Source organism: Ranitomeya imitator, chromosome 3, assembly GCF_032444005.1.
Source record: "Ranitomeya imitator isolate aRanImi1 chromosome 3, aRanImi1.pri, whole genome shotgun sequence".
In the NCBI taxonomy this organism is placed as follows: domain Eukaryota; kingdom Metazoa; phylum Chordata; class Amphibia; order Anura; family Dendrobatidae; genus Ranitomeya; species Ranitomeya imitator.
Genome location: NC_091284.1, coordinates 263,092,359 through 263,164,447, shown reverse-complemented (window position 1 = coordinate 263,164,447; position 72,089 = coordinate 263,092,359). Strand labels below are relative to the sequence as shown.

The 72,089-nt window shown below is 46.0% G+C and overlaps 2 protein-coding genes across 2 annotated transcripts; both read right to left on the bottom strand.

The window, feature by feature from the left end:
• Positions 1-34,610: 34,610 nt before the first annotated feature.
• Positions 34,611-44,738, bottom strand: TIMM17A (translocase of inner mitochondrial membrane 17A). The gene is made up of 6 exons (XM_069756423.1): positions 44,647-44,738; positions 39,573-39,672; positions 38,395-38,458; positions 35,932-36,060; positions 35,696-35,806; positions 34,611-35,337 (listed from the first exon to the last, which is right to left on the bottom strand). Exons 1-6 carry the CDS (start codon positions 44,670-44,672, stop codon positions 35,264-35,266), a joined length of 504 nt encoding a protein of 167 aa, XP_069612524.1. The 5' UTR covers positions 44,673-44,738; the 3' UTR covers positions 34,611-35,263.
• A 17,454-nt stretch (positions 44,739-62,192) lies between these two features.
• On the bottom strand, positions 62,193-65,015 carry LOC138669715 (uncharacterized). Its single transcript, XM_069756422.1, has 4 exons — positions 64,814-65,015; positions 64,584-64,687; positions 64,340-64,486; positions 62,193-63,269 (listed from the first exon to the last, which is right to left on the bottom strand). Exons 1-4 carry the CDS (start codon positions 64,916-64,918, stop codon positions 62,348-62,350), a joined length of 1,278 nt encoding a protein of 425 aa, XP_069612523.1. The 5' UTR covers positions 64,919-65,015; the 3' UTR covers positions 62,193-62,347.
• Between the last annotated feature and the right edge of the window lie 7,074 nt (positions 65,016-72,089).

Below are 72,089 nucleotides of genomic sequence, written 5' to 3'. Positions count from 1 at the left end.
AAACGCTTACCCTCGTCCAGCACCATGACAATCAGCAGAGTCCTGCACTACACTGAGGCCCTTGATCATGTGACTCCTGACTCCTCCCCTCCTGTGACCTCATCACAGGTCCTGTGCGCACAGAGCAGCGGCAGCAACAGTTGTGGTGTGCGGCTCTCTGCGGTGGAGGGGCTCTGCTGTGGGGTAGTTACGCCGCTGGGATTCAACGCGCAGCACTTTCTCTGAGCCGGCTGTCAATTTGACAGCTGGCTCAGAGAACGGGACTATCTCAGTGTTGGGGCGGCATTCTGCCGCCGACAAGGAGCCTCCTTAGACCGCCGCATCATCAGGCGGCCTGCTGGCGCCCCCTGTCAGCTGCGCTCGGGGCACATGCCCCGGCTGCCCCCCTGTGGATACGCCACTGCTAAAATAAATGCTTTGTGTGTATAAAATAAATTGATTGTGTATGTTGTAAGTAAGTGTACTGACTGAATGACAAGTACACCATTATGCACCCAATGCAGAATGCACCCAATGCAGAATGTACCCCTTGTTTTACAGTTCTTGTACTCTACAGCAGTCTGTGTACTGATTGTCACTAATTCCATCAGTCTTTGTCTACAGCAGACTCAACTTAATTTTCCTTTTTTCAAACACACACTATTTTTATAAGAAGGACGTTAAAGGGAGCTTTCAGGTATAGAACGTTGCGTGAACAGATTTTTTTCCTTCACCTCCTTGGGGGACACAGGACCGTGAGTGTATGCTGTTGCCACTAGGAGGCTGGCACTAAGTTAATACAAAGAAAGTTAGCTCCTCCTCTGCAGTATACATCCTCCTGCTGGCTCCTAGAGAACCAGTGCATGTTTAGTGTCTGTAGGAGGCACACGGGTCTGCTATTCAGACTAAAAACTCTTTAATTTCTTTTATTTTAACTTTTTTAATTTTTAATCAAGATTTTTTTTTTTACGTTGACGAAGGGGCGATAGATCCTTTTTTTTTCTGGTTTTCGGGCCTGGGTAAAAATGTAGTCCCCAGCTTTGGCCTTGTACAGCCTGACCTCCGCCCCCACTGATGCGTTCAGATGGCCCCACCCACTTTCCCGGCCGAGAGGCGCCCATGAAATCTCGTCGGCCATCTTCCTACGCTCTGTTGCAAGCTGACAGGGCCTCCGGATGCACAGGAAGCCTCCTGCTTGCCCGGATAAGGCTTCCCGGATAGTGACACGGAGTGTGATTCTCGTGGCTGGGACACAGGACCTGGATAGGAGCGCTATCAATATCTCTCTCCCTTTCAGTATCCTATCCTCTCTGAAAACCCTGATTAAGGGGACACATTGGAGTACATCATGTCCCCAGCCTCAGGCACCTAAAAAGTCCCATAAGACTCTTAGTCTCTTTCACTTCATGTAACTCCTGCCAGTCTGCGTTTCCAAAAGCTGAGTTAGCCGCTCTGCAAAGCCTGTGACCCCAAATGCACTCAGGAGCCCCCCGCTGACACTAAGCCCAGTGTCATTAGTCCCCCAGAATGGGTCTCATCTCTGTCGCAATCTTTGACTTCTCTGGCCAAAGCACTTGAATCCTTCAGTGAACAGGAACAGTCAGCTAGCAGAGGCCGCACACAATCTAGAAACGTACAAGCGTCCAGGAAATGGATACGTAGTACATCTCCTGTACAATCACGTACCATGGCGTAGGTGAGCTCAGTTTCTCATTCTCCCTCTCCAGACATTGGTAGCGAACTCGATTCTGAGTATGAATCAAACATCTCTTTAGATCCAGATTTGCCAGACTATCAGAGGATAGTTGAATCTCTGATTAAGGCCGTCAACCAGACTCTGAAGGTTAATGAAGACTCCGGCTCTGTGCCGGATCACGCTGTATGCTTCAAAAAAGCTAAGCGTCCTCATAGAACATTCACCTGGAGTTTCAGGATATAAGCAGCACAGGGAGTGACCGGATAAGTGCTTTACAGGACAAAGACCGCTTGAGGCGAAGTACTCTTTCTCAGCTGATCTGAGAAAAGATTGGGCTGAGTCCACTGTAGTAGATCCGCCAGGCTCTCACCTGGCATCCAAAACCCTTCTTTTCCTGCCGGACAGATCATCTATTAAAAATCCCACAGATCGCCAGATAGAAAATTTGGCTCGATCTGTTTTCGAGGTCTCAGGTGCAGCTCTGTCTTTCCTTCACTGCAGCATGGGTAGCTAAAGCAATGGTTTCCTGGTCAGAGACCTTGGATAATTCCATTCAGAGCAGTAATCTTCCTCCAGAGGCAGCGCAGCTGACTAGCCAAATTTCTGAGGCAGGAGATTACCTGGAACACGCTTCTTTGGATGCAGCCAACTGTGTGGCTCTATCGGCGGCAAATGCCATCACAATCAGAAGATCTTTATGGCTCAGAGAATGGAAGGCGGATTCTGCATCAAAAAAGTCTGACATCTCTTCCTTACCAGAGTGGGCGCTTGTTTGGAGAGAAGCTGGATCAGCTTACCTCGGATGCTACGGGAGGAAAGAGCAAATTTCTCCAGCAGAGGCTTAGGTGTCCTTTTCGGCATCAACAACAAATCTGTTTCTGATCCTTTTGCGCCAATCAGGGTTGGTCCACTACATCTTCAGGATCAGGACGCTCTCCTCGCATGAACAGAGGACCCCAGTCATCCTATAGGTCCAATCAGCGATGGAAGGGCCGGCCCAAACAGTCTGGATCTAAGGGATCTAGGTCCCACAGATTTTCCACCCAATGACTCATGGGGTTATCTGGTTGTCACCAGCAGGGTAGGCGGTTGCCTACGTCTGTTTCACCAGGTCTGGCTCTGTCATTCACGACGAATGGGTCAGACCTGGTGTCTTCCGGATACAAAATCGATTTTTCTTCGCGTCCCCCAGCTCGTTTCTTTCCTTTCCGACTTGCAGCATCAAAGGCAAAGGCACTTTCCCGAGCCATAGACTCTTTGCGCCGTGATGACGTCTTTGTCCCGGTTCCGGAAAATGAAAGGTTCGAGGGATTCTACTCCAACCTATTTGTTGTCCCAAAAGAGGACGGAAAAGTTGAGACCCATACTAGACCTCAAACTTCTAAACAAGTTTGTCAAGGTCTGTCATTTATGCATGGAGTCTCTGCGTTTGGTCATCACCTCAATGGAAAAAGGGGAGTTTCTAGCATCCATCGATATTTGAGATGCTTACCTGCACATCCCGATCCCCCCCACCAAAAGCTCCTGCATTTCGCCATTCACGAACAGCATTTTCAGTTCACGGCCTTGCCCTTCGTCCTCACTACCGCTCCCAGGGTTTTCACAAAGGTCATGATGGCTGTCATGTCCATCCTGCACTCTCGGGGCATGGTCGTACTACCCTATCTGGATGACCTCCTAGTCAAGGGTTTGCCTTTCCACGACTGCGGGGAGACCATTCGTATCCCTTGCGATACTCTTTCACATCTGGGTTGGCTGATAAACATAGCCAAGTCTTTCCCCTTTCCAGCTCAGCAGATATCCTTTTAAGGCATGACCCTGGACACATCTCGAGGGTTGGTGATTCTTCAAGAGAAGGTCCTAGCCCTTCAGCAAGGAGCCCACATACTTTCTCAGTCATCCCCTCATTCCATCCACTTTGTGATGAGGGTACTGGGCAAAATGGTGGCAGCAATGGAAGTGGTTCCTTTCACAGAGATGCACCTCTATCCCCTACAGCATGCTCTTCTAGCTGCGTGGGGCAGGAACCCGTTCTCCCTCGACTGGCGGTGCTGCCTATCCCTGCGAGTCAGGCAGACTCAGATGGTGGATATTGAGTTCTTCCCTCAACCAGGGAAAGTCCTTTCTCCCAGTTCAATGGCTAGTGGTGACTACCGATGCCAGTCTTCTGGGCTGTGGAGCACTTTTTTGTCGCCACACTGCTCAGGGCCGCTGGTCATCTCAGGAATCGAAAAACTTCCAATCAATGTCTTGGAAATCCGAGCGATATGGCAAGCGTTATTGCAGTTTCATTATCTCCTAGCAGGTCACCCCATCCAGATTCAATCGGACAATGCCATGGCTGTGGCATACATCAACCATCAAGGGGGTGCCCGCAGCAGGACAGCCATGTGCGAGGTATCTCGCATTCTTTGATGGGCAGAGAAGAACCACTCAGTAATCTCAGTAGTGCACATACCAGGCGTATGGGTCTCCCCTCGGGGCAGTGGGAACTTCATCCAGATGTTATCCAACAGATCTGTCTTCGTTGGGGGACCCGGATGTGGATCTGATGGCGTCCAGACTCAACGCCAAAGTCTCCAGGTTCATAGCTCGGTCGCAAGAGCCATAGGAGTGGATACTCTGGTTCTTTTGTGGCGACAGTTCCGTCTTCCGTACATTTTTCCCCCGTTGCCGCTTCTTTCAAGAGTCATCAGAAGGATCAAAGCGGAAGGGGTTCCAGTGATCCTGGTTGCTCCGGATTGGCCACACCGGCATGGTTCGCAGAGTTGGTGCACCTCATTGCTGACATACCATGGCGACTGCTGGATCGTCCAGATCTGCTCTCCCAGGGGCCGATTTACCACCAGAACTCAGCAGCCCTGTGTTTAACGGCTTGGCCATTGAATCCTGGATTCTGACCCAGGCTGGTTTTTCACAACAGATTGCATCCACAATGATCAGTGTTCGTAAGCCTGTGTCGGTACGCACTTATCACCGTACCTAGAAGACATTTTTTGTTTGGTGCAAAGCTCGTGGACGTCTCCCCCTAGTCTCCTCTATTCCCACCATTTTAGAGTTCCTACAGACCGGTCTGGACTCAGGCCTGGCGCTCAGCTCGCTCAAGTGCCAGATATCTGCCTTATCGGTCTTATTCCAACGTAGGATTGCGACAAAACCTCAGGTGAAGACGTTTATTCAGGGAGTTACAAATGTGCTTCACCCTTAACTTATGCCTTTAGACTCTTGGAACCTTAACATGGTCCTGGGAGTCTTACAGGAGCTCCTTTTGAACCGCTTCAGGACATTTCACTCTCTTTTCTGTCCTGGAAAGTTGCTTTTATTGTGGCAATCACATCAATCACAGGCGGGTTTCGGAGCTGGCTGCTCTGTCTTGTCGGGTGCCTTTCCTTATTTTCGATCAGGATAAGGTTGTCCTCAGGCTGTCCCCATCTTTTATGCCCAAGGTTGTCTCATCCTTCCACCTTAACGAGGACATTGTTCTTCCTTCATTGTGTCCGACTCCAGTCCACATCCATACTCTGGATGTAGTCAGAGCTCTGAGAAGATACGTATCGAGGACGGCGTCCTTCCGAAGGTCGGATTCTTTGTTTGTGTTTCCTGAGCGGCACAGGAAGGGCCTAGCCGCTTCAAAAGCCACGATAGCTAGGTGGATTCATTCCACCATTCAGGAGACCTACCACATCAGATGTAAGCCTATCCCAGCGGGGATCAGAGCACACTCCACTCGGTCAGTCGATGCTTCCTGGGCCATTCGGCATCAGGCGTCGGCAGAGCAAGTCTGTAAAGCCGCGACTTGGTCCAGCCTACATAATTTCTCGAAGCACTATAATGTTCATATCCAAGCTTTGGCTGATGCGGGGCTGGGCAGAAGAATTCTGCAGGCTGTGGTGGCGCATATCTAAGAAGTTGTTACGTGAAGCCTGATGTTTTCTGTTGTTTTCCTTCCCCGGGACTGCCTTAGGACTTCCCACGATCCTGTGTCCTACAATGAGGCGAAGAAACAGGGATTTTTGTGTACTCATTGTAAAATCCTTTTCTCCGAGCCGCTCATTGGGAGACACAGCACCCACCCTGCTAGCCTATTGGCTGGTGTTTTTCATTCGTTTGACATGTTGTACTCTGTTGTTAATGTTCTCCTACTGATTTTGCACTGAACTGGTTCTCTAGGAGCCAGCAGGAGGGTGTTTACAGCAGAGGAGGAGCTAACTTTCTTTGTATTAACTTAGTGTCAGCCTTCTAGTGGCAACAGCATACACCCACGGTCCTGTGTCCCGCAATGAGTGGCTCGGAGATAAGGATTTTACGGTGAGTACACAAAAATCCCTGTTGTTTTTTTTTTTCCTTTTTCCTAATCTTGCAGAAATACCCCTAATGTCCGCTGAAAGGGGCTCAAACGTCTGGATTATGGTATTCAGGCATGTAGATCGGAATGCTACAACCCTTTTGTGGCTGCTATCTCAATGATATGTTGATGTACGCACAGGCCGTTTTCACTGCGGATCCATTCATCCCAGCGGGTGAACCGCATCTGTGCCAGGTGCGCGTCAACGGACACCAGGCTGAGGCCCTCCTGGACTCGGGGAGCCTGATGACACTTGTGCATGGATCATTAATCTTGGGCTTAGAGCCCACTGGGAAAAATGTGGGTGTAGTATCTATTCATGGTGAACTCCGCGAGTACCCAACAGTGGCGGTCTTATTTGTTATTCCCTGCTGGGAAATTAAATGTGATGGAAATAGTGAAGACCCTTCCTTATGGGACTGTCCTGGGAAGGGATTTGCCCCACTTTTGGTCTCTACATGAAAAAATAAAATTACTCCTCCAAGAGTAAATGTTATTCTAAGCGTGGAATCCGAAGATCCCGAGTCAGGGATACCTGCTGTAAGGGTCGCCTGATAGGTTTCCCCTAGAGGAATTGGCAGGTTAGGTCGAAGAGACCCCATAGGTCCCCGAGCTGGATGTGTCCCCTAGTACATTTGGGACAGTTCAGCTACAGGATCCCACTCTGACCCAGGCACGGGAAAGAGTAATCGAGGTAAATGGGGTGGCCCAGCACCTGGGTGCAGAGACGGTGTTCCCAAGCATGGCGATCAACGAGGAATTAAGATACAGGGTTGATAAAATCTGGGACGAGGTGGTAGAACTGGTAGTGCCCCAATCCTACCTTCGGGCAGTGCTTGAAATGGCTCACTCCTATATGCTGGGTAGACACTTTGGGGTCAAAAAGGTGTAGGAGCGCATATTGCGACCGTCCTTTTGGCTTGAGGTCTATGCTGAGGTGCAGAGGTTTTGCGAAACGTGTCCTAAGTGCCAGCTAACCTCAACCACCGTAAACTACCGGAGTCCGTTGCTACTTCTACCCATTATAGAAGAACAGTACCTTTCAAACGGATTGCGATGGATCTGGAAGGGCCAATTGTAAAATCCGCCCAGGGTCACCAACACATACTAGTGGTCGTAGACTACGCCACCAGGTACCTGGAGGCCATTTTGCTTCGGCATACCTCAGCTAAGCTTATCACCCCGGAATTGTTTGCCATATTCTGTCACCTTGGGATACCAAAGGAGTTCCTCACTGATTAGGGGACTCCTTTAATGTCCAAGGTGATGAAGGAATTGAGCAAACTAATCAAAATATAACAGTTACGCACGTTGGTATATCACCCTCAGACCAACGGACTAATCGAGCGCTTCAACAAAACCCTCAAATCCATATTGAAGAAGGTAGTTTCCATGGATGGGAAGGATTGGGACCTGTTGTTGCCCTACTTGATGTTGAGAGTCTGGAGGAAGAGTGGAGAGACAGATTATCCAAGCTGCTTGAGGTCTAGTGTGAAGTTTCCACTATCAGTGATGGCTTGGGGAGCTATTTTATCTGCTGGTATAAGTACACTGTGTTTTATCAAGTCCAGAGTCAGCGCAGCCATCTACCAGGAAATTTTAAAGCACTTCATGATTCCCTCTGCCGACAAGCTTTTTGGAGATGGAAATTTCATTCTCCAACAGGACTTGGCACCTGTCCACACTGCCAAAAGTACAAATACCTAGTTTAAAAACAACAGTATCACTGTGCTTGATTGGCCAGCAAACTCGTCTGACCTTATTGTCAAGAGGAAGTTGAGAGACACAGACGCAACAATGCAGATGAGCTGAAGACTGCCATCAAAGCAACCTGGGCTTCCATAACACCTCAGCAGTGCCATAGGCTGATCGCCTCCATGCCACGCTGCATTGATGCAGTAATTGATGCAAAAGGAGCCCCGACAAAGTATTGCGTGCATTTACTGAACATACATTTCAGTAGAAGGAACATTTTGATTGTTAAAATCATTTTTTCAAGCTGGTGTTATAAAGTATTCTAATTTACTGAGATAATGACTTTGGGGTTTTCATTGGCTGTAAGCCAAAATCATCAACATTAACAGAAATAAATACTTGAAATAGATCACTCTGTAATGACTCTATATAATGAGTTTCACTTTTTGTATTGAAGAACTGAAATAAATTAACTTTTTGATGATATTCTGATTTTGTGAGATGCACCTGTAGGTGAGTGCTGCTGGTTTGGAGGGCATGGGGAGACCCAACAGGTTCCCTTTAATGTGATAAGCCAATGGTCAAGTCTGGTCCATGTTGTGGACATGAGAATTAAATGTGCATTGTTTTCAGTGTTGTGATTAAATCACTTTAATTCAGGAAGAGAGGATGTCCTTATTCCAATAGAGGAGGGAAAGCATCATCTGTCCCTAAAAGAATCAAGATGATTATTTAAATCCCCACCAACGATTAGGTTACACTAACTGGCCACTCCTGGATTACAGGGATGCTATGCCTGACATTTCTCAGAGTTTGGTTTAGAAAAAAAAAAAAAATGATTAATTGCACAGACGTTAATCAAGCAATGCTCTTGTTGTTCTAGAAGTACTCATGAGAAATCTACATGCTGGATTATGTACCACTTCAAGCACAGAATAATCGAAACTAGTGATCAGCGAATGTACACGTTGCTCGGGTTTTCCCAAGGACGCTCTGGTGACTTCCGAGTATTTATTGCTCGGAGATATAATTTTCATGACCTCAGTTGTATGATTTACAGCTTCCAGATACGCTGAATACATGTGAGGAATGCCTGTTTGTTAGGGAATTTCCCACATGTATTCAGCGTATCTGGAAGGCGTAAATCGTGCAACTGAGGCGATGAAAACGATATCTCCGAGCAATAACAAATACTCGGAGGTCACCCGAGCAACGAGTACACTTGCTCATCACTAATCAAGACCATTTCTAAATAGAATCAAGACTCCTCTTTTTTTCCTTCAAGTACAGAGCTTGATAGCAGTCATTATAGTTATTAAGGTTGAAGGAAGACTTTAAGTACATCTAGTTCAACCCATAGCCTAACCCAGTGTTCCCCAACTCCGGTCCTCAAGAGGCACCAACAGGTCATGTTTTCAGTATTTCCTTAGTATTTCCTGAAAACATGACCTGTTGGTGGCTCTTGAGGACCGGAGTTGGGGAACACTGGCCTAACCTAACATGCCCTAACATGTTGATCCAGAGGAAGGCAAAAAAAAACCCATGTGGCAAAGAGTAAGTTCGACATTGGGGAAAAAAATTCCTTCCCGACTCCACATACGGCAATCAGACTAGTTCCCTGGATCATCGCCCTATCAAGGAATCTAGTATATACAGTATAACCTGTAACATTATACTTTTCAAGAAAGGTATCCAGTCCCCTCTTAAATTTAAGTAATGAATCACTCATTACAACATCATACAGCAGAGAGTTCCATAGTCTCACTGCTCTTACAGTAAAGAATCCACGTTTGTTATTATGCTTAAACCTTCTTTCCTCCAGATGTAGAGGACGCCCCCTTGTCCCTGTCTCGGGTCTATAATTAAAAAGATCATCAGAAAGGTCTTTGTCCCCTCATATTTATACATTAAAATAAGATCACCCCTTAGCCTTCATTTTTGCAAACTAAATAGCCCCAAGTATAATAACCTATCTTGGTATTGCAGACCCCCAGTCCTCTAATAACCTTGGTCGCTCTTCTCTGCACCCGCTCTAGTCCAGCTATGTCTTTCTTATACACCGGAGACCAGAACTGTACACAGTATTCTAAGTGTGGTCGCACTAGTGACTTGTATAGAGGTAAAATTATGTTCCCCTCATGAGCATCTATGCCTCTTTTAATGCATCCCATTATTTTATTTGCCTTTGTAGCAGCTGCCTGATACTGGCCACTAAAAATGAGTTTGTCATCCACCCATACTCCCAGGTCTTTTTCATTGACTGTTTTGCCCAGAGTTTTAGAATTAAGCACATAGTTATACATCTTATTACTTCTACCCAAGTGCATGACCTTACATTTATCCCCATTAAAGCTCATTTGCCCAAGCCCAAGCTGTTTACATAAATCATCCTGTAATATAAAATTGTCCTCCTTTGTATTGATTACCCTGCAGTTTAGTGTCATCTGCAAATATTGAAATTCTGCTCTGTATGCCCCCTACAAGGTCATTAATAAATATATTAAAAATAAGAGGGCCCAATACTAACCCCTGTGGTACCCCACTGCTAACCACGACCCAGTCAGTGTGTGCTCCATTAATAACCACCCTTTGTTTCCTATCCCGGAGCCAGCTCTTAACCCACTTACACATATTTTCCCCTATCCCCATTATTCTCATTTTATGTATCAACCTTTTGTGTGGTACCGTATCAAAAGCTTTTGAAATGTCCATATACGCTACATCCACTGGGTTCCCTTGGTCCAGTCCGGAACTTACCTCTTCATAAAAATTGAAATTCTAGCATTTGTTTTTTAGGGATGGATGATTGTTAGCACTGAAGCCTTGCTGCGCCGTGGTTCTGGGTTCAAATCCCACCAAAGAAAACATCTGAAAGGAGTTTGTATGTTCTCCCCGTGTTTACGTGTGTTTCCTCCGGGTTCTCCGGTTTCCTCCCACACTCCAAAGACATACTGATGGGGAATCTAGATTGTGAGCCCCAATGGGGACAGTGATGATAATGTCTGTAAAGCGTTGGGAATAAGATAGCACTAGATAAGTAATTGATAATAAATAAAACACTCGGACAACCACTTCACAAGCAGTATCTTTGCACCCAGTAAAATAACACTTAGGCCATGTTTACACATTCCGTATTTGGTCAGTCTCTGCAAGTCAAAACCAGGAGTCGATAAAAATACAAAAGTGGTGACATGTTTCTGTTATACTTTTCCTCTGATTGTTCCTCTCCTGATTTTGGCTTAAATAGTTATGTAAATACTAACCAAATACTGAACGTGGCTTTATATTCAACTCTGGTGCCATTCTAGCATTCGTTCTTCTGGGGATGACTTCACACTGTTATGTCATGCGATCCATGGGCCCAATCAGTGCTGGATTCACTCTACCTGCTTTCGGACAGCAAGAGGAAGTCAGAGCTGCGGCTAGCCAATTCCTTCCTCGATGTCTGATAAACCAAAAGGTGAGAAAAGTGAAGCCAGTGTTGACTGAGCGCATGGATTGCTCGCCCTAACAGTGTGACGTGATCCCCAGAAGAACGAGTGCCGACACTGGTGTAACGGCACCAGATGCGAGTATAAGGCTATGTGCGCATGTTGACTATTTGCTTGCAGAAATTTCTGCAAGGTTTCTGCATCTCTTGGCAGTAAAAACGCTGCAGAAAATCGGCAGCGTTTTTTTTTTTCCCCCTGTGCATTCAATGGGTCAAAAACTCACAAAGAATTAACAGGCATTTAAACACACAGCAAATCCTGAAAGGAAAAATACTGATCATGTGCACAACACTTCAGCATTCTCATTGACTTTGCTGGCATAAGGATGCCCTAGTGTTTTTGGGCTAATTCCATGCGGAAAGAAATACATAAAAAACGCACCGTGTGCACACAGCCTAAGTGTTATTTTACTAGGAAGGAGGCTGATTGAAAAGGGGCTGTCCCAGTAGTGGACAGATCCTTTAACCCAGTAGGTTTCCTGTAAAAAACATAACACACTGTATGAGCGTGAATCTTAGGGCTTGTTTCCACATGAGAGAAACACGTCCGCGTCTCGGATGTGGAAACGAAGTTCAGGCGCCGGCACTCCAGAGCGGAGCGTGCGGCTGCATGTGTTGCTATGCGGCCGCACGCTCTGCTCCGGAGTGCCGGCGCCAGAACTTCGTTTCCACATGCGAGACACGGACGTGTTTCTCGCATGTGGAAACAAGCCCTTAGTAACTTGATCAGGGACTTTACGGCATTTGGTCGGTGAACAATCTACATTCCAAATTAACCATGTAAAAGATTAATTAATGATGAGCGAATAGCGTTGTTGGGTGATCTCAGAGTAATTGTTAGTGCTCGGCCATTTCGAGTTCCTCCCCTCAGCTGCATGATTTACGGCTGCTGGACAGCCTGAATACATGTGGGAATTCCCTAACAAACAGGCATTCCTCACATTTATTCAGCCTGGCTAGCAGCTGTAAATAATGCAGCTGAGGCGACGAAAACTAAATCTCCGAGCACTAACAAATACTCTGAGATCACCAGAGCAACAATGCTAGTCGCTAATCATTAATATTAATATGTGTGGTTCTTTGTGCATTATTCACTATTTTAACCTAAACCTTGAGGAGGCCAGAATATGATAACGAAATATATGGTATATATATATTTGTTCACTGGGGCAAGGACTCTAGCCTATTACTTTAAGTCACACTCTTATTTGTGAAGCTATGTCATAAAGACAAAACCCACCCACCCACCCATCCATCCAAAATTACAAACAAAAAAGAAATATACCGTACACAGTGGGTGACATAAGTATTGAACCCGTCACCAGTTTAAGTAAATGTATATCTAAAGGTGCTATTGACATGCAATTCTCACCAGATGACGGCAACAACCCATCCAATCCACACAGGCAAAGAAATCAAATCCGAGATGTCCATAAATTAAGTTATTTGTAATAATGAAAAATGTCACAGGGAAAAAGAATTGAACACGCTTACTGAAATTTGGTTAAAACTTCATACACAAGTCTTTGTTGGTGATGACACCGTCAAGATGCTGCAGGCATTGCTCAGGTTTGATTTTGGCCCTTTCTTCCACAAGCTCTTCAAATCCTCCAGGTTCCGTGGGCTCCTATGAACTCTTTTAGTTCCTTCCGTAAATTTTCTATGGCATTTAGGTCAGGTGATTGGCTGGGCCATTCTTGCAGCTTTTTTTTTTCTCTGAAAACAATTGATATTTTGTTTGGCTGTGTGTTTTGGATCATTTTCCTGCTGAAATGTCCGCCCTCATTTCATCTTCATCCGGGTAGATGGCAGCAGATTTTTTTCCAAGAATGTCTCAGTACATTTGTCCATTCATCCTTCAATTATATGAAGTTTGCCAGTGCCATATGCTAAAACACAGCCCCACACAATGTTCTCTCTTCCAAACTTCAATCTTGGTATGGTGTTTTGGGGGTGTTATGCAGTGCCTTTTAGCCTCCAAACATGGTGTGTATTATGGCATCCAAAGAGTTCAATCTCATAAAACCAGATATTCTCCCAGTATTTCATAGGCATCTCTAAATGTTGTTGAGCAAACTTTAAACGTGCTTGAACTTGTTTTTTGTTAAGCAATGGAGTCCTGAGCGGTGAGCGTGCATACAGGTCATGGAGGTTCAGTGCATTACTTATTGTTTTCTTTGAAACAATTGTACCTGCTAATTTGAGGTCTTTCTGTAACTCTCCACAGGTAGTCTTTGGCTCTTGGACAACTCTTGATGGTGGTTTTCACTGCTCTGCCTGAAATCTTGCAGGGATCACTAAAGGTACCGTCACACTTAGCGATGCTGCAGCGATACCGACAACGATCCGGATCGCTGCAGCGTCGCTGTTTGGTCGCTGGAGAGCTGTCACACAGACCACTCTCCAGCGACCAACGATGCCGGTAACCAGGGTAAACATCGGGTAACTAAGCGCAGGGCCGCGCTTAGTAACCCGATGTTTACCCTGGTTACCATCCTAAAAGTAAAAAAAAACAAACACTACATACTTACCTACAGCCGTCTGTCCTCCAGCGCTGTGCTCTGCACTCCTCCTGTACTGTCTGTGTGAGCACAGCAGCCGGAAAGCAGAGCGGTGACGTCACCGCTCTGCTTTCCGGCTGACCGACGCTCACAGCCAGTACAGGAGGAGTGCAGAGCACAGCGCTGGAGGACAGACGGCTATAGGTAAGTATGTAGTGTTTGTTTTTTTTACTTTTAGGATGGTAACCAGGGTAAACATCGGGTTACTAAGCGCGGCCCTGAGCTTAGTTACCCGATGTTTACCCTGGTTACCAGTGAAGACATCGCTGAATCGGTGTCACACACGCCGATTCAGCGATGTCTGCGGGGAGTCCAGCGACCAAATAAAGTTCTGGACTTTCTTCCCCGACCAGCGACAGCACAGCAGGGGCCTGATCGCTGCTGCCTGTCACACTGGACGATATCGCTAGCGAGGACGCTGTAACGTCACGGATCGCTAGCGATATCGTCTAGTGTGACGGTACCTTTAGTCAGGGCCGGTTAATGGTGAAATTATGTTCTTTCTACTTCCGGATTATAGCCCCAACAGTGCTCAATGTAACCTTCAGTAGAAATTCTTTTGTAACCAATGCCATCATTATGTTTTGCAACAATAAGGCTGTGAAGGTTTTGAGACAGCTCAGTGGTTTTACCCATCATGAGATGTTTCTTGTGTAACAACTTGGAAGTGAGACACCTTTTTATAGACCATAAACTGAGCCAACGGATATTTTTCATTAAGTAGCAGTATTGCTTTCTAATTACTGATAGGTTTCAGCTGGTGTCATGAGTTAACATTGCTTTTTGCACCGCTTTCTTCATACGTTCAATACTTTTCCCTGTGTCATTTCTCAATTTGTGTAATAATAAGTCTTAGACATCTATGGTTTGATTTCTTTGCCTGTGTGGATCGGATGGGTTGTTACAGACGTCTGGTGAGAATTTCATGTCAATAGCGCGTTTAGGCCGGGTCCGCACGAACCGGAACTAGCAGCGCTTTGGACGCATTGCATGTTCGCTGAACGCAGGTAAATCCGCATGTGTTCACTGAACTGCGTTCAATACATTCTTGTAATTTCTCTTGCGAAAACTGACATCTCTAAGAGAAACTGACATGCTGCGGTCTGGAAAGACGAACACGCCCCATGTCGGTGTCTGCGGGTTTGTGGACACTTAGTGGACATAGGATTTCTTGAAGTCTCATCCACTATTCTGTAACAGATGGGCGCTGCGTGTTTGACGCTGCATTAAAAATATATTTACTTTAAAAAATTGGTGACGTGTTCAATACTTAATATTGCTCTATACACCAGGTGAAATGAGATATACAAATAGTCTCAAGTAGGTTTCTCCACTCGGGAACTATACTTGCAAGTACAGAAATTGTCATAACATTCATTATCAAAAGATTCTTGACAAAGAGTATGCACCCTTCATTTAACCCCTTCCCGACCTGTGACACAGCGTATGCGTCATGAAAGTCGGTGCCAATCCGACCTGTGACGCATATGCTGTGTCACAGAATGATCGCGTCCCTGCAGATCGGGTGAAAGGGTTAACTCCCATTTCACCCGATCTGCAGGGACAGGGGGAGTGGTAGTTTAGCCCAGGGGGGGTGGCTTCACCCCCCCGTGGCTACGATCGCTCTGATTGGCTGTTGAAAGTGAAACTGCCAATCAGAGCGATTTGTAATATTTCACCTAAAAAACTGGTGAAATATTACAATCCAGCCATGGCCGATGCTGCAATATCATCGGCCATGGCTGGAAACACTTATGTGCACCCACCCCACCCCACCGATCACCCCCCCAGCCCTCCGATCTGTGCTCCGCTCCCCTCCGTCCTGTGCTCCGCTCCCCCGTCCTCCTGTCCGCTCCCCCCGTGCTCCAATCAAACCCCCCCGCACTCCGATCCCACCCCCCGCACAGCGATCCCCAAATGGTGCGGAAATATCTCACACGAATCCGAAACGTTGGCACATAGCCTTAGGGTTGGGTTGGAATTAGGGTTGTGGTTAGGGTTAGGGGTGTGTTGGGGTTAGGGTTGTGGTTAGGGGTGTGTTGGGGTTAGGGTTGTGGTTAGGGGTGTGTTGGGGTTAGGGTTGTGATTAGGGTTACGGCTATAGTTGGGATAAGGGTTAGGGGTGTGTTGGCATCAGAATTGAGGGGTTTCCACTGTTTAGGCACATCAGGGGTCTCCAAACGCAACATGGCGCCACCATTGATTCCAGCCAATCTTGTATTCAAAAAGTCAAATGGTGCTCCCTCACTTCCGAGCCCCGACATGTGCCCAAACAGTGGTTTACCCCCACATATGGGGTACCAGCATACTTAGGACAACTGCGCAACAATTACTGGGGTCCAATTTCTCCTGTTACCCTAGAGAAAATAAAAAATTGCTTGCTAAAACATCATTTTTGAGGAAAGAAAAATGATTTTTTATTTTCACGGCTCTGCGTTGTAAACGTCTGTGAAGCACTTGGGGGTTCAAAGTGCTCACCACATATCTAGATAAGTTCCTTGGGGGGTCTAGTTTCCAAAATGGGGTCACTTGTGGGGGGTTTCTACTGTTTAGGCACACCAGGGGCTCTGCAAACGCAACGTGACGCCCGCAGACCATTCCATCAAAGTCTGCATTTCAAAAGTCACTACTTCACTTCCGAGCCCCGACGTGTGCCCAAACAGTGGTTTACCCCCACACATGGGGTATCAGCGTACTCAGGAGAAACTGGACAACAACTTTTGTGGTCCAATTTCTCCTGTAACCCTTGGGAAAATAAAAAAATCTGGGCTAAAAAATTATTTTTGAGGAAAGAAAACGTATTTATTATTTTCACGGCTCTGCGTTATAAACTTCTGTGAAGCACTTGGGGGTTGAAAAAAACGCACAGACCTTTTAGAGGAGGGGATATCGAGGTAACCTTGAGAAATAGGGAGACATGGTGGATATTCAAATTGGGAACTAGAACACCGCATGGTCTTAATAAAAGAAGAGACATTATGCTTTTTTATTAGCTGCACTTCTTCCCTGCATTTCCCTTCGTGTCGGTGCACTATGTGTGCCCAAGCTGGCTTATTTGTGTTCGGGGCTGCGCCACTCGGCGCGTACGATCGCTATGTTCTCCTCCCTCCCGTTGCTTGGTCTGCTGCTCCAGCGGCATATATTAGAGCTTGCGTATTTTTTTTTTTTTCCAGCAAATTTCTTCATTACTCTCTTTTACATTGATATGTCCATGTTCATTAATCATATTATATTTGTGTATATTTTCGCAGATCCTGGACTGGCTCAATTATTTAAGAAAGAAATTTGTTTATTTTTTTGTCATGGCATATTTGAACATTTATCATGGTTAATGCATGTAAATCATTCTATTTAGCTTTGTATTTGGATTTTGTTTCAAGTTTTGTTTTTTCTTTTTTATTATTTCAGGAAGAATTTATTACCATGCAGATTCTGTATTCATGTAATTTTGGACATTGTCACTGCAAAGAACTATTGTTTTTACATTATTAAGCAATCAGATTTTTGTATTCTTGTTACATATATACATTTTTTGTTTTTTCGTTTTATGTATAGCCAAAGTATATGTACGTGTGGTTTTTGATTGATCTTTTTCTGCCTGTTCTGTGAACCTTTTTTTTTTTTTTGTGTGGCCAATGCTTGGTCCACACATACCATCAGGTGTTTTCACTCTCAGTAGATCACCTTCCTACCAATTATCGTACTGGTGTGCCTACCAGTCATTAATATAAAAAGCACCGTACAGGCCACACACTAGATATCATGACTAAGGGTGCCTTGTCACCTGAAACGCGTAGATAGTGTGTTTTTTATCTTCATTGTGCTGATGTTTTATCCTCTGCTTCCTATATGAAGTGAATAAAGTACCAAGTTTTTACTTTTCACTGCCTCGTTGAGCTGGAATTCCTTTTCATTTTCTGGTTCTCTCACGCCTTGACACAGCGTTTCCGTGCTCCGAGCCTCCTGGGATCATCACTATGGTGAGCTGGATTTCTCTTTTTGTTACTATGTATACCAGTGTCTCCGTGCTCGCATAGTTTTTCCCATTTTCATTACTATTATCAAGAGGATTGAGACTTTACTTTACATCAGCGCAATAGACTTTGGCTTATAATCATGAATGTGTCTGGAAGACAAAATAAAGCCGAGAGACTGTTTGCAATAACGGCAACAGAAGATATTTCACCGCCCGGTAATAAAGATGCATTGTTGGACAATTTGCTACTATTAATGCTGAAAGAAAACCGTGTGTGGTGGGATCTCAGCTCACTTAAGAATTATAAAGACAAAAATGTGATCCCGAGAGGGCTGAGATTAAAGAAAATCCCTAGTACTGTTTACTCAGACATGTTTGTTAAAGAATGGAACACAATTTTATCTGACTGCTCTTTGAAACTTATTGCATTAATTATTCAACATGAGGAGGAAATGTTAACACAATTGCAAAGGGATATTGAAATTGCAACTAAAGACGCTAAAGATAAAATGACATCTGCCCAATTCGATGAGTTCATGAACACCAGTAATTCCAAAATTGTGAAAGCAGAGGAAAATATCATGGACATGAAAAAACGTAAATTGGATCGCGACTTATATGACTATGCTCATGAACAAGTCTATGAGTGGGGAAGGTGGGATAGAATGACTCAATCACAAAAGTCAATTCTCAAATCCCATAAACGTCGCGTTTCAAAAAATCGCATGCAAAGACAGGTTACTTTCAGTTCATCAGAACTAGATACATCCACCGGAGTCACTGAAGATTCAGACTCGGAACCTTTGCAGGCATCAAAAAACTCCTATTTCAAGAAAAGCAAGCCTCCATCAAACAGAAGGTTTATCGGAGAAAAGGAAGGAAACACCGACGCCAACAGAAATCCCCCAAGATATTATCTCAGACATCAACGTTAGGACAATTCGATGTGATCAATCTTTCCTCGTCTTCCCTTACAGATTACCAGAAAGAACTCCTGTCTCATGGTCTTAATTTTGTGCCTAGCTGTAATTTTGATCTTTTTTCTACCATTTGTGACATAAATAGGTTTATTAGAAATATTGCGCTCAAATTGCACTTTAAGGATGATCTGCCTGAGACTGTTGTGAATTCTATGGCAGAGCTCCCTCCTGTGGTCACAAGTGGTACTTCGGCCGATTCTCTCTGTGAGCTCCCGTTGGTGGAGGAGAGTGGTACTGCGGCTTCTGAGTTTCCTTCCTCAGGTGATGTGGTGAAGTCGTTAGGTGCTGCTCTATTTAACTCCACCTAGTGCTTTGATCCTGGCCTCCAGTCAATGTTCTAGTATTGGACCTGTTTCCTCCTGGATCGTTCCTGTGGCCTGCTGCTCTGCATAGCTAAGTTCCGCTTTGCTATTTTGTTTTGCTGTTTTTTCTGTCCAGCTTGTCTATTTGTTTTTTCTTACTTGCTGGAAGCTCTGGGACGCAGAGGGTGTACCTCCGTGCCGTTAGTTCGGTACGGAGGGTCTTTTTGCCCCCTTTGCGTGGTTTTTGTAGGGTTTTGTGTTGACCGCAAAGTTACCTTTCCTATCCTCGCTCTGTTCAGAAAGTCGGGCCTCACTTTGCTAAATCTATTTCATCTCTACGTTTGTCTTTTCATCTTAACTCACAGTCAATATATGTGGGGGCTGCCTTTTCCTTTGGGGTATTTCTCTGAGGCAAGGTAGGCTTATTTTCTATCTTCAGGCTAGCTAGTTTCTCAGGCTGTGCCGAGTTGCATAGGGAGCGTTAGGCGCAATCCACGGCTGCCTCTAGTGTGGTTGGAGAGGATTAGGCATTGCGGTCAGCAGAGTTCCCACGTCTTAGAGCTCGTTCTATGTTTTTGGGTTATTGTCAGGTCACTGTATGTGCTCTGACCTCTATGTCCATTGTGGTACTGAATTACCTTATCATAACAGAGACTGAAGGTAATGCATATGAATGTGATGTTTTTAAATCCTTCAATTTTGCTGATCAATTGTCACTCATTTGTTTATTAGAACTACAGGAGGATGGTCTCAGCTCTAGCAATGGCCCCAATCCTCCTAGAAATCACATTAAGGTACCCAACCCCCATTTCTATCCTGTACAAGCACGTAGACCTGTGATGGACAGGTTTCAAACTGTCATGGAAACACAACTCAGGCTACTTTCTGAGAGCACCTCTGATGTACGTTTACATAATAGTAATCTCAAACCTAATCTGCAACGGGCACTACGAGAATTACGTGACAATGATGATCTGGTCATTAAAAACTCTGATAAAGGTGGTTCCGTTGTAGTTATGGATAAAAACAACTATATAGCTTGGGTTGATAAAATGTTGTCTGATTCTGCTGTATATAAATGCTTACCTGTTAATCCCACTCCATCTATTAGAGACAAAATATTTGGACTTATTGACGAGGGCCTCAGTCTGGGCTTTTTCAACAAGAAAGAGAGTGATTATCTCAAGTTTGCGACTCCTGTTACCCCAGTATTGTATGCTCTGCCCAAAACGCATAAAGATGTATATCCTCCACCTATGAGACCAATTGTCTCAGGTATTGGGTCTTTAGGCGAAAGACTGGGGGAGTGGCTTGACCAGCTCCTTCAGCCTCTCGTCCGTAGAACACCTGGCTATCTTAGTGACAGCACAGATGTACTCAATGTCATGAAAGATTTCACATGGCAGACTGACTTTTCATGGATTACTTCAGACGTTGTTTCATTATACACGTCCATACCACCCGAGATAGCACTTTATGCATTAAAATTTCATATGGAAAAATATAGCGATTTTTCCTCAGATCTTCAATCCTACGTAATAGAAGTCACTCAATTTCTGATTACTACTAACTTTTTTTGCTTTAATCAAATTTATTATATGCAAGTCAGTGGCGTTTCAATGGGGGCTAAGTACTCACCTTCTCTCGCCAATCTGGTTATGAGTTGGTGGGAGGAGTCTTACATCTATAATGCTGAGAATCCATTCAGAGATTATATATTTTGGTACGGTAGATACATCGATGACATCATATTGATTTGGAATTCTGATGTATCTACCGTGCACAAACTAATTGAATACTTTAACAGCAACCCCTTTAATCTCAGTTTTACTGCTCGCCATGAACACACATGTATAGAGTTTTTGGATTTAAAACTCAAAGGTGTGAGTGATTTCCCTGTGGTCACAACAACCTTCAGAAAAACCACAGCAGGAAATACAATTTTGAGGGCAAATAGTCACCATCCCAAACATACAATTAAAAGTATACCCGTCGGTGAAATGGTTAGAGCAAAACGTAATTGCAGTACACAAGATGACTATGCTAAAGAGGTCGAGGATATCAAAGGCAGACTTACACAGAGAGGCTACAGCAAATGGTGCTTACAGAGGGCAGAAAAAATAGTTGATAAAAAACCTCGGTTTAAACCCCAACAGAATAAAACAACTACTCCCATTAATCCTATTACTTTGGTTTTTCAATACAGCAACCAATTCGCTTCTATTAGTAAATTAATCAGAAATAACCTAACCATCTTAACCCCTTAGCGACCGCCGATACGCCTTTTAACGGCGGCCGCTAAGGGTACTTAAACCACAGCGCCGTTAATTAACGGCGCTGTGGAAAAAGTCCATAGCGCCCCCCAGAGGCCGATTTTCTCCGGGGTCTCGGCTGCCGAGGGTAGCCGAGACCCCAGAGAACATGATTCGGGGGTTTTTTAACCCACCCCGCATTTGCGATCGCCGGTAATTAACCGTTTACCGGCGATCGCAAAAAAAAAAAAAAAAAAAAAAGCGATCTCTTTTTAATTTCTCTGTCCTCCGATGTGATCGCACATCGGAGGACAGAGAAAAGGGGTCCCAGGTGGCCCCCCAATACTCACCTAGCTCCCCCGATGCTCCTCGTGTCTCCCGGTGGGCGCCGCCATCTTCAAAATGGCGGGCGCATGCGCAGTGCGCCCGCCGGCCGGCACCGGGAGAATCTTTGGGGTCTCGGCTGCCGGGGGTAGCCGAGACCCCAAAGAGCACGATCGGGGTCGGTATTACCGACCCCTGTTTTGCGATCGCCGGTAATTAACTGTTTACCGGCGACCGCAAAAAAAAAAAAAAAGTAAAGTGTAATTCTCTGTCCTCTGATGTGATCGCACATCAGAGGACAGAGAAATAGGGGGATTCGGGGACCCTAGCATACTCACCTAGGTCCCTGGATCCTCTTGCTGCTCCTCCTGGCCGCCGGCAGCAGAACATGGCGGACGCATGCCCAGTGCGCCCGCCATCTGTCTCCATCTGCCGGCCGGCAGGAGAACAGCAGTTGGGGCTAAAATTAGGGGTAGGGTTAGGGGTAGGGTTAGGGGTAGGGTTAGAGGAAGGGTTAGGAGTAGGGTTAGGGTTAGGGGTAGGGTTAGGGTTAGGGTTAGGGGTAGGGTTAGGGGTAGGGTTAGGGGTAGGGGTAGGGTTAGGGCTAGGGTTGGGGCTAAATTTAGGGTTGGGGCTAAATTTAGGGTTAGGGTTGGGGCTAAACTTAGGGTTAGGCTTCTTTCACACTTACGTCGGTACGGGGCCGTCGCAATGCGTCGGCCCGACATACCGACGCACGTTGTGAAAATTGTGCACAACGTGGGCAGCAGCTGTAGTTTTTCAAAGCATCCGCTGCCCAATCTATGTCCTGGGGAGGAGGGGGCGGAGTTACGGCCACGCATGCGCGGTCAGAAATGGCGGATGCGACGTACAAAAAAACGTTTCATTGAACGTTTTTTTGTGCCGACGGTCCGCCAAAACACAACTGATCCAGTGCACGACGGACGCGACATGTGACCATCCGTCACGATCCGTCGGCAATACAAGTCTATTGGCAAAAAACGCATCCTGCGGGCACATTTGCAGGATCCGTTTCTTGTCCAAAACGACGGATTGCGACGGAATGCCAAACGACGCAAGTGTGAAAGTAGCCTTAGGGTTAGGGTTGGGGCTAAAGTTAGGCCTAGGGTTGGGGCTAAAGTTAGGGCTAGAGCTGGGATTAGGGTTAGGGTTTGGATTAGGGTTGGTATTAGGGTTAGGGTTGGCATTAGGGTTACGCTTGGGATTAGGGTTAGGTTTGGGATTAGGGTTAAGGTTAGGGTTGTGATTAGGGGTGTATTGGGATTAGGGTTAGGTTTGAGGTTAGGGTTGAGATTAGGATTAGGGGTGTGTTGGATTTAGGGTTTTGATTAGGGTTATGGTTAGGGTTGACATTAGGGTTGTTTTGGGGTAAGGGTTGTGATTATGGTTAGGGTTAGTGATTAGGATTATGGATGAGGTTGGGATTAGGGTTAGGGGTGTGTTGGGGTTAGGGTTGGAGCTAGAATTGGGGGGTTTCCACTGTTTAGGTACATCAGGGGTCTCCAAACACGACAGCCAATTTTGCGCTCAAAAAGTCAAATGGTTCTCCCTCCCTTCTGAGCTCTGCCGTGCGCCCAAACAGTGGGTTACCCCCACATATGGGGCATCAGCGTACTCGGGATAAATTGGACAACAACTTCTGCGTCCAATTTCTCTTGTTACCCTTGTGAAAATAAAAACTTGGGGGCTACAATATATTTTTTGTGAAAAAAAAAATATTTTTTATTTTCACGACTCTGCATTCTAAACTTCTGTGAAGCACTTGGGCATTCAAAGTTCTCACCACACATCTAGATAAGTTCCTTGGGGGGTCTAGTTTCCAAAATGGGGTCACTTGTGGGGGGTTACTACAGTTTAGGTACATCAGGGGCTCTGCAATCGCAACATAATGCCCACAGACCATTCTATCAAAGTCTGCATTCCAAAAAGGCGCTCCTTCCCTTCCGAGCTCTGCCGTGCGCCCAAACAGTGGTTTACCCCCACATATGGCGCATCAGCATACTCGGGATAAATTGGACAACAACTATTGCAGTCCAATTTCTCCTGTTACCCTTGTGAAAATAAAAACTTGGGGGCTACAATATCTTTTTTGTGGAAAAAAAAATATTTTTTATTTTCACGACTCTGCATTCTAAACTTCTGTGAAGCACTTGGGCATTCAAAGTTCTCACCACACATCTAGATAAGTTCCTTGGGGGGTCTAGTTTCCAAAATGGGGTCACTTGTGGAGGGTTTCTACTGGTTAGGTACATCAGGGGCTCTGCAAACGCAACATAATACCCGCAGACCATTCTATCAAAGTCTGCATTCCAAAACGGCGCTCCTTCCTTCCGAGCTCTGCCGTGCGCCCAAACAGTGGTTTACCCCCACATATGGGGTACCAGCATACTCAGGACAAATTGGACAACAACTTTTGGGGTCCAATTTCTCCTGTTACCCTTGTGAAAATAAAAATTTGGTGGCTAAAAAATCTTTTTTGTGGAAAAAAAAAATTTTTTTATTTTCACGGCTCTGCATTATAAACTTCTGTGAAGCACTTGGGCATTCAAGGTTCTCACCACACATCTAGATAAGTTCCATGGGGGGTCTAGTTTCCAAAATGGGGTCACTTGTGGGGGATTTCTACTGTTTAGGCACATCAGGGGCTCTCCAAACGCGACATGGCGTCTGATCTCAATTCCAGCCAATTCTACATTGAAAAAGTAAAGCGGCACTCTTTCTCTTCCAAGCTCTGCGGTGCGCCCAAACAGTGGTTTACCCCCACATATTGGGTATCGACGTACTCAGGAGAAATTGCACAACAACTTTAGTGGTCTAATTTCTCCTGTTACCCTTGTGAAAATAAGAATTTGTGGGCGAAAAGATCATTTTTGTGTAAACAAAAGCGATTTTTTATTTTCACGGCTCTACGTTATAAACTTCTGTGAAGCACTTGGGGGTTCAAAGTGCTCACCACACATCTAGATAAGTTCCTTAAGGGGTCTAGTTTCCAAAATGGTGTCACTTGTGGGGAGTTTCCACTGTTTAGGTACATCAGGGGCTCTCTAAATGTGACATGGTGTCCGATCTCAATTCCAGCCAATTCTGCATTGAAAAAGTCAAACGGCGCTCCTTCACTTCTAAGTTCTGCGGTGCGCCCTAACAGTGGTTTACCCCCACATATGGGGTATTGGCGTATTCAGGAGAAATTGCATAACAAAATTTATGGTTACATTTCTGTTTTTACACTTGTAAAAATAAAAAAAATGGTTCTGAATTAAGATGTTTGCAAAAAAAAGTTAAATGTTCATTTTTTCCTTCCACATTGTTTCAGTTCCTGTGAAGCACGTAAAGGGTTAATAAACTTCTTGAATGTGGTTTTGAGAACCTTGAGGGGTGTAGTTTTTAGAATGGTGTCACACTTCATTATTTTCTATCATATAGACCCCTCAAAATGACTTCAAATGTGATGTGGTCCCTAAAAAAAAATGGTGTTGTAAAAATGAGAAATTGCTGGTCAACTTTTAACCCTTATAACTCCCTAACAAAAAAAAATTTTGTTTCCAAAATTGTGCTGATGTAAAGTAGACATGTGGGAAATGTTATTTATTAACTATTTTTCATGACATATCTCTCTGATTTAAGGGCATAAAAATACAAAGTTTGAAAATTGCAAAATTTTAAAAATTTTCGCCATATTTCCGTTTTTTTCATAAATAATCGCAAGTAATATCGAAGAAATGTTACCACTAACATGAAGTACAATATGTCACGAAAAAACAATCTCAGAATCAGCGGGATCCGTTGAAGCGTTCCAGAGTTATAACCTCATAAAGTGACAGTGGTCAGAATTGCAAAAATTGGCCTGGTCATTAAGTACCAAATTGGCTCTGTCACTAAGGGGTTAAGGGAGGACTCTGACATCGCTGCTGTACTTAAACACGGATGTAGAATCGTGTCTAGAAAAGCACCATCTTTGGGCAATAGCCTCACTCCTATCTCCCTCAATATGTCCCATGCTCAGCCATTCAATTGGCTCAGCGTGAAGGGCTTTTATAAATGTGGTGCCTCAGTATGCAAAATTTGTAAATTTGCACAGAAGTGCTCTGACTTTACGGATGCGAACGATCAGAAGACATACCAAATTAAAACATTTCTCAATTGCAACACCAATGATGTAGTTTACATTATGGAATGCACGATTTGTCATCTCAAATATGTTGGGAGCACCATACGCCCTCTAAAAACAAGAATTCGTGAGCACATTTATGATGTAGAAAATGTCAACATTCACAGGAATATATCGCAAGTGTGACATCATTTCATTAATTTCCACCAATCTAACCTTGATTCCCTTAAAGTTTATGCAATTGAAAAAACGCACAGACCTTTTAGAGGAGGGGATATCGAGGTAACCTTGAGAAATAGGGAGACATGGTGGATATTCAAATTGGGAACTAGAACACCGCATGGTCTTAATAAAAGAAGAGACATTATGCTTTTTTATTAGCTGCACTTCTTCCCTGCATTTCCCTTCGTGTCGGTGCACTATGTGTGCCCAAGCTGGCTTATTTGTGTTCGGGGCTGCGCCACTCGGCGCGTACGATCGCTATGTTCTCCTCCCTCCCGTTGCTTGGTCTGCTGCTCCAGCGGCATATATTAGAGCTTGCGTATTTTTTTTTTTTCCAGCAAATTTCTTCATTACTCTCTTTTACATTGATATGTCCATGTTCATTAATCATATTATATTTGTGTATATTTTCACAGATCCTGGACTGGCTCAATTATTTAAGAAATGTGTTTATTTTTTTGTCATAGCATATTTGAACATTTATCATGGTTAATGCATGTAAATCATTCTATTTAGCTTTGTATTTGGATTTTGTTTCAAGTTTTGTTTTTTCTTTTTTATTATTTCAGGAAGAATTTATTACCATGCAGATTCTGTATTCATGTAATTTTGGACATTGTCACTGCAAAGAACTATTGTTTTTACATTATTAAGCAATCAGATTTTTGTATTCTTGTGTTACATATATACATTTTTTGTTTTTTCGTTTTATGTATAGCCAAAGTATATGTGTCATGATATGTACTTTTGCCCTGTCCTGTATTTGAATAATATGCCATTTAATGTATGTAACTGTTCTCTGGTTTCTATTAGCTGTAATTTATGTATTTTCTTGGCTGGGAGTTCACCTGTAACAATGTCTCCTTCCCCCAATACTTGCAGCCCTAAGCTCTAATGTAATTAAGCTTTGTCAACATCACTAGTGGAGGAATAGCCATTCTTCCTCACAGCCAGGGGCGGATTATCAGAGGGTCAATATGGGCGGTAGCCCAGGGCCCTGTGGTCTGGGGGGGCCCTGGGCTACCGCAGAGATCGACCCTCTGCTAATCATCTGTGAATGCCGTCGCCGGCATTTATGTGCTCCTGCCGTAACCGGTGGGCAGAGAGAGGGGGCCCGCATCGGGCCCCTTCTCATCTGCTCACCGGGCCCCTTCCGGCGCTGCGGCGGTTTCCTATTGACGTGCGGGCGCGCGCCCGCACGTCAATAGTTAACACCAGCCGCCAGCCAATTGGAGGCTGGCGGCTGATGTCGGCCGCGCGCACACGTCGCCGGCGTCTGACGTCATTGTCAGTCGCCGGCGAGTGTGCTCTGTTGGAGGGAGCTCACCACGGCGCTGGAGCGAGGACAGGTGAGGAGTTTTTTTTTTTTTTTTTTATAACGGCGGACACACACTGAGGGCAGATGGCTGGAGGACGGACACTGAGGGCAGATGGCTGGAGGACGGACACTGAGGGCAGATGGCTGGAGGACAGACACTGGGGGCAGATGGCTGGAGGACGCACACTGGGGGCAGATGGCTGGAGGACGCACACTGGGGGCAGATGGCTGGAGGACGGACACTGATGGCAGATGGCTGGAGGACGGACACTGAGGGCAGATGGCTGGAGGACTGACACTGAGGGCAGATGGCTGGAGGACGCACACTGGGGGCAGATGGCTGGAGGACGCACACTGGGGGCAGATGGCTGGAGGACGCACACTGTGGGCAGATGGCTGGAGGACGCACACTGGGGGCAGATGGCTGGAGGACGCACACTGGGGGCAGATGGCTGGAGGACGGACACTGGGGGCAGATGGCTGGAGGACGGACACTGGGGGCAGATGGCTGGAGGACGGACACTGGGGGCAGATGGCTGGAGGACGGACACTGAGGGCAGATGGCTGGAGGACGGACACTGAGGGCAGATGGCTGGAGGACGCACACTGGGGGCAGATGGCTGGAGGACGCACACTGGGGGCAGATGGCTGGAGGACGCACACTGGGGGCAGATGGCTGGAGGACGCACACTGGGGGCAGATGGCTGGAGGACGGACACTGGGGGCAGATGGCTGGAGGACGGACACTGGGGGCAGATTGCTGGAGGACACACTGGGGGCAGATTACTGGAGACAGTGGGGCGGATTGCTGGAGACAGTGGGGCAGATTGCTGGAGACAGTGGGGCAATGCTGGAGACATTGGGGCAGATTGCTGGAGGACACACTGGGGGCAGATTGCTGGAGACAGTGGGGCAATGCTGGAGACAGTGGGGCAGATTGCTGGAGGACACACTGGGGGCAGATTGCTGGAGGACACACTGGGGGCAGATTGCTGGAGGACACACTGGGGGCAGATTGCTGGAGGACACACTGGGGGCAGATTGCTGGAGGACACACTGGGGGCAGATTGCTGGAGGACACACTGGGGCAGATGATTGCTGGAGACACTGGGGCAGATGATTGCTGGAGACACTGGGGCAGATGATTGCTGGACACACTGGGGCAATGCTGGATACACTGGGGCAGATGATTGCTGGACACACTGGGGCAATGCTGGAGACACTGGGCCAGATTGCTGGACACACTGGGGGTAATATGCTGGACACACTGGGGGCAGGACTGGAGGCATGGGCAGAATGTAGGCACGGGGCATGATTGGAGACATGGGGCAGGATTGGATCATGGGGCAGGATGGATACGATGGAGACAGATGGGGCAGGATGTGGAGATCATATGGGGTAGAATGGATACTCATGAGTGCAGGATGGGAGAACATATGGCTGGAGCCAGGAATGAGATAAACGGAGCCAGGGTGGGGAATATTATTACCATAGGGGCTAATTAAGGGATATTGTTACTGCAGTGATGTATTTATTTTATTTTTTGAGTATACTGTTTTAAATGGGGGGGGCGGTCCTGTTATTATGCAGAGTGACACTATATCGCCTTTTCTTCTTCATGTGGTGTAATGTAGAAGTTGTGAAAAATTAAGTAATGTGTTCTGCAAGTGGAGCTCGAGATAACTGTGTTATTTCCTGCAGAAACGAGTCCTGGCTGGAAGGAATGATGGCGGTCTGTGCTGGATGAAAGATGAAGGACTTCACCTAGAGACGTCACTGGTGAGTCAGTGTTACCTATACACTGACACTATACACTGTATACTATATAGAGGTCCTGTGTATAATGTCACCAGTGATCTCAGTATTACCTCTACACAGACACTGCATACTAAGTACAGATCTCCTGTGAATACTGGCACTTATGGTGATAGTATTGTGTTGTTTTTTTTTATTACTGATCAGTATTGTAGTATTCAGTCACTATGTGGTGGTAATATGTGGTCTGGAAATGGTGTTGTGGTATTTGTCCCTTGTATGTGCTATTTGGTCACCAAGTGGTAATATGTGGTCTTGACATGGTGCGGTGGTATTTGTTCCTTGTATGTGATATTATTCGATCACTGTGGTTGTAATTTGTGGTCTGGTCACGGTGCGGTTGTATTTGTTCCTTGTATGTGATATTATTGGTCAAGCTATACCTAAATTGTATTGCAGATTTTAACAAATATTTAATAGGTTACAGTAGAGTAGGGCCCGGCCATTTTTCTGGTATAATCTGGTTCGGGTATATCATGACCCCCCGTCACATGACCCCCGTCACATGACCGGGGGGGGGCCCACAGTGTGTGAACAGCCCGGGGCCCTGGCTACCCTTAATCCACCCCTGCTCACAGCAGGTGGCTAGTCAAATGTACATATTACATAGACTGCCTGGAGCCCACCAGTCTAGAATGTCTGGTGGACCCAACCATTGAATAGAAGGTGTAACCCCTACCCCTTCATGGGCGGATCCTAGGAGCTCAGACAATCCATTCTTATTTTGAGATCAGATGTGAGTTGATCCTTGAAGGAGAAGGAGTGAGGATTCTTAGCTGAGGCAAGACCCCACGCCCATCTAGGACTGTGGAAGCGAACGGGGCGAGACTTGAGCTGAGGACATATCTCGTCGTTCGTGAGATTGTTTTGGGATCCCTTGGACTAATTGTGGACTATTGCTTTGTTACCTGGCACAAGGATTATCGGGAGGTGCCCCGAACCTGTTCCATTGGACTAATTGTGGACTCTGTAGATCTACCTGCATGTGTTGTTCCAGCGTTCTTGATAATAAATCTGTTGAATCATCCCTCGGCCTGTTGTCCCTTCTTGCTCTGCCGTACACCCCGTCACAATATGTACGTGTGGTTTTTGATTGATCTTTTTCTGCCTGTTCTGTGAACCTTTTTTTTTTTTTTTGTGTGGCCAATGCTTGGTCCACACATACCATCAGGTGTTTTCACTCTCAGTAGATCACCTTCCTACCAATTATCGTACTGGTGTGCCTACCAGTCATTAATATAAAAAGCACCGTACAGGCCACACACTAGATATCATGACTAAGGGTGCCTTGTCACCTGAAACGCGTAGATAGTGTGTTTTTTATCTTCATTGTGCTGATGTTTTATCCTCTGCTTCCTATATGAAGTGAATAAAGTACCAAGTTTTTACTTTTCACTGCCTCGTTGAGCTGGAATTCCTTTTCATTTTCTGGTTGAAAGTGCTCACCACATATCTAGATAATTTCATTTCGGGGTCTAGTTTCCAAAATGGGGTCACTTGTGGGGGGTTTCTACTGTTTAGTCACATTAGGGGCTCTGCAAACGCAACGTGACGCCCGTAGAGCATTCCATCAAAGTCTGTATTTCAAAATGTCACTACTTCACTTCCGAGCCCCGGCAAGTGCCCAAATAGTAGTTTACCCCCACATATGGGGTATCAGCGTACTCAGGAGAAACTGGACAACAACTTTTGGGGTCAAATTTCTCCTGTTACCCTTGGGAAAATTAAAAAATTCTGGGCTAAAAAATTATTTTTGAGGAAAGAAAACTTTTATTATTTTCACTGCTGTGTTATGAACTTCTGTGAAGCACTTGGGGGTTCAAAGTGCTCACCTCACATCTAGATAAGTTCCTTTCGGGGTCTAGTTTCCAAAATGGGGTCACTTGTGGGGGGTTTCTACTGTTTAGCCACATCAGGGGCTCTGCAAACGCAACGTGACGCCCGCAAAGCATTCCATCAAAGTCTGCATTTCAAAACGTCACTACTTCACTTCCGAGCCCCAGCATGTGCCTAAACAGTGGTTTACCCCCACATTTGGGGTATCAGCGTACTCAGGAGAAACTGGACAACAACTTTTGGGGTCAAATTTCTCCTGTTACCCTTGGGAAAATAAAAAATTGCGGGCTAAAAAAATCATTTTTGAGAAAAGAAATTTTTTTTTTTATTTTCATGGCTCTGCGTTATAAACTTCTGTGAAGCACTTGAGGGTTCAAAGTACTCACCACACATCTAGATTAGTTCCTTTGGGGGTCTAGTTTGAAAAATGGGGTCATTTGTGGGGCATCTCCAATGTTTAAGCACACAGGGGCTCTCCAAACGCGACATGGTGTCCGCTAATGATTGGAGCTAATTTTCCATTTAAAAAGCCAAATGGCGTGCGCCCAAACAGTGGTTTACCCCCACATATGGGGTATCTGCGTACTCAGGACAAACTGGACAACAATATTTTGGGTCCAATTTCTCCTATTACCATTGGCAAAATATGAAATTCCAGGCTAAAAAAATCATTTTTGAGAAAAGAAAAATTATTTTTTATTTTCATGGCTCTGCATTATAAACTTCTGTGAAGCACCTGGGGGTTTAAAGTGCTCAGTATGCATCTAGATAAGTTCCTTGGGGTGTCTAGTTTCCAAAATGGGGTCACTTGTGGGAGAGCTCCAATGCATAGGCACACAGGGGCTCTCCAAACGCGGCATGGTGTCCGCTAACAATTGGAGCTAATTTTCCATTCAAAAAGTCAAAAGGCGCGCCTTCCCTTCCGAGCCCTGCCGTGTGCCAAAACAGTGGTTTACCCCCACATATGAGGTATCGGCGTACTCGGGTGAAATTGCTCAACAAATTTTAGGATCCATTTTATCCTATTGCCCATGTGAAAATGAAAAAATTGAGGCGAAAAGAATTTTTTTGTGAAAAAAAAGTACTTTTTCATTTTTACGGATCAATTTGTGAAGCTCCTGGGACTTTAAAGGGCTCACTATGCATCTAGATAAGTTCCTTGGGGCGTCTAGTTTCCAATATGGGGTCACTTGTGGGGGGAGCTCCAATTTTTAGGCACACGGGGGCTCTCCAAATGTGACATGGTGTCCGCTAAAGAGTGCAGCCAATTTTTCATTCAAAAAGTCAAATGGCGCTCCTTCCCTTCCAAGCCCTGCCGTGCGCCCAAACAGTGGTTTACCCCCACATATGAGGTATCAGCGTACTCAGGACAAATTGGACAACAACTTTCGTTGTTCAGTTTCTCCTTTTACCATTGGGAAAATAAAAAAATTGTTGCTAAAAAATCATTTTTGTGACTAAAAAGTTAAATGTTCATTTTTTCCTTCCATGTTGCTTCTGCTGCTGTGAAGCACCTGAAGGGTTAATAAACTTCTTGAATGTGGTTTTGTGCACCTTGAGGGGTGCAGTTTTTAAAATGGTGTCACTTTTGGGTATTTTCAGCCATATAGACCCCTCAAACTGACTTCAAATGTGAGGTGGTCCCTAAAAAAAAGTTTTTTTTAATTTCGTTGTAAAAATGAGAAATCGCTGGTCAAATTTTAACCCTTATAACTTCCTAGCAAAAAAAAAATTTTGTTTCCAAAATTGTGCTGATGTAAAGTAGACGTGTGGGAAATGTTATTTATTAACTATTTTGTGTCACATAACTCTCTTGTTTAACAGAATAAAAATTCAAAATGTGAAAATTGCGAAATTTTCAAAATTTTTGCCAAATTTCCGTTTTTATCACAAATAAACACAGAATTTATTGACCTAAATTTACCACTAACATGAAGCCCAATATGTCACGAAAAAACAATCTCAGAACCGCTAGGATCCATTGAAGTGTTCCTGAGTTATTACCTCATAAAGGGACACTGGTCAGAATTGCAAAAAACGGCAAGGTCTTTAAGGTCAAAATAGGCTGGGTCATGAAGGGGTTAATATCAAGGTTCAAGTAATCAGTGATGGCTTAGCACTGGATAACTCCTGGAGTTTAGCTCGAGCAGATATTGGACAGCTCGAGCAGATATTTTAAAAAAGTTAAGTTTGTCCACTACACAGACTACCCTTTCTGAATCTCTCTGTTTCCTCCTTCTAAAATAATAACCCTTATATTCACCTCGGGGATCCCTGCAGCCAATCAGCGCTCGCTACACGCTCTCAGCTTTCAAGCTTATTACATACATCTGGAGCAAGAAAGGGCTGTTGCTCTCTTACATCCCACGGATGTGATACTTCTTGGAGAGCTAGTGCTGGCACTGGAGGCGAGTATAAGATTTATTATTTAACAACGGGATAACATAGCTTGGGAAGGAATTGTCCAAGTAGTGGACAACCCCTTTAAAGTGGTCCATTCAATGATACTAAGTTTAGCTTCTCTCAAAGAAGGCTTTGCAAATTGGGGAGAAGGCCTTGCTGAGACACTGGCTGTAGTGACTATTCTGTGCCCACAGGTGTTTCAGTAACTTTATAACATTGGGATGCAAAAATAAATGACATGTTTGCTACAAAAAAAAAAAAACTAGCTTTACTCTAAAGTGTATCATTTTCACAAGGGGTAATAGAAGATAGACCACATAATTTGTTATGTAATTTTTCATGAAACTGGCACTAGCCCATATGTGGTCAAATATTGCTGTTTAGGCACTCCGCAGGGCTCAGAAGGAAAGGAGTGCAAATTTGACTGGAACAAATTGATGCCATGTCAAATCTGCTGAGCTCATGAGGTGCCCTTCCTCCACTAGCGACCCCATTTTGGAAACTAATCCCTTCAAGAAATTCAACAAGGGGTTTGTTGAGCATGTTAAACCCATAATATAAGATTAACGGTCCAAATTTAAAAAATTATTTTTCCCACTAAAATGTTACTTTAGCCTTAATTTTTTCATATAACAATAAGTAATAAAGCAGATCCTACAATTTGTTCTGCAATTTCTCCTGAATGCAGTGAAGCCCCCGTAAGTGGCTAGATCCTACGGCAGGTTTGGATTGGAAGGAGCACTGTTTGACCTTTGGGGTGCAATTTTTACCTGGAATAGATGGTGATGCATGTCGCATGAGCGGAGCTCCTAAGGCGGCAGAACAGCAAAAAATCCCCATGAGTGACCATGTTTGAAGATACACAAAATCAAAGTTCCTTCAGGGGTGTATAGAGTATTTTCAACCTATGAGTGTCCAACAGAAATGTAATACATTGTCCCATTGGAAAAAAAAAATATTTTTACCACTGAAATGTTATATTAGCTGTAAATGTTTCATTCTCGCAAGGCAGGGGAGAAGCCATGTCTTTCGGAGCGCAGATTATGCTGGAATAGATACGTCGCACCAGTCTGCAGAGCCCCTGAAATACCAAAACAGCAGAGAACTCCAAAAAGTGACCCCATTTTGAAGATTTAAATTATATTAATTACATTTAATTAAAGCAAAGGAGGGTTATGACAATTTTCTAACTTTTGAGGCGGCCTTTTTTTGTAATGGTAAAATTTGAAATAAAAATAGTAAAAAATATACATAATATAATGTAGACACCGTTTGTTCTACAGTGAATGTAATTATTAAATCTATTACTTTTATAGAAAAAGTATGCATCATGATCATTTCAATACATAGAAACTTTGGAACACCAGCATGGTACTTTAGTATTAAAACATTGCCATGTAAAGCTGAAAACATGCGACAAACAGTGTACAGCACAATATCCATTGGATACAAAATATAATTGATACAGACCTATAGTGTACAGGTACGACAACATTTCTTGCAACAGTAGTTAAAAATTGCTGAGGTTTTTGTTTTTTTTTCAAGATCTGCTGAAGAAGTTTCTGCTCCAGTAACATTCCATTTCAGCATTACTTTCTCATAATGCCAAATATTTTTAGGCTTTAAAATGCCTTTGATTATATGTTTGTTTGGGTCAACATAAAATCAAACGATATATTAGTTACACCCATACTTTAAGTGTTCAAGGGCGGAATCTGTGACATTTTAACTACTATATTCAGGGTACTCATAGCCCTTATTGGATCATTCTAACCATGTAACTAATACAATAGGTGCTGTCATATTTGTGTTCCAGGTTCCTTAGCAGTCCATGCATCCACAGCCACAACCATAATTCAGAAGCTAAAGGATCCAAATGTGCACATGGTATGGCGGTAACTGTTCCAGGCAATGCATTTCAAGTCCTTCATATCATTCTTTCACTGGTACTGTTGGTAACTACCAAAAGGGGATGGTGTGCTCAGCTGGGATGAGTCTTCCGGTATTGGTGGACCTAAAGAAAGAAGAGGTGGGAAAAATGATATATCTATCATAAACTCCAGATCGATGACCACCAAGTAATCCTCAGACCAGTAATGTCCACAAATTGTGGATATGGTTGGCTTTGTGTGCTTGTCCGCATCGTGGACGGGTGCAGGAACTCGCGGACTATCGGATGTATGGAAAACGGTCCATGTGGATTATAACATTGCTACAATTGGTCTGCCTGTGGTGGGTTGCACAGACAACACATGGACTAAACAGAAGCACATCTGAAGAACAAGCCCATAGACACAACCACCAAACTAAAACTCATGAACGTCCCCTGTGACTCAAAGCTGCAATCAAAATATCTCTGCAGCTTCACTCACCATTCACAAACTGGGAAGAGGCAAATCGTGTCAATAAGATTCCTGCTCCTTCTATCAAGGCCAAAAGGATTCCACCCATTGCAGCAGAGCCCACCATGGCAACAGGACCATCTGACAAAATCAGAAAAATTGGCAAACTAAGTACTACAGTAAAGCGCAGTGTTACAAAATCAAAAACTACAAAATCTAACGTGGTCAGAAAACACACACGGTTCTTTGGGAGTCCAGATACTTACTTCTGGCAGCCAAGATTGCCCCAGTCATAGCTCCACTCGTGATAGAATTCCAGGGATCTTCCTTCCCCCGGATTTTAACCATACTGCAGTCTATCATAGAGAATAGACCACCCCATACGGCAAAGCTACCTTAAAAAAATAAATGCAGACACAAGAATTAGTGTTTAAGAGATTCACTGTCATATTCCTTTTTATTTCCTAAATCAATAATGCACATAAAAATAAGAAACTTTATAATATCTGATCAGAGAAAATGTGCTTCTTTCACCACCCGGACTGATCTTTTCCTCTCAATTCTTTGGTAAAATCTGTATTCAGTGTAGACACATTTTCCCATTACTGAGATAGGAGCTGATAATTGGTGGTCATAAAGTTCTATGGAGAAGAGGAGGAGAAGCAAGAGACCTTGTGCAGCAGGTTCACGGGAAATGAGTTACAGTTCTTCGTAGAAACTTCTGAGCACCAACTATCATCTCCTCGCTTAGTAACGGGGAAATCTGTCTTCACTGAAGACAGATTTTACCTGAGAACGGAGAATCATCAGTCCTGGTGGAGAAGGGAGCAAATTTCTCTGATAAGATATATTACAAAGTTAACTATAGATTTATGACATAAAATATAATGATGATTACTCTTTAATAGAAACATATGTAAATGTCACTACCTGACGCAAACACACAGGCCAGGATTACAAGTATACATGCGGTGAGGATAAAGCTGCACTAAGCAGGGTACACCTTCACCCTAAGGCACTGCAGCAGTCATTTACTAGACAATTGTACTGTGAAAACCATAAAACATTCACAGATTTATCTATCTCAATAGTACGGGTGAAAATGAAAGACTTTGTAATCTATCTTAATCAGAAAAATCTGTTCTTTTCCCTGCCTTGAACGGATTATTCATTCTCAAAATTCTCCATTCAAGGGGAAAGTCAGTCTGCAGCGAGGACAGACTCTCCCATTACCAGGATGAGAGTTGGTGGAGAAATGGAACTGTCTCAGGAGAACTTAGCAGAATGTCCACCAGCTGTCATCTATCTCAGTAAAGGGACTTCGCTGAATACAGCTTTTACTGAAGAATTGACACTGAAAGATGTGTCTAGGCAAAGAAGCAGATATCACTGAGAAAATAAGCAACTTTGTAATATCTTCACATGTAAAGCGCCATGGAATAAATGTATAATAATATCTCAACATGTACCATTGATTTATGACATAATTAAGACGATAGCTTCTCTTAGAAACTAAGAAACAGTGCTCAGGGTGCTCTGGGATACAACAGTAAAATAACAGTTATCAGACGTACATGTTCAGATATGGAGCCAGCTGTCTACTCGTGGTTATGCTGGCAATTAGCTAGTTGGCTTCTCTTACATTTTACTTGGACTCCTAAAGGATGTCAAAGTCTTTATTTATATAAATAAAGTTTTTTTTCTCTAATAAATATATTTAGGGTCTAATTGATATTGGTCTCCAATAGTCGCAAATTCTACAGTGGGGATAAAAAAGCATTTAGTCTGCCACCAATTGTGAGAGGCCTGTAACTGACATCATAGGTAGACCACAACTATGAGGCTATGTGTACACGTTGCGGATTTGCGTGTGGAATCAAAATCTGCGTGTTTGTTATGCGGATTTTGTGCGTTTTTGTTGCGGATTTCATGAGTTTTTACCCCTGCGGATTTCTAGAATGGAATGGGTGCAGGAACGCTGCAGATCCGCACAAAGAAGTGACATGCTCCTCCTTTTGATCCGCTGCGTTTTCCGTGCGGAATTTTCCGCACCATTAGCACAGCATTTTTTTTCCCATTGATTTGCATTGTACTGTAAATCACTTGCGGATCTGCAACGTTTCTGAGTGGAAAAAAACCGCTGCGGATCCGCAGAAAATCTGCAACGTGTGCACATAGCCTGAAAGACAAAATGAGAAAGCAAACCCAGAAAATCACCTTATCGGATTTTGGTAAGATTTATTTTGCAAATTATGGTGGAATATAAGTATTTGGTCATTAAGAAAAGTTCATCTTAATATTTTGTTATATATCCTTTGTTGGCAAAGTCCGCATTTTTGTCCATGACCTATGTCAGCAGAACTTGCGCTATATCCATGCGCATTAAAGTATATATTGATATTCCTAACATGCTGCAATCGTTCACGAGTTCCTTCTATTATTGTAGACACTACTGCAGTGTTAGTTCATTGAGATTAACCGGGAAAGTGTCCTGTTTTGCTATATTCGCCCACATTTATTTTCACTTGAGGAGAACACTTTGTAGCCCAAGGTCTTTGTGAAGTACAGTCAAGGGTTACAGTTTCCATAACAGAAACCACAGAATGATGCATAACCTTGAATGGTCCAACATCAGGATGACAGTTATGTTATGTAGTAAAACTGATAATACAGAAACTTACAGTCACCATATCTACATGAGGGGGGAAAGGAATGAAGCTTTGTCTTACCTCCTAGCTGTGGGGCCCGGGTTCGTATAGCAAAAAAACTGCCCTTCATACGGTGCTGGACACCCTGCAAATGATAGGTCAGAAGATTACCAATTATTCCTGGACACATCGATTAAGGACTATTGAGGAGCAACTCAGAAGGCCAAGTGATTGCACCCAGAGCAAAAGAAAGGAAAAGAGTATATGGACAGTGCAGCAGGGGATCACAAATGATTCTTTGAGGTAAAACATTGCTTAACAACAGGCAGAGAAATGTTTTACCTCACAAAAAGAATCGCCTGCGTTCCCCTGCTGTCCTGTCTGTTTACTCTCTTTTGCTTCCTCCCCTGCCCAGGAGATGTGGTATGATCAGACCATGTTCCTGCAAAGTCAGACACAGCCAAAACACCGCACACAGCAGGGGCACATTTATAAGATTATCTCAGCACAGGAACATTTAACACATCCAATTGTGGAAATCATTATTATTCAAAGATCTATTGATTAACATGTACTTTGTGGGAAAACAACTTTAAAGTGGTAAATTCCATCTTTGCCCTTAATGATTGATATTGAATACCTGTGTATGTGCAGTTGCCAGAGGTTCCCGGAGTTATAGAAACATTTATGTACCTCCCACAGAAAAAGACAGAAGACAAAAAAGGGGCAGCACTACCAGCTCGGCTGTTTCTGGGATATCATTCTCCTCTGCCCGCCACATACAGCCATAAATTGCTGAGACTGGAATACCCCTTTAAAAAACCTGAGGAATTCCTAGTATACGGCACTTTACAGTTGTATAATGTAACTTTCCTTTTATCAAAGAATAACAATCATTTGCTGGAATACCCCTTAAATAAAGCCCTCCCCAGAATGGTTCTATACAGGGCATCTACGCATCTTTGCTTTTCAAGATCTCCAACACTTTACTCAATGTGAACACGTCCGCTGCTCTCCATGATAAACCTTATGTACAAGCTCGAGGGAGCACTGCCAGTTGCCAGACACTGTATGTACCTTCTTGATGGCCACCACCCAAACTTCCCATAAGGTTTAAAGTCCCCTCAGATTCAATAAGAAGGGTCTCAGTTCCTGGTGTGGTCCCCACCACTGCACTACAGAACTATACATTTATACACAGGACCTAAGTGACCGATATAATTCCTGGTGAAATCTGCTGTACTGAACACTATTCTTACCTGGGGAGAGTTTCTGAATCCTTTGATGGCTTGAAAAATGCCCCCTCCAATAATGCCCATGGTAAAGGCACCGCCACAGTCATCTACAATCCTCCACGGGCTAGAGACAGAGATGTACAGAGTATTAATGTAATCTGCCAGGCCTCATTACTGGAAAGTCGGGGACAACCTTAGCCTAAGAAAGCAGGATCTCCAGGAAGGCAGCGGGCAATTACGGTAAGTGCCAGCATGACATACGCCGACATGACTGCTGGGGCCTTCAGCATCTTTAGTACAGTGATCTGAACATGCAGCATGCAAGTACTGCGGCCATAGGTGTAACCATGTGCTCCATAAGAGGATGGAGGGATTGCGGCCATAGGTGTAATCATGTGCTCCACTCCATAAGATGATGGAAGGACTGCGGCCATAGGTGTAATCATGTGCTCCATAAGAGGATGGAGGGACTGCGGCCATAGGTGTAATCATGTGCTCCATAAGAGGATGGGAGGACTGCAGCCATAGGGGTAATCATGTGCTCCATAAGAGGATGGAGGGACTGCGGCCATAGGGGTAATCATATGCTCCATAAGAGGATGGAGGGATTGCGGCCATAGGTGTAATCATGTGCTCCACTCCATAAGATGATGGAAGGACTGCGGCCATAGGTGTAATCATGTGCTCCATAAGAGGATGGAGGGACTGCGGCCATAGGTGTAATCATGTGCTCCATAAGAGGATGGGAGGACTGCAGCCATAGGGGTAATCATGTGCTCCATAAGAGGATGGAAGGACTGCGGCCATAGGGGTAATCATGTGCTCCATAAGAGGATGGAAGGACTGCAGCCATAGGGGTAATCATGTGCTCCATAAGAGGATGGAGGACTGCGGCCATAGGGGTAATCATGTGCTCTATAAGAGGATGGAGGACTGCGGCCACAGGGGTAATCATGTGCTCCATAAGATGGAAGGACTGCGGCAATAGAGGTAATCATGTGCTCCATAAGAGGATGGGAGGACTGCGGCCACAGGGGTAATCATGTGCTCCATAAGAGGATGGAGGGACTGCGGCCACAGGGGTAATCATGTGCTCCATAAGAGGATGGAGGACTGCGGCCATAGGGGTAATCATGTGCTCCATAAGAGGATGGAGGACTGCGGCCATAGGGGTAATCATGTGCTCTATAAGAGGATGGAGGACTGCGGCCACAGGGGTAATCATGTGCTCCATAAGATGGAAGGACTGCGGCCATAGAGGTAATCATGTGCTCCATAAGAGGATGGAGGACTGCGGCCACAGGGGTAATCATGTGCTCCATAAGATGGAAGGACTGCGGCCATAGAGGTAATTATGTGCTCCATAAGAGGATGGAGGACTGCGGCCATAGGGGTAATCATGTGCTCTATAAGATGGAAGGACTGCGGCCATAGAGGTAATCATGTGCTCCATAAGAGGATGGAGGACTGCGGCCACAGGGGTAATCATGTGCTCCATAAGAGGATGGAGGACTGCGGCCACAGGGGTAATCATGTGCTCCATAAGATGGAAGGACTGCGGCCATAGAGGTAATTATGTGCTCCATAAGAGGATGGAGGACTGCGGCCACAGGGGTAATCATGTGCTCCATAAGATGGAAGGACTGCGGCCATAGAGGTAATTATGTGCTCCATAAGAGGATGGAGGACTGCGGCCATAGGGGTAATCATGTGCTCCATAAGAGGATGGAGGACTGCGGCCATAGGGGTAATCATGTGCTCCATAAGAGGATGGAGGACTGCGGCCATAGGGGTAATCATGTGCTTCATAAGAGGATGGAGGACTGCGGCCATAGGGGTAATCATGTGCTCTATAAGAGGATGGAGGACTGCGGCCATAGGGGTAATCATGTGCTCCATAAGAGGATGGAGGACTGCGGCCACAGAGGTAATCATGTGCTCCATAAGATGGAAGGACTGCGGCCATAGAGGTAATTATGTGCTCCATAAGAGGATGGAGGACTGCGGCCACAGGGGTAATCATGTGCTCCATAAGAGGATGGAGGGACTGCGGCCATAGAGGTAATCATGTGCTCCATAAGAGGATGGAGGACTGCGGCCATAGGGGTAATCATGTGCTCTATAAGAGGATGGAGGACTGCGGCCACAGAGGTAATCATGTGCTCCATAAGAGGATGGAGGGACTGCGGCCATAGGGGTAATCATGTGCTCTATAAGAGGATGGAGGACTGCGGCCACAGAGGTAATCATGTGCTCCATAAGAGGATGGAGGACTGCGGCCATAGGGGTAATCATGTGCTCCATAAGAGGATGGAGGACTGCGGCCACAGAGGTAATCATGTGCTCCATAAGAGGATGGAGGGACTGCGGCCATAGGGGTAATCATGTGCTCCATAAGAGGATGGAGGACTGCGGCCACAGAGGTAATCATGTGCTCCATAAGAGAATGGAGGACTGCGGCCATAGGGGTAATCATGTGCTCTATAAGAGGATGGAGGACTGTGGCCACAGAGGTAATCATGTGCTCCATAAGAGGATGGAGGACTGCGGCCACAGAGGTAATCATGTGCTCCATAAGATGGAAGGACTGCGGCCATAGAGGTAATTATGTGCTCCATAAGAGGATGGAGGACTGCGGCCACAGGGGTAATCATGTGCTCCATAAGATGGAAGGACTGCGGCCATAGAGGTAATCATGTGCTCCATAAGAGGATGGAGGACTGCGGCCACAGGGGTAATCATGTGCTCCATAAGATGGAAGGACTGCGGCCATAGAGGTAATTATGTGCTCCATAAGAGGATGGAGGACTGCGGCCATAGAGGTAATCATGTGCTCCATAAGAGGATGGAGGACTGCGGCCATAGGGGTAATCATGTGCTCTATAAGAGGATGGAGGACTGCGGCCACAGAGGTAATCATGTGCTCCATAAGAGGATGGAGGACTGCGGCCACAGAGGTAATCATGTGCTCCATAAGAGGATGGAGGGACTGCGGCCATAGGGGTAATCATGTGCTCTATAAGAGGATGGAGGACTGCGGCCACAGAGGTAATCATGTGCTCCATAAGAGGATGGAGGACTGCGGCCATAGGGGTAATCATGTGCTCCATAAGAGGATGGAGGACTGCGGCCACAGAGGTAATCATGTGCTCCATAAGAGAATGGAGGACTGCGGCCATAGGGGTAATCATGTGCTCTATAAGAGGATGGAGGACTGCGGCCACAGAGGTAATCATGTGCTCCATAAGAGGATGGAGGACTGCGGCCACAGAGGTAATCATGTGCTCCATAAGATGGAAGGACTGCGGCCATAGAGGTAATCATGTGCTCCATAAGAGGATGGAGGACTGCGGCCACAGGGGTAATCATGTGCTCCATAAGATGGAAGGACTGCGGCCATAGAGGTAATTATGTGCTCCATAAGAGGATGGAGGACTGCGGCCATAGAGGTAATCATGTGCTCCATAAGAGGATGGAGGACTGCGGCCATAGGGGTAATCATGTGCTCTATAAGAGGATGGAGGACTGCGGCCACAGAGGTAATCATGTGCTCCATAAGAGGATGGAGGACTGCGGCCATAGGGGTAATCATGTGCTCTATAAGAGGATGGAGGACTGCGGCCACAGAGGTAATCATGTGCTCCATAAGAGGATGGAGGACTGCGGCCACAGAGGTAATCATGTGCTCTATAAGAGGATGGAGGACTGCGGCCACAGAGGTAATCATGTGCTCCATAAGAGGATGGAGGACTGCGGCCACAGAGGTAATCATGTGCTCCATAAGAGGATGGAGGACTGCGGCCACAGAGGTAATCATGTGCTCCATAAGAGGATGGAGGACTGCGGCCACAGAGGTAATCATGTGCTCCATAAGAGAATGGAGGACTGCGGCCATAGGGGTAATCATGTGCTCTATAAGAGGATGGAGGACTGCGGCCACAGAGGTAATCATGTGCTCCATAAGAGGATGGAGGACTGCGGCCACAGAGGTAATCATGTGCTCCATAAGATGGAAGGACTGCGGCCATAGAGGTAATCATGTGCTCCATAAGAGGATGGAGGACTGCGGCCACAGGGGTAATCATGTGCTCCATAAGATGGAAGGACTGCGGCCATAGAGGTAATTATGTGCTCCATAAGAGGATGGAGGACTGCGGCCATAGAGGTAATCATGTGCTCCATAAGAGGATGGAGGACTGCGGCCATAGGGGTAATCATGTGCTCTATAAGAGGATGGAGGACTGCGGCCACAGAGGTAATCATGTGCTCCATAAGAGGATGGAGGACTGCGGCCATAGGGGTAATCATGTGCTCTATAAGAGGATGGAGGACTGCGGCCACAGAGGTAATCATGTGCTCCATAAGAGGATGGAGGACTGCGGCCACAGAGGTAATCATGTGCTCTATAAGAGGATGGAGGACTGCGGCCACAGAGGTAATCATGTGCTCCATAAGAGGATGGAGGACTGCGGCCACAGAGGTAATCATGTGCTCCATAAGAGGATGGAGGACTGCGGCCACAGAGGTAATCATGTGCTCAATAAGAGGATGGAGGACTGCGGCCACAGAGGTAATCATGTGCTCCATAAGAGGATGGAGGACTGCGGCCACAGAGGTAATCATGTGCTCTATAAGAGGATGGAGGACTGCGGCCACAGAGGTAATCATGTGCTCCATAAGAGGATGGAGGACTGCGGCCACAGAGGTAATCATGTGCTCCATAAGAGGATGGAGGACTGCGGCCACAGAGGTAATCATGTGCTCCATAAGAGGATGGAGGACTGCGGCCACAGAGGTAATCATGTGCTCCATAAGAGGAGCATACAGGATGCATCCATCACCAGTGGAGCTCATGGCTCAGCCCCACCATGACAGGGCACAGTGGAATCACCCATGGTCGCCTACTGCCTGTGTCAGGCTCTCACAACAGCGTACACGCATCTGTCACACACCTGATGCAACAAGCCGGCAAGTGAGAAGTCGGAAGTCACTGAGGAGCGAGCGGTCACTACGCCCCGTCCCCACAGCAGGCTGAGCATTGGGCCATTCACTCCCCGCCGCCCCCCACACTGTCACAGTATAACGGGGTCTCGGTTACCAGGGCTCCCGGGTGTACTCCTCCATGATGTCTGCGAAGGTCGAAAAGAAAAGGCACAGGAAGAGAGCAAGGCATGTGACTGGATAGGAACGTCATCCATTGGTTATCACGATGTGACGTCACTGCTCTGCTACCACGGAGACAACGCTCAGACAAGGCTATCCGTAACAACCGTCTGTACTTGGAACTTGTCGCCCTTGGGAAGCTGCGCGGCCATATTATTGGTTGGTATACCTGACCTGACCCCTCCTCCACCCTCCTGTCTGGGGCCGCAGCGTGTGCACACGCTGCGGATTTTGCTGCGGGCCCGCAGCGCAGTTTCCCATGAGTTTACATTACAATGTAAACCTATGGGAAACAGAAAACGCTGTGCCCATGCTGCGGAAAAAAATGCGCGGAAACGCAGTGGTTTAGGCCATGTTCACACGTTGCAGATTTCCCTGTGGATTTTTCTGCACTAAAAAACGCAGCTCTTGGTAGAAAACGCAGGTGCGGTTTTTGGTGCGTTTTTATGTGGTTTTTAGTGCGGTTTTTGATGCGGTTTTTAATGCAGTTTTCTCTGCAGATGGATGGTAATGAGGGGTTAATGCCACCTTGCTATTATAAAAGGTGGCATTAAGCCCGGTTAATAATGCACACATGTCCCCCAATAGCCAGCCCCACACATGTCCCCCAATAACCAGCCGCACACATGCCCCACAATAGCCAGCCCCACACGTCCCACAATAGCCAGCCCCACACATGTCCCCCAATAACCAGCCGCCCACATGTCCTACAATAGCCAGCCGCCCACATGTCCCACAATAGCCAGCCGCACACATGTCCCACAATAGCCAGCCCCACACATGTCCCCCAATAACAAGCCGCCCACATGTCCCACAATAGCCAGCCGCACACATGTCCCCCAATAACCAGCCGCCCACATGTCCCACAATAGCCAGCCGCACACATGTCCTACAATAGCCAGCCGCCCACATGTCCCACAATAGCCAGCCCCACACATGTCCCCCAATAACCAGCCGCCCACATGTCCCACAATAGCCAGCCGCACACATGTCCCACAATAACCAGCCGCCCACATGTCCTACAATAGCCAGCCCCACACATGTTCCTCAATAACCAGCCGCCCACATGTCCCACAATAGCCAGCCCCACACATGTCCCCCAATAACCAGCCGCCCACATGTCCCACAATAGCCAGTCGCACACATGTCCTACAATAGCCAGCCGCCCACATGTCCCACAATAGCCAGCCGCCCACATGTCCCACAATAGCCAGCCGCCCACACGTCCCACAATAGCCAGCCGCCCACACGTCTCCCAATATCCAGCCGCACACATGTCCCCCAATAGCCAGCCCCACACACGTCCCCCAATAACCAGCCGCCCACATGTCCCACAATAGCCAGCCGCACACATGTCCCACAATAGCCAGCCGCCCACATGTCCCACAATAGCCAGCCGCACACATGTCCCACAATAGCCAGCCCCACACATGTCCCCCAATAACCAGCCGCACACACGTCCCCCAATAACCAGCCGCCCACATATCCCACAATAGCCAGCCGCACACGTCCCCCAGTAGCCAGCCCCACACATGTCCCCCAATAACCAGCCGCACACATGTCCCCCAGTAGCCAGCCGCCCACATGTCCCACAATAGCCAGCCCCACACATGTCCCCCAGTTGCAAGCCGCCCACATGTCCCACAATAGCCAGCCGCCCACATGTCCCACAATAGCCAGCCTCCCACATGTCCCACAATAGCCAGCCGCACACATGTCCCACAATAGCCAGCCCCACACGTCCCCCAATAACCAGCTGCACACACGTCCCCCAATAACCAGCCGCCCACATGTCCCCCAATAACCAGCCCCACACATGTCCCCCAATAGCCAGCCGCCCACATGTCCCACAATAGCCAGCCCCACACATGTCCCACAATAGCCAGCCCCACACATGTCCCACAATAGCCAGCCGCACACATGTCCCACAATAGCCAGCCGCCCACATGTCCCACAATAGCCAGCCGCACACATGTCCCACAATAGCCAGCCCCACACATGTCCCCCAATAACCAGCCGCCCACATGTCCCACAATAGCCAGCCGCACACGTCCCCCAGTAGCCAGCCGCACACATGTCCCCCAGTAGCCAGCCGCACACATTAATAATGGAGAGGCGTCAGGGTTAAAAAAAAAACACAGACACTAGGAAAAAATATTTTAATGAAATAAAGACACCCACTTTTTGACAAACCCTTTATTGTACGCTCAATCCATCCTGAAGACCCTCGAACCTGAAAAAGACGTAACATAAAAAAACAAATTCATACTCCCTGGCCCTGTCCGCAGAAATCCATCGAGGGTCCCACGAAGATCTGCCATGGAGAACAGACACATCCAGAGATATGTCTGCTCTCCATGGCTGCAGCAACACACTGACAGGAGCCATAGCTCCTGTCGGTGTGTCACTGCGCATGCGCGAGGGAGTTTACCGGCGTTCATTGACCCCGGTACTCTCGCTTAACGGCAGTGCTGCGTGGGAAAGTTCAACGCAGCTGTACTGCCGTTAACCGAGACGCCGGAGCCATTGAACTCCGGAACAGTACGCGATACACTGCTAGGAGCTTCGCTCCTGGCAGTGTATCGCCGGAGAGCAGGTGATCGGCGTGGGACACTCTGTATTGGATTCTGCGGACAGGGAGTATGGATTTGGTTTATTTTTTTTTTTATTTTTCCCTAGGGGACCGAGGGCTTCGCGTACCAGTATGTGCTGTTGGTGAGTATATACTCTGTTATATGTACTGTGTGTCATGTATGTTACGTGAATTGTATGTGTAGGTGTTTTGTGTTACTTACTATTGTGCTAAGTCGCCGGACACAGGGACAACTCTCCCATCCTAATACCGGATGGGAGTAGTAGTCCCATACGGCGACTTAGCACAATTGGGTGGCACTATCGACACACACACAGACACACACAGACAGACGCACACACACACAGACAGACGCACACACACATATACATACACATCTCCATGGTGACAGCCACACTCCGCCCACGCACTTCCGCCTGCTTCCCCGCACTTTCGGCTGCAGCGGTTTCTACACCCAAAACCGCAGGAAACCCGCAGATATTTTTGCATCTGTGGGTTTTACTGCGGGTTTGACCCTCACAATGGAGGTCTATGGGTGCAGAACCGCTGCAGTTCCGCACAAAGAAGTGACATGCTCCTTCTTTTTTTCCGCAGCAATTCCGCACGTTTTTTTCCGGGATTTTCCGCAATGTGGGCACAGCGGTTTTTGTTTTCCATAGGGTAACATTGTACTGTACCCTGCATGGAAAACTGCTGCGGACCCGCAGCGGCAAAATCGCGGCGGTTCCGCGGTAAAAACCGCATAGTGTGAACATAGCCTCTCTCTCCGCAGCATGTCACCTGCTCCAATAGAAATCCGCAGGTGTAAAGATACCATCACATTAAGCGACGCTGCAGCGATCTAGACAACGATGCCGATCGCTGCAGCGTCGTCGTTTGGTCGCTGGAGAGCTGTCACGCAGACAGCTCTCCAGCGACCAACTATGCAAAGTCCCCTGGTAACCAGGGTAAACATCGGGTTACTAAGCACAGGGCCGCACTTAGTAACCCGATGATTACCCTGGTTACCAGTGTAAATGTAAAAAAAAAAAAACACTACATACTTACATTCCTGTTGCGTCCCCGGCGTCCGCTTCCCTGCTCTGTGTAAGCGTGGTTGCCGGAAAGCAGAGCGGTGACATCACTGCTGTGCTCTGCTTTACGGCCGGCCGGCGCTGACACTGGGGGACGCAGGGAAGCTGACGCTGAGGAACGTGACAGGAATGTAAGTATGTAGTGTTTTTTTTTTTTTACTTTTACATTGGTAACCAGGGTAAACATCGGGTTACTAAGCACGGCCCTGCACTTAGTAACCCGATGGTTACCCTGGTTACCAGTGAAGACATCGCTGAATCGGCGATGTCAGCGGGAGATCCAGCGACGAAATAAAATCCTGGACTTTCCCCAGCGACCAACGATCTCCCAGCAGGGACCTGATCGTTGGTCGCTGTCACACAACAATTTCGTTAACGATATCGTTGCTACGTCACAAAAAGCAACGATATCGTTATGTGTGACGGTACCTTAAGGCTATGTGCACACGTAGTCTGGGTCCACTGCGGATTTTTCCGCAGCGGATTCCAGCAGATTTGACAAATCTGCAGTGGAAAACCGCTGTGGATTTTTCGCGGATTTACCGCGGGTTTCCTGCGGTTTCCACTGCGGATTTACAACTGCGGTTTTCCATAAGGGCAATTGTAAATCCGCTGCGGAAAACACACAAAGAAGTGCACAGCGTTTTTTCCCCCTTACGTTTACATTAAACTGTAAACGCAGGGGAAACTGCTGCGGATCCACAGCTGCGGAAACGCTGCGGATCCGCAGCAAAATCCGCATCGTGTGCACATAGCCTTAAACCGCTGTGAAATCTGCAGAAAAACCGCGGTATCCGCGATACATCTGCAGCAAAAACCCAGCTTTTTCCCTGCAGATTTATCAATTCTGCTGCGGAAAAATCTGCAGAGGACCATTAGGGTATGTGCACACGTTGGAGATTTCCTGCAGAACTGCAGCTTTTTTTTTTCCTCGCAGAAATGCTGCAGATCTGCAAGTAAAGAGGTGCAGAATTTTCTGCACAAAATCCGCAGCTCCTGGCCGAATCCGCGTTTTTTTTTACAAGCAGAAGCTCTGCTAATGCAGCTGTACTCATGCCTGTAAAACCCCAGGGAATGAATGGAATGTAGGTCAATGACCTGTAGTTACCTTCAGTTGCGGTGAGGCGCCCTCTGCTGGATGTCCTCATATGAACTCGAGCCTGGGAACTTTTCAGAATATTTTCCCACGCTCGAGTTCATATGAGGACATCCAGCAGAGGGCGCATCACCGCTAATGAAGATAACTACAGGTGATTGACCTACATTCCATTCATTCCCTGGGGTTTTAGGCTGTGGTCACACTAGCAGTATTTGGTCAGTATTTTACATGAGTATTTCTCAGCCAAAACCAGGAGTGGGTGATAAATGCAGAAGTGGTGCATATGTTTCTATTATACTTTTCCTCTATTAGTTCCACTCCTCGTTTTGGCTTACAAATACTGAGGTAAAATACTGACCAAATACTGCTAGTGTGACGGCAGCCTTACAGGCAGGAGCACAGCTGCATCAGCAGAGCTTCTGCTTGTAAAATTAGTTAACCCTTTCAGATGGATTTACATCGTGGGACGTGACAGAACGACAGAAGGTATGGCATATTGTTGTTTTTTTATTTTACCTTTTTTACAGAACGAGGGTCTTCAGGTGGATTACCAGTATAATAAAATATTACAACAACCTGTGTATTTATTTCATTAAAATACTTTGTAATAGTGTGTGTGTGTGTGTGTGTGTATGAGTTTTAACCATTTCATACTATTGGATTAATAATGGATAGGTGTCATATTGACGCCTCTCCATTATTAATCTGGCTTAATGTCACCTTACAATATCAAGGTGACATTAACCCTTCATTACCCCATATCCCACTGCTACACGGGAATGGGAAGAGAGTGGCCAAGTGCCAGAATAGGCGCATCTTCCAGATGTGCCTTTTCTGGGGTGGCTGGGGGCAGATGTTTTTAGCCGGGGGGGCCCAATAACCATGGACCCTCTCCAGGCTATTAATATCTGCCCTCAGTCACTGGCTTTACCACTCTGGCGGAGAAAATTGTGCGGGAGCCCACGCCAATTTTTTCCGTGATTTAACCCTTTAATAGCTAGAGCACCCAAATTTTGCACATACACACTACTAACATTAATAGTGTGGAATATGCAAAAAAAAAGGGATATGAGATGGTTTACTGTATGTAAACCATGTCTCATATCATGTCGGGTTTGGGAAGGAGATAGCTTAAAAGCCGGTAATTCAATTGCCGGCTTTTCCTATCTAGCGCTGTATGAAATATTAATATATGTGTCTCACTGACATTATATATATATATATATATATATATATATATATATATATATAATCAGTATATATGTTTTTACGATTTTTTGAGCCCATGGATCCATTGTATGTCCGTATGTCGGTTTTGCAAGCCTGTGACAAAATCTCGCAGTACGGATGCCATATGGATTACATACGGAGGATGCCATGCGCAAAATACGCTGACACACCCTGCCTACGGAGTACTTGCGGATCACCATTTTTGGAATTTTGTGGCGTATTACGGCCGTAAAATACGGACCGTATTTTTATACGCTGAGTGTGAGGCCGGCCTAAGAGTTGGATGTATATAGACTCTTCTGTACAAATATAAGAAACTGATGAGAAGAGTATGATCACTCAGGCTAAGTGCACACCTTGCGGATTAGGCTTAGGAATTTCTGGTGCGGATTCTGCCTCTCCTGGCAGAAAACGCACCTGCGGATTTGTCGCCTTTTTTGTGCGGTTCTGCAGCGTTTTTTGTGCGTTTTTGCTGCGGTTTTCACCCCTGCGGTTTTCTATAATTGAATGGGTACAAAAACGCTGCAGATTTACAAAAAAGTAGTGACATGCTACTTCTTTTAATCCGCAGTGTTTCCGCAGCAGATTTTCCGCAAAGTGTGCACAGCATTTTTTTTTCTCATTGATTTACAGTGTACTGTAAGGCTATATTCACACGTTGCGGTTTTTTCCGCGGAACCGCAGCGATTTTGCCGCTGCGGGTCCGCTGCAGTTTCCACAGCGTTTACATTTACATGTAAACCTATGGAAACCGCAAACCGCTGTGCACATGCTGCGGGAAAAACCGCGCAGAAACGCAGCGGTTTTCATTCCGCAGCATGTCACTTCTTTTTGCGGAACTGCAGCGGTTCTGCACCCATTGACCTCCATTGTGAGGGTCAAACCCGCAGAAAAACCCGCAGATGAAAAAATATCTGCGGGTTTTCTGCGGTTTTGTGGTGCAGAAACCGCTACAGCCGGAAGTGCGGGGAAGCAGGAGGAAGTGCGTGGGCGGAAGTGCGTGGGCGGAGTGTGGCTGTCATGATGGAGGCATATCGTCGCATGGGGATCGATGTCGGTCGCTTGATCGATTTGGTATGTATGTGTATATGTGTGTCCCCATGCGACGATAGTGCCACCCAATTGTGTTAAATCACCGTATGGGACTACTACTCCCATCCGATATTAGGATGGGAGAGTTGTCCCTGTGTCCGGCGACTTTAGCACAATTGTACGGTAAAACAAAACACATCACACATCACACACAATACACACACAATAAACGTGACATACATGACACACAGTACATAAAACATAGAGTATATACTCACCAACACCACACTTGTAGGCGAAGCCCTCGTCCATAGAAAAAAATCCCCAAAAAATAAACCAAATTCATACTCCCTGTCCGCAGAATCCAAAACCGAGTGTCCCACGACGATCTCCTGCTCTCCGGTGATACACTGCCAGGAGCGAAGCTCCTAGCAGTGTATCGCGTACTGTCCCGGAGCTCAATGGCGCCGGCTTCTCGGTTAACGGCAGTACAGCTGCGTTGAACTTTCCCACGCAGCACTGCCGTTAAGCGAGAGTGCCGGGGTCAATGACCGCCGGTAAACTCGCTCGCGCATGCGCAGTGACACACCGACAGGAACTATGGCTCCTGTCAGTGTGTTGCTGCAGCCGTGGAGAGCAGACACATCTCTGGATGTGTCTGTTCTCCATGGAAGATCTTCGTGGGACCCTCGATGGATTTCTGCGGACAGGGCCAGGGAGTATGAATTTGTTTTTTTATTTTGCCTTTTTTTCAGGTCGAGGGTCTTCAGGATGGATTAAGCGTACAATAAAAAATGGTCAAAAAGTGGGTGTCTTTATTTCATTAAAATATTTTTTTCTGGTCTTTGTGTTTTTTTTTTAACCCTTTCATTGGCTTAATAATGGATAGGCGTCTCATTGACGCCTCTCCATTATTAACCGGGCTTAATGCCACCTTACAATAGCAAGGTGGCATTAACCCCTCATTACCCCATATCCCACCGCTACACGGGAGTGGGAAGAGAGGGGCTAAGTGCCGGAATTGGCGCATCTTTTTGATGCGCCTTTTCCGGGGCGGCTGCGGGCTTATATTTGTAGCCAGGGGGGGGCAAATATCCATGGCCCCTTTCCTAGGCTATGAATATAAGCCCACGGCTGTCTGCGTAGCCTTTCTGGCCTAAAAATATAGGGGGACCCCAACACTTTTTTTTTTTCGGGGCCCCCTATATTTTAGTGCCAGAAAGGCTACGCAGACAGCCGTGGGCTTATATTCATAGCCTGGGAACAGCCATGGGTATTTTAACCCCTTCCCGGGCCTCAAATATTGGCCCACGGCTGTCTGCCTAGCCTTTCTGGCCTAAAAATATAGGGGGACCCTATGTATTTTTTTTAGGGGGTCCACATATATTATAGTAACCCTTTAATAGGATTAATAATGGATAGGCGTCTTATTGACGCCTCTCCATTATTAACCGTGCTTAATGCCACCTTACAATAGCAACCCTATCATTAACCCTAGGATCCCTTTAGGGTTAGGGGTAGGGTTAGGATCCCTTTAGGGGTAGGGTTAGGGGTAGGATCCCTTTAGGGTTAGGGTTAGGATCCCTTTAGGGTTAGGGGTAGGGGTAGGATCCCTTTAGGGTTAGGATCCCTTTAGGGTTAGGGGTAGGGTTAGGATCCCTTTAGGGGTAGGGTTAGGGTTAGGATCCCTTTAGGGGTAGGGTTAGGGGTAGGATCCCTTTAGGGTTAGGGGTAGGATCCCTTTAGGGGTAGGGGTAGGGTTAGGATCCCTGTAGGGTTAGGGGTAGGATCCCTTTAGGGTTAGGATCCCTTTAGGGTTAGGGGTAGGGTTAGGATCCCTTTAGGGGTAGGGTTAGGGGTAGGGTTAGGATCCCTTTAGGGGTAGGGTTAGGGGTAGGATCCCTTTAGGGTTAGGGTTAGGATCCCTTTAGGGTTAGGGGTAGGGTTAGGATCCCTTTAGGGGTAGGGTTAGGATCCCTTTAGGGTTAGGGGTAGGGTTAGGGGTAGGATCCCTTTAGGGTTAGGATCCCTTTAGGGTTAGGGGTATGGTTAGGATCCCTTTAGGGGTAGGGTTAGGGGTAGGATCCCTTTAGGGTTAGGGTTAGGATCCCTTTAGGGTTAGGGTTAGGATCCCTTTAGGGTTAGGGGTAGGGTTAGGATCCCTTTAGGGGTAGGATCCCTGTAGGGTTAGGGTGCCCACGGCTGTCTGCCTAGCCTTTCAGGCCTAAAAATATAGGGGGACCCTACGTATTTTTATTTTGGAGGGATCCGTGTGATGTCCGTGTGTCTGCTTTTGTGTCTGTGTCCTTGCATTGCAACAATTTTTTCAATGTTAACACTATGACAGAAAAAATGCACACGGATGGCACACAGACAACATCCGTGTGCGGTACGTGTTTACACGGACCCATTGACTTTAATGGGTCCGTGTAATCCGTGCGCTCCCACAAACACTGACATGTCTCCGTGTTTTGAAAACGGACACACGGTCCTTGAAAACACGCTGACATCTGTAGAGATACATTGATTTTAAAGTGTCTACGTGAGTCAGTGTCTCAGGTACGTGATAAAACTGTCACCTCACGTACCGGAGCCACTGACGTGTGAAATGCAATGTCAAATTTTTAAACATTTGTGCTGTAAGGAAACCTCTTAACTCCAACATGGAAGTTGAGCTTAGCCCACCGGCATCAGGGGCTTATCTACCCATTCTGGTATACTGTAGATAAGCCCCCGATGTATCCTCAAAGATGATTAACCCCTTCATGACCCAGCCTATTTTGACCTTAATGACCTGGCCGTTTTTTGCAATTCTGACCAGTGTCCCTTTATGAGGTAATGACTCAGGAACACTTCAACGGATCCTAGCGGTTCTGAGATTGTTTTTTCGTGACATATTGGGCTTCATGTTAGTGGTAAATTTAGGTCAATAAATTCTGCGTTTATTTGTGATAAAAACGGAAATTTGGCGAAAATTTTGAAAATTTCGCAATTTTCACATTTTGAATTTTTATTCTGTTAAACCAGAGAGTTATGTGACACAAAATAGTTAATAAATAACATTTCCCACATGTCTACTTTACACCAGCACAATTTTGGAAACAAAATTTTTTTTGCTAGGAAGTTATAAGAGTTAAAATTTGACCAGCGATTTCTCATTTTTACAACGAAATTTACAAAACCATTTTTTTTAGGGACCACCTCACATTTGAAGTCAGTTTGAGGGGTCTATATGGCTGAAAATATCCAAAAGTGACACCATTCTAAAAAATGCACCCCTCAAGGTGCTCAAAACCACATTCAAGAAGTTTTTTAACCCTTCAGGTGCTTCACAGCAGCAGAAGCAACATGGAAGGAAAAAATGAACATTTAACTTTTTAGTCACAAAAATTATCTTTTAGCAACATTTTTTTTATTTTCCCAATGGTACAAGGAGAAACTGAACCACGAAAGTTGTTGTCCAATTTGTCCTGAGTACGCTGATACCTCATATGTGGGGGTAAACCACTGTTTGGGCGCACGGCAGGGCTTGGAAGGGAAGGAGCGCCATTTGACTTTTTGAATGAAAAATTGGCTCCACTCTTTAGCGGACACCATGTCACGTTTGGAGAGCCCCCGTGTGCCTAAAAATTGGAGCTCCCCCACACGTGACCCCATTTTGGAAACTAGACGCCCCAAGGAACTTATCTAGATGCATAGTGAGAACTTTGAACCCCCGGGGGCTTCACAAATTGATCCGTAAAAATGAAAAAGTACTTTTTTTTTCACAAAAAAATTCTTTTAGCCTCAATTTTTTTCATTTTCACATGGGCAACAGGATAAAATGGATCCTAAAATTTGTTGGGCAATTTCTCATGAGTACACCGATACCTCACATGTGGGGGTAAACCACTGTTTGGGCACATGGTAAGGTTCGGAAGGGAAGGAGCGCCATTTGACTTTTTGAATGAAAAATTATCTCCATCGTTAGCGGACACCATGTCGTGTTTGGAGAGCCCCCGTGTGCCTAAACATTGGAGCTCCCCCACAAATGACCCCATTTTGGAAACTAGACCCCCCAAGGAACTTATCTAGATGCATATTGAGCACTTTAAACCCTCAGGTGCTTCACAAATTGATCTGTAAAAATGAAAAAGTACTTTTTTTTTCACAAAAAAATTCTTTTCGCCTCAGTTTTTCATTTTCACATGGGCAATAGGATAAAATGAATCCTAAAATTTGTTGGGCAATTTCTCCCGAGTACGCCGATACCTCATATGTGGGGGTAAACCACTGTTTGGGCACACGGCAGGGCTCGGAAGGGAAGGCGCGCCATTTGACTTTTTGAATGGAAAATTAGCTCCAATTGTTAGCGGACACCATGTCACGTTTGGAGAGCCCCTGTGTGCCTATGCATTGGAGCTCCCCCACAAGTGACCCCATTTTGGAAACTAGACCCCCCAAGGAACTTATCTAGATGCATATTGAGCACTTTAAACCCCCAGGTGCTTCACAGAAGTTTATAATGCAGAGCCATGAAAATAAAAAATAATTTTTCTTTCCTCAAAAATGATTTTTAGCCTGGAATTTCCTATTTTGCCAAGGGTAATAGGAGAAATTGGACCGCAAATGTTGTTGTCCAGTTTGTCCTGAGTACGCTGATACCCCATATGTGGGGGTAAACCACTGTTTGGGCGCACGGCAGGGCTCGGAAGGGAAGGCACGCCAATTGGCTTTTTAAATGGAAAATTAGCTCCAATCATTAGCGGACACCATGTCACGTTTGGAGAGCCCCTGTGTGCCTAAACATTGGAGATCCCCCACATGTGACCCCATTTTGGAAACTAGACCCCCAAAGGAACTAATCTAGATGTGTGGTGAGGACTTTGAACTTCCAAGTGCTTCACAGAAGTTTATAACGCAGAGCCATGAAAATAAAATAAAAATTTTATTTTCTCTAAAATGATTTTTTAGCCTGCAATTTATTATTTTCCCAAGGGTAACAGGAGAAATTTGACCCCAAAAGTTGTTGTACAGTTTCTCCTGAGTACGCTGATACCCCATATGTGGGGGTAAACCACAGTTTGGGCACATGTCGGGGCTCGGAAGTCAAGTAGTGACGTTTTGAAATGCAGACTTTGATGGAATGCTCTGCGGGCGTTACGTTGCGTTTGCAGAGCCCCTGATGTGGCTAAACAGTAGAAACCCCCCACAAGTGACCCCATTTTAGAAACTAGACCCCGAAAGGAACTTATCTAGATGTGAGGTGAGCACTTTGAACCCCCAAGTGCTTCACAGAAGTTTATAACACAGAGCAGTGAAAATAATAAATACGTTTTCTTTCCTCAAAAATAATTTTTTAGCTCAGAATTTTTTATTTTCCCAAGGGTTACAGGAGAAATTGGACCCCAAAAGTTGTTGTCCAGTTTCTCCTGAGTACGCTGATACCCCATATGTGGGGGTAAACCACTGTTTGGGCACACGTCGGGGCTCAGAAGGGAAGTAGTGACTTTTGAAATGCAGACTTTGATGGAATGGTCTGCGGGCGTCACGTTGCGTTTGCAGAGCCCCTGGTGTGCCTAAACAGTAAAAACCCCCAACAAGTGACCCCATTTTGGAAACTAGACCCCCCAAGGAACTTATCTAGATATGTGGTGAGCACTTTGAACCCCCAAGTGCTTCACAGACGTTTACAACGCAGAGCCTTGAAAATAAAAAATCATTTTTCTTTCCTCAAAAATGATGTTTTAGCAAGCAATTTTTTATTTTCTCAAGGGTAACAGGAGAAATTGGACCCCAGTAATTGTTGCCCAGTTTGTCCTGAGTACGCTGATACCCCATATGTGGGGGTAAACCACTGTTTGGGCACATGTCGGGGCTCGGAAGTCAAGTAGTGACGTTTTGAAATGCAGACTTTGATGGAATGGTCTGCGGGCGTCACGTTGCGTTTGCAGAGCCCCTGGTGTGCCTAAACAGTAGAAACCCCCCACAAGTGACCCCATTTTGGAAACTAGACCCCCCAAGGAACTTATCTAGATATGTGGTGAGCACTTTGAACCCCCAAGTGCTTCACAGACGTTTACAACGCAGAGCCGTGAAAATAAAAAATCATTTTTCTTTCCTCAAAAATGATGTTTTAGCAAGCAATTTTTTATTTTCTCAAGGGTAACAGGAGAAATTGGACCCCAGTAATTGTTGCCCAGTTTGTCCTGAGTACACTGATACCCCATATGTGGGGGTAAACCACTGTTTGGGCACACGTCGGGGCTCGGAAGGGAAGGAGCACCATTTGACTTTTTGAATAAAAGATTAGCTGGAATCAATGGTGGCGCCATGTTGCGTTTGGAGACCCCCTGATGTGCCTAAACAGTGGAAACCCCTCAATTCTAACGCCAATACACCCCTAACCCTTAACCCAACTGTAGCCGTAACCCTAACCACAACCCTAACCGCAACACACCCCTAACCACAACCCTAACCCCAACACACCCCTAACCCTAACCACAACCCTAATTCCAACCCAACCCTAACCCTAAGGCTATGTACCCACGTTGCGGATTCGTGTGAGATTTTTCCGCACCATTTTTGAAAAATCCGCGGGTAAAAGGCACTGCGTTTTACCTGCGGATTTACCGCGGATTTCACCTGCGGATTCCTATTGAGGAATAGGTGTAAAACGCTGCGGAATCCGCACAAAGAATTGACATGCTGCGGAAAATACAACGCAGCGTTTCCGTGCGGTATTTTCCGCACCATGGGCACAGCGGATTTGGTTTTCCATAGGTTTACATGGTACTGTAAACCTGATGGAACACTGCTGCGGATCCGCAGCGGCCAATCCGCTGCGGATCCGCAGCCAAATCCGCACCGTGTGCACATAGCCTAATTCTAAAGGTATGTGCACACGCTTCGGAAAACGCTGCGGATCCGCAGCAGTTTCCCATGAGTTTACATTTCAATGTAAACCTATGGGAAACAAAAATCGCTGTACACATGCTGCGGAAAAACTGCACGGAAACGCAGCGGTTTACATTCCGCAGCATGTCACTTCTTTCTGCGGATTCCACAGCGGTTTTACAACTGCTCCAATAGAAAATCGCAGTTGTAAAACCGCAGTGAAATGCGCAGAAAAACCGCGGTAAATCTGCCATAAATCCGCAGCGGTTTAGCACTGCGGATTTATCAAATCCGCTGCGGAAAAATCCGCAGAGGACCAGAATACGTGTGCACATACCGAAACCCTACCCCTAACCCTACCCCTAACCCTACCCCTAACCCTACCCCTAACCCTACCCCTAACCCTAACCCTAGTTCTAACTCCAACCTTAGTGAAAAAAAAAAAAATTCTTTATTTTATTATTGTCCCTATCTATGGGGGACAAATGGGGGGGGGTCATTTACTGTTTTTTTATTTTGACCACTGTGATATAATCTATCACAGTGATCAAAATTCACATTGGAACGAATCTGCCGGCCGGCAGATTCGGCGGGCGCACTGCGCATGCGCCCGCCATTTTGGAACATGGCGGCGCCCGGGGAAGAAGACGGACGGACCCCGCCAGGATCGGTAAGTATAAGGGGGGGAGATCAGGGCACAGGGGGGGGAGATCAGGGCACGGGGGGGCGTCGGAGCACGGGGGGGAGGGATCGGAGCATGGGGGAGAGTGATCGGTGTGCGGGCGGGTGGATCGGTGTGCAGGGGGGGTGGATCGGTGTGCAGGGGGGGTGGATCGGAGCACGGGGGGGATCGGAGTGCGGGGGGGTTTGATTGGAGCACGGGGGGGTGTGATTGGAGCACGGGGGGAGCGGACAGGAGGACGGGGGAGCGGAGCACAGGACGGAGGGGAGCGGGCCACAGATCGGGGGGCTGGGGGGGGGGGCGATCGGTGGGGTGGGGTGGGGGCAAATTAGTATTTCCAGCCATGGCCGATGATATTGCAGCATCGGCCATGGCTGGATTGTAATATTTCACCATTTTTTTAGGTGAAATATTACAAATCGCTCTGATTGGCAGTTTCACTTTCAACAGCCAATCAGAGCGATCGTAGCCACGAGGGGGTGAAGCCACCCCCCCTGGGCTAAACTACCACTCCCCCTGTCCCTGCAGATCGGGTGAAATGGGAGTTAACCCTTTCACCCGATCTGCAGGGACGCGATCTTTCTGTGACACAGCATATGCGTCACAGGTCGGATTGGCACCGACTTTCATGACGCATACGCTGTGTCACAGGTCGGGAAGGGGTTAAAAGAGGTTAGATTATACTCACCCAGGGTCGGTACCGGTCCAATGAGCGTGGCGGTCTGTTACAGCCCCTCCCATCTTCTTATGATGACGTCCTCTTGTATTCACGCTGTGGCTCATCTCCCTGGTGAGGGCACAGCAACGTACTGCAGTAATGCAACGTAATGCCCTCAACAGGGCAGACAAAGTACGCCTGCGCAGGAGCCGCAGTGTGAATACAAGAGGACGTCATAACAACAAGATGGGAGAGGATGGACCGGACAGCAACGCCCATCGGTCCGTTACCGCCCCTGTGTCACTATAATCTAACCTCTTTTGATCATCTTAGAGGAAACATCGAGGGCTTATCTACAGTTCCCATTTTGGGGGTGACAGGTTCCCTTTTAGATTACTTATCATTTGGATATAGTATGTAATGACACTATTCTATTCATTGTAGGTTCGCGATATACCTTGTATATGGGATGCCGCTGATGTGTCCTACAAGGACAAATATTTCCGAGACCATTGCTGGACCAAGATTGTGAGGGACCTCTATCCGGAGTGGGATTCCCTGTCCATTGCAAACCAATTGGAAATTGGTAATTATATTGTTACCGATTATTATTAATATTATTATTATTAGAGTTTATGATACATTTACTTTGAAAATTATATATATATTTTTTTGTTTCTTAGAAAAAAATGTCAAGCAGAGATGGAGGTCAGTTCGTGACCGGTACAATAAATTAATCAATACATGTGACCGGAGTGGATCTTCTCCAAGTCGAATAACCTTTCCTTTTTACGATTAACTGCAGTTCCTGCTCACAAGCCGGACTTTGCGGAGGTAGGTTATAAACCACTAATATATATGTAGCCTCATCAATGTTGCCATGTGGTGTAGCACAGTTGACTGCGTATTGAACCCTGTGTCCTGCCGCAGCGTTCAATACACAGCATCCAGAATTTATACCATAGTGAAGAGAGCATTTTCCAAAATCCTGTCTGCGCTATCATTCAACAGATGGAGTTGTGAGAGGTATGGCACTACACCGTGTCTATTTATCTTGTGTTGGCACTTTGACTGCGCAAGATAACTAGCACATTGTTTGGCTAGCATGTTGTGATAACGCATGTGTTAAATCAAAACATGCATTATCAGCACACATGCAAAAAAATTAACTGCGTTTAGGAGTAATCGGCCTTTATGCTGTTCCTAAAATGTTGCTCCTCCGCAGCGGTCATGATTAATAATTTTTTTCCTTTTCTCACACAGGACTGAGGGAAACCTTTCCAACCCGCCTCCTGTGGATGACCACTCCGAAGATGGAGCAGGCACTGATGGAGCAGGCACTTCCTCGGGAGCGGGAGGGACAATTTTTCCATCTCTTACCACAGCTTCTGCTGAAGCCGCATGTCCCGCAGCTGCTGCAGGCACATCAACTGCAGCAGCTGTTGGATCATCTGGTTCGTCAGAAGCTGTGGTAACAGAGAAGAGAGCTCCCTATCCGGTGGCAGGAGAGTCCATTAAAAAAAAAAAAAAAGAGGATAAAACTGAGAAAATGGCCAGTGACACACTTGATTTACTGAAACAATCCTCAAGTGAGGACCAGTGTGACTTTTTTTGCATTGACCATTGCCCGAAAGGCACGCTCACTGCCACCGGATAGGCAGTCTCTCTTCATGTCTCTGTGCCAAACATCCCTCACCGCTCTGGAGGACCCTGCTCCAATTGAGTCATATGAGAATGTTTTGACGGGGGTTTTCGGACTCTTTCGCCCACGACCGAAACCCAGTGAACCGCACTATAGAGTGTCTTCCTACACCCAACCGGCACAGAATTTTTCTGGAGGAGGAAACACAAGCCTGGGACCATTAGCAAGTCAATCTTTCATGACTGACACAAGTAGCTCATATGGGTGTTCCCAGGAATACACCTACTTGCATTAAGATGCAATTGTTTTTGAAAAAGTTAGTTCAGTTTTTCATATTGAAAAAATTTTTCTCAAGTGTTTGGAAAAATTTAGTTGCTTGTTAAATAAATTAATGTTGATCAAATGTCATCTCTGATTTTTAGATACTTTACATACTTAGCTGACAGGTGTACGGTGTCATGGCTATATGGGGGCTGGACTATGGGATGGACATAGTGTGATGGCTGTATGCGCACTGGACAATGGGATGGAGAATAATTCTTAGTTAAGAATTTTATATATACAATACTTATTCAATCCAAAAACAACCAAATTAAAATAAGAATTTTTTTATTAACCATAAATAAAAATTACAAATTATTTTGTTCCCCAAAAAAATACAACAAACAAAATTGAATATCGATGTTGATTTTGATTAATAGGGATCTTGACATCTTCTATCTTTTGGTATAGATCTTCCCATCTTGGTCAGTCAATGTTCTTCCATCCTTCTCTGCTGCTCAGGCTGCCCAACACCAGCACAGGAGTATTGCCAGTGCACGGCACCTTCTGGACTCATGAAGTAGTCAGTGAAGGATTCTCTCACACGCACACCCGAGTTGGACGGCCTTCCCAGACCCACGTTGACCACTGGATTAAATATTGGCTGCTGGTACTCCACATCTACGTCAGTGTTGTACTCACGAGCATAGTTGTGGAGTACACAGCAAGCCTTAATCACAGCATCAACGGTGTCTGTGTCCAACTGGATGGGTGTGTGAAAGATCCTCCACTGACTAGTCATGATCCCAAAGGTGCATTCCACATATCTGCGTGCACGACTCAGCCGATAATTAAAAATCCTTCGCCGGGCATTCAGTCCCCTTCGTGGGTATGGGCGCAGCAGGGTTGTCGTTAAGGGAAACGCCTCATCCGATACCATCACAAAGGGTACTGGATGTGTGGAACCCGGCAAAGGTCTTGGGGCTGGGAGCGTTCCGCCATCTTGAAGAATTTGCATCCCAATCTGTGACGTTCGCAACACCCGAGAATCCCCAGTACTACCATAGGCACCAACGTCAATGGCAACAAACTTGTAATGTGCATCAGCCACCGCCATCAGGACCACTGAAAAATACTTCTTATAATTAAAGAAGCGTGATCCTGATCGTGGTGGCTGCTGAACCCTTACATGTTTACCATCGACTGCACCTATGCAGTTTGGGAAATTGGCCACAGACTGAAAGCCTGCTGCAACCTGCAGCCAAGTCTCCTCGGTTGGGGAAGGCATCACTATAGGCTGCAACTTCTGCCAGATGACGGTACATGTGCACCTCACAATGTTAGAGATGGTGGATTTACCAACCCTAAATTGGAGGTGCAGGGATGTATAGCTCTCTCCTGTGGCCAAAAATCTGCAAAGAAACAAAAATGAATATTAGAAATGTCACACAAAAATACAATAAAACATGTCAGCAGTTATGGGCGCTATAATATGTGTTCAGCCCCTTTCATGTTTTATCTAAAGTATTCTATAATGCTGCCCTTAGTAACACGGCACAACACAAGGGTATCAATAAATAAACCACCAGTCACATCAGAAGGGACTTGCAGGTCCGTGTCCAGCCACTCCAATGTTTAGCCAACGACACCACCCTCCTACTTCCTTCAACGCACTAATCCGGCCTGTTGAGGGCAGAAGCAAGTCCTGCAGTGAGCGAAGGCAAGAAAAGGAGACAGGCCCAGCGCATGCACATCTGCGCACTTTGCTCTATCCTCATCAGGACCAGAAAGTACATCTGCGCAGAAGAGAGGTATCGCAAGAAGGGAGGCGCACAAACTGGACACAGCAAGATGGGATAACATTACAAAACACACACACGGGTATGATGTATCTCCACTGACCCACGGCCCAAATTATAGAATTCTGTAGATAAGGCATAAAATACAGTGGGCACATCTGGTAGCACACAAAAATGTTTACAGTTTCCTGGCGTGTTATAAACATGATATTTCCGGTAAAGCATTTGCCCGTAAAGTATTTGCCCGTAAAGCAGAGCACAGTGGTGATGTCACCGCTCTGCTTTCCGTCCAGCGCACTTACTGCAGGGAAGCTGACGCTGCGGGACGCGACAGGAATGGAATTTTTTTTTTTTTTACAATTATACAATGGTAACTAGGGTAAACATCGGGTTACTAAGCATGGCCCTGCGCTTAGTAACCCGATGTTTACCCTGGTTACTCGGGGACTTCGGCATCATTGGTCACTGGAGAGCTGTCTGTGTGACAGCTCTCCAACGACCACACAGCGACGCTGCAGCGATGGACATCGTTGTCTAGATCGCTGCAGCGTCGCTAAATGTGAAGGTACCTTTATTAGTTTGTCAGTGTATCCGAGACATGTGAAAACTTTCATCACACATACCGGACACACGGACATGTGAAAGAGCCCTAATAACATTCAACCCAAAAATTATTTACTTACCGCAAGGTGATGAGCAGCCTTTCCTCAGCAGAGATGGCCTTCCTCATAAAAGTGTCTTGCAGTGTGAGATGGGGGGAAACTATTGCCAGAAGTCGGTCGAACGCCAGGATTGGCAGACGGCAAAATGAAACGAACTTTTCCGGGTATCTGAAAATGTAAAAAAAAAAAAAAAAAAATTGTTACATAACATATCATAACATTTGTGGAAAAACATTACTTTGTATTTTCATGAATTTCTACTTACTTCCGCAAATCATTATAAAGCACATAAAAGTGGCCTTTTTGTGTACGTTCTGCAACAAGCGGGTGCACCCACAGTCTTTTCCGTCTTCTCTCCTGCTGCTGCCTCTAAAATAAAAAAACAAACATTTTTTTTACAACACAACACTGTGAAAATTAAGAAAAATCAAGATGTCGGTAAAGCGCTGTAGAATATGTTTAGCGTAAAAAAAAAAAAAATGCACTTCAGCTTACCTGCTGTCTATGCATATTCAAGATTTGCAGCAGCAACCCCAGCATAAGTATCCGGTGCGGCCTGCGGACGTGTATCTGCGGCATATTTTGGTAACTTCCACTCATGTTTGCACAAAATGGAGGATGAAAGAAGAAGGGGATGGACAAGGAAATGACATCATTATTTTTTTTTTTTTGTAACTGAAGTTTGTCAAGTTTCCAGAGCTTTATTTAGGTAAAAAACGCAGACAATCTGCACTAAAAAACGCACTAAAAAACGCACTGGAAAACGCACTAAAAACGCACCAAAAACGCACCTGCGTTTTCTGCCATGAGCTGCAGATTTTAGTGCAGAAAAAAAAGCTAGAAAATCTGCAATGTGTGCACATAGCCTAAATCAATTGCAGATCTGCAGCGTTTCTGCAATGCTAAAAACGCTGCGGATCCGCTGAGAATACGCAACCTGTGCACATACCTTTAGGCTAGGTTCTCATTTGCAGTTGAGTTCGCTTCGTGTCATCCGCAAATGCCTTCAAAAACACATGCTAACGCGTGATGAAAAAAACGCTGCGTTTGCGTTGTTTATGCGCATGCGTTCGATAGGAAAAAGATTTTCCAGGAGAATTTCCTTGACACAAGCCACGCCCAATGGGCGTGTCTCATGGGATTTCTGTATATAGACCCTTGAGCGAACGCATGTCCTTACGTTCCCATAGACGGTAATGCGTTGTTTTGACGCACTCCTTCTGCAAGCGTCCCCATGCGTACTGAGGCAGAAATTTGATGCCTCAAAAATTGCAACATGGTGCGTTAGCCGCACACCCCGAAATGACGCATGCATAAGCAAACGCATGTACCTGCATCCACAATGTAAAAGATATGAAATCAAGACACATGCGGATGTATGCGTCAGAAATGCTGCGGACACAACCGCAAATGTGAAACCAGCCTAATGCAATCATTCTGTCGCCATACAGCATAACATTATCGGCAGCACATCTGGTTACACCGGGTTATCGGCAGCACATCTTCTGATTACACCGGGTTATCGACAGCACATCTGATTACATCGGGTTATCGGCAGCACATCTTCTGATTACACTGGGTTATCGGCAGCACATCTGATTACACCGGGTTATTGGCAGCACATTTTCTGATTACACCGGTTTATCAGCAGCACATCTTTTGATTACAACGGATTATTGGCAGCACATTCACTGATTACATCAGGTTATCAGCAGCACATCTTCTCATTACATCGGGTTATCGGCAGCACATCTTCTGATTACACCGGGTTATTGGCAGCACATCTTCTGATTACACCGGTTCATCGGCAGCACATCTACTGATTACATCGGGTTATGGGCAGCATATCTGCTGCTTACATCGGATTATCGGCAGCACATCTTCTGATTACACCCGGTTATCGGCAGCACATCTTCTGATTACACGGGGTTATTGGCAGCACATCTTCTGATTACATCAGATTATTGGCAGCACATCTGATTACACCCGGTTATCTGCAGCACATCTTCTGATTACACCCGGTTATCAGCAGCACCTATTATTACATCGGGTTATCTGCAGCACATCTTCTGATTACATCGGGTTATCGGCAACACATCTGATTACACCAGGTTATCGGCAGCACATCTTCTGATTACATCGGGTTATTGGCAGTACATATTCTGTTTACACCAGGTTATCGGCAGCAGATCTTCTGATTACAACGGGTTATCGGCAGCACATCTTCTGATTAGACCCGATTATCTGCAGCACATCTGATTACGATTACACCAGGTTATTGGCAGTACATATTTGTAACAATATATAGGTACTAAGGAATCTGATAGTGTGGGATAAAACCAGTCTGAGAGCAAAGCTGAAGTAAAAAGATGTATTTTAACAAAACAGAAATGCAAACAAAACTAACACAGATATTTCTGCAATTGAAACGAGGTGCTCAGCACAATATGGTAAACAGAAAAGCAAACAGAACTAAAGGCCCCGTCACACTGGACGATATCGCTAGCGATCCGTGACGTTGCAGCGTCCTGGCTAGCGATATTGTCCAGTGTGACACGCAGCAGCGATCAGGCCCCTGCTGTGATATCGCTGGTCGGGGCAGAAAGGTCAGGACTTTATTTTGTCGCTGGCTCTCCCGCTGACATCGCTGAATCGGCGTGTGTGACGCCGATTCAGCGATGTCTTCGCTGGTAACCAGGGTAAACATCGGGTTACTAAGCGCAGGGCCGCGCTTAGTAACCCGATGTTTACCCTGGTTACCATCGTTAAAGTAAAAAAAACAACCACTACATACTTACCTACCGCTGTCTGTCCCCGGAGCTCTGCTTCTCTGCTCTGGCTGTGAGCGCCGGGCAGCCGGAAAGCAGAGCGGTGACGTCACCGCTCTGCTTTCCGGCCGCTGTGCTTACACAGGGCAGAGAAGCAAAGCGCCGGGGACAGACAGCGGTAGGTAAGTATGTAGTGGTTGTTTTTTTTACTTTAACGATGGTAACCAGGGTAAACATCGGGTTACTAAGCGCGGCCCTGCGCTTAGTAACCCGATATTTACCCTGGTTACCGGCATCGTTGGTCGCTGGAGAGCTGTCTGTGTGACAGCTCTCCAGCGACCAAACAGCGACACTGCAGCGATCCGGATCGTTGTCGGTATCGCTGCAGCGTCGCTTAGTGTGACGGTACCTTAACACAGATATTCCTGCAATTGTAACAACGTGCTCAGCACAATATGGTAATCACAGCACAGTGAATAGCGGGACGCGACCGCTTATATGAACCAGTCCAGCAAGGATGTGACGAGGGGGCAAACAAGACACTTGACAAGGAAGTCCAGTAGATTATTAGTGGAAATGCACTCAGAACTTAGGCTAGGGTCACATTGCGTTAGTGCAATCCGTTTAGCGCTAACAGATTGCGCTAACGCAATGTTTTTACCGGGGCCGCGTTCCGGGGTCGCGGTAACGTCCCCGCTCTCGCAGATCCCCGATCTGCGAGAGAACGGGGAACGGACCGCGGGCGCGCCGCGGACACTACAAGCAGCGTCCGCGGCGCGCCACAAAACACCGGCGCGTCGCTAGCGCGTGCCGAACATGGCACGCGCTAGTGCTGCGCGTTCCCATTGCCGTGAATGGGCGCACTAACGGACGCGTTGCACGGCGTTAATTTCGCCGTGCAACGCTGTCCGTTAGCGCGTTCCCATTAACGCAATGGGAACCTAGCCTTAAACTTGAGGATCCAGCAGAGGTGAAGTAGAAATGCACACAGTACTTAACGAGGAAGTCCAGCAAAACTTGATCCCACATGCGCACAGCACTTGTTTGTGGAAGTTCAATAATAAGCAGGTGGTGCATTGAGCATGAAGTCCTGGTGAAAGAGGACGAAGGGAAAAAGAGGGAGAACGCTATCTAATCGTAGTAGATGAGTACAACACTCTCTTGGTGAGATAAGCAACACTGGAAACTTGCTCACCTGGTGTGGTTGTGCAAAGAGGCACAACACTGGGAAAGGCTTAGCAAACAAGGGAAATCCTTCCAAAGGCGTGCTGCCAGTCACAGCAGTAACAGAAGTGAGACGCAGCTCAAAGAGACGAGGCAGCAGAAGCAGGGAGTTCCCCAGACCACAGGCAGAAGCTCAGGAGCCAGCAGCACAAAATACTGAAGCACAGAACACCACATGGCTCAGACTTAAATAATCAAGACTGACAGGAAGTTCCATGACAGGGGGAGATCCAAGACTCCATCTTCGATCAGGGCGAACAGGAACAAGGGAAGTCCAGAATCCTTACATTACTCCCACCTCAGAAGCGGCCTCAGGACGATCCAGGACCAGGCTTGTCAGGATATTTCTGATGGAACAGAGCAATTTTTTGGGGAGCACAGATATTGTCCACTGGCTCCCAAGAGTTCTCCTCAGACGGATATCCTTGCCATTTGATGAGATACTGCAGTCGATTCCTGCGGATCCTAGAGTCCAGAATCTTCTCCACAATAAACTGTTCTTGTCCGTCCACTAACACAGGCTGCGGAGGAGGTGTACTACGACCCTGAAAAGTATTTGGAGACACTGGTTTTAACAGGGAGACATGAAACACAGGATGTACCTTCAAGGTCCTTGGCAACTTCAGGCGACAGGCGACGGAGCTTATGATCCCAGAGATCTTGAAAGGACCGATGAATTTTTGTCCCAGCTTCTGTGAAGGCACATTCAATCTTAAATTCTTAGTGGATAACCGCACAGAGTCTCCTACCTTAAACATAGGTGCAGGTCTCCGGAACCTATCAGCAGATCTCTTGTATCTTTCCTGTGCAGTAGATAGAGATTCTTTCAGAGTTTCCAGATCTTGTCTCATCCTTGCCAACCTCTCATCTACTGCGGGCACTGGAGCCTCAACCGGGGATCTGGGGAGAATACTAGGATGAAATCCCAGATTGGCAAAGAAGGGTGTTACCTTAGTGGATGCATTCTGCGAGTTGTTATAAGAGAATTCTGCTAGAGGAAGCAACTCCAGCCAGTCATCCTGCGAGTGGTTGATATAACACCGAAGATACTGCTCCAGCGTCTGATTAGTCCGCTCCGTTTGCCCATTTGTCTGAGGATGATATGCTGAGGACAGACAGACATTGATACCAAGTGCAGAACAAAATCCCTTCCAGAATCTGGAGGTAAACTGCATTCCCCGATCAGAAATAATCTCATCCGGAACTCCATGCAGACGGAAAACATTCTGAATGACCAGCTCAATCGTCTCCTTAGCTGAGGGAAGACCAGTGCAAGGGATGAAGTGAGCAGCTTTAGTAAGACGATCCACCACAACAAGAATGGTGTTCTTACCACCAGAGGTAGGTAATTCCACTATAAAATCTATCGAAATAGACCCCCAAGGGCGAGAGGGGACTGGTAGTGGTTGCAGCAAACCCGTAGGCGTTACACGAGGAGTCTTGAAACGTGCACATACCTCACAAGATAGAACATAGCTCTTCACGTCCTTCAGACAGGTAGGCCACCAGAAGAAACGACTTAGGAACTCTTGTGTTTTCTGTACCCCCCGATGACCAGCCAACTTAGAATCATGGACAAACTTGAGAACCTGCAGCCTTACAACCTCCGGAACGTATAAACGTTGATCTCGAACCCACATACCGTTCCTAAGAACTAAATTCACATCAACAGTAGGGTTGGCAAGGAATGGATCAGCGTCATAGGCCTCCTTAATAGTCTTCCATAAGTCCTTATCTTGAATGACACCAACAAAATTGGCATCAGACAAAATTTTCTTAGACGGGGTCCCAGGTACGGAATCTGTGGCATGGATTCGGGACAAAGCATCCGCTTTCCCATTACGTGAACCTGGGCGGTATGAAATGACAAAATTAAATTGGTTCAAAAACAAACTCCAATGAGCCTGACGAGGAGAAAGACATCTAGCAGACCTTAAAAATTCTAGGTTGCGATGATCTGTGAGCACAATAACTTGTTGTGCTGCCCCCTGCAGATGGTGTCTCCATTCTTTAAATGCAGCAATGATGGCTAGGAGCTCCTTATCTCCCACATCATAGTTCTTCTCTGTAGCAGAAAGTTTACGGGAGAAAAAGGCACATGGATGTAACAGACCTTTCTCCCCTGTTCTTTGTGAGAGTATGGCCCCCAACGCACAATCTGAAGCGTCCACCTCCACTATGAAAGGATGTGCTGGGTTAGGATGAATCACCAGCGGTGCAGATGTAAAACGAGACTTAAGACAGTCAAAGGCCTCTTGAGCCAGTGTAGACCGCAAGAAAGTCTCTTTTTTCTTGGTTAGTTGGGTAATAGGTCGGACAATCTCAGAGAAATTACGGATAAAAGTCTATAAAAATTAGCAAACCCGATAAAGTGTTGTACCTCCTTGACATTCTTAGGTGCAGGCCAATCAAGAATAGCCTGAATCTTATTTGCCTCCATGTTAAGCCCCTGTGGCGAGATGACGTAGCCTAAAAATTTGATCTCAGTGCGGTGGAACTCACACTTCTCCGGCTTGATGTAGAGATGATTCTCTTTCAGACGTCTTAAAACAGTCTTAACATGTTCTTGATGCTCCTGCAAAGAATCAGAGAAAATCAAAATATCGTCCAGATAGATTACGACAAATTGATCTAGCAAATCTCTAAAGATGTCATTAGCCAAGTGTTGAAAGGTGGCCGGAACGTTGCAGAGACCAAAAGGCATCACAAGGTACTCAAAGTGACCATAACGACATCTAAATGCTGTCTTCCATTCATCCCCAGAACGGATCCGAGCTAAGTTATATGCTCCTCGGAGGTCCAACTTAGAAAAAATCTTGGCGTGTCGTACTCTTTCCAGCAACTCGGGAATTAATGGTAAAGGGTATCGGTTGCGAATGGTTACCTTGTTGAGCTCCCGATAGTCAATGCACGGTCTCAGGGTTCCATCCTTTTTCTTTATGAAAAAGATGGGTGCTCCTGCCGGTGATGAAGAGGGGCGGATGAAACCCTTAGCCAGATTTTCATCAATGTATTCTTTCAAAGCCTGCAGCTCCGGAGCTGCTAGTGGGTAAACATTTTTAAACGGAATAGCCGCCCCTGGAAGAAGCTCAATTGGACAGTCATAGGATCTATGAGGAGGAAGCTGATCTGCCAACCTTTTATCACAGATATCAGAAAATTCGTTGTAGATTGGTGGTAAAATAGGTACTCCAGTGATGCATTCTGCATCCCGAGAATTTACCTGACCTGTTACTGGTGTATCCTTTGGTGGGAAGGTGATCTCCTTGGTTTCCCAGTTGATGATTGGGTTCTGTGCCTGAAGCCAGGGAATTCCTAAAATCAAAGGAAAATGTGGTGAAGAAATTAGCATAAAAGAATGCACCTCCCGATGATTAGGCTCTATGCAGATCTCCAGGGGTACCGTCTCCTGATCCACCGGTCCAGAGGCTAAGGGGGAACCATCTACTGTTTCCATGGTTACTGGAGTGGCTCGCTGTTGACACTGTATGCCATGCTCCTTGGCAAATGTGATGTCCATAAAGTTACCCCCTGCTCCAGAATCCACCATAGCTGCACATGAGATCCATTGGCCCGACAGCAAGATCTTAATGGGAAGGGAACAATGTGTATTCTTATCCTTACGTGTCTTGGGAGCTGCAGTCATTGCTAGGGAAGGAAACACAGCATTCACAGAAAAGCTGGACTCAGAAATGACAGATTCATCATCACAATTCTCATGTTCCCCAACAGCATCTAGTATCTTGCGAGGCCGCTTAGGGCAGTTTATAAGGAAATGG

Excerpts from the sequence above, each read along its gene's own strand:
- TIMM17A (XM_069756423.1), bottom strand. The coding sequence starts at position 44,672 with ATGGAGGAGTACACCCGGGAGCCCTG. Across the intron at positions 36,061-38,394 it reads CCGGGCCCCACAGCTAGGAG|GTAGCTTTGCCGTATGGGGT; the intron begins GTAAGACAAAGC and ends TATTTTTTTAAG. Across the intron at positions 35,338-35,695 it reads CTCTTCCCAGTTTGTGAATG|GTCCACCAATACCGGAAGAC; the intron begins GTGAGTGAAGCT and ends TTCTTTCTTTAG.
- LOC138669715 (XM_069756422.1), bottom strand. The coding sequence starts at position 64,918 with ATGAGTGGAAGTTACCAAAATATGCCGCAGATACACGTCCGCAGGCCG. Across the intron at positions 64,688-64,813 it reads TGAATATGCATAGACAGCAG|AGGCAGCAGCAGGAGAGAAG; the intron begins GTAAGCTGAAGT and ends TTTTTATTTTAG. Across the intron at positions 64,487-64,583 it reads CTTTATAATGATTTGCGGAA|ATACCCGGAAAAGTTCGTTT; the intron begins GTAAGTAGAAAT and ends TTACATTTTCAG.